Here is a 71,350-nt window from a genome sequence, read left to right as displayed (position 1 = left end):
AGGCAAGTGTCCTTGATCATATTGAACCTATGTTTTTAAATATTTTGTTTTACAAAACTGCATGCAATGTCTGTCAATATGATGGGTAGTCACCTATGTTAGGGTTTTCCCTAGATTTTCCCTTATCATCCCTTGGAACCTAGATGGTTTATGGTTAGATGTCTTTGTTGAGTAGATTGCTTAGCCATGCTTTTGGGATATTGGAAAGTGTCATATACTTGACTAATGAATATATGCAACAATAGTGGTTAACTGGTTAATGGTCTAGCAACATGAAACCTTAGGCCTTGAGCAAAGTGGTTTTGATGGTTGTCATAGTTATGACGTTAGTTTAGTGTTTGCTCAAGTAACCTAAGTAAGGACCGGTTCGTGGAGCAACAACTCGAGAAGTTCCGTACAAACACGAGACTGATATGGGAAGGCTTAGCCGATTAATTAGGGTTCTTCCAGTATTGTGTGGGCCAGATGGGAGGCGTGGATGAGAGAAGGTAATTCTCAGAAACCACATGGCACAAGAGGGGGCTTCTAGGTGGCAGCACCTAGCGGTGAAACCTGAAGTGTTGGTGACACATACTGGGAGGATTCTTTGTAAAGGCTTCGTAGTGATCTCCTGGCAACACACCACTGGCGTGTGTATAATGCTTGGCCGGCATTGCAACATGGAGACACTAGTCATCTGCTTGCAGGTGATGAAATCACGACTCGTGGGAAAGTTGTACAACCTCTGCAGAGTGTTAAAACTGTTATAACAGCCGTGCTCACGGATATGAGAGACTTGGATCCTCACATGATTAGATGGTGGTTTGGTTTGGTTCTGGTACAGGGAGTACTAGATGTTGTGGTTTTGGTCTTAGTACAGGGAGTACTAGACGGTTGTGGTATGCAGGGTGGGGAACCTTGTATGCTAGATGATGGATTGTTGGGTTACATTCATTTAATACGTGTCTAATGCTTTTGAGTCCAAATGTGTTTTCATTACTCGCATTTACGCAAATAATACCTTGTGTCAACCTATCCTTGATATAAGCCTGCATGTCATTATTCTCCCACACTTGCTGAGTACTCCATGTGCTCACCCTTGCTATCTCCCACAAAACATATGCTGCTCAGTGGAAGACTTTTCAAGACTTTCAAGATGACGACCCAGTGTTCTAGGAGTGTGTCTTCCAATCAGTGCCTGTGGAGTGCTTGGTCGCCGATGCTTTTGTTCCGCTGCCGTCGTTTAATAGTTATAGATTGGTTAGTAGAGTTGTTTAGGTGAAGATTTTGTGTAAGAGTTTGACGATTATAAGTTAAAGTATTGCTTTTGTTACTTCACCTGTGACGTCCTTATGTGTGTTGAACATCCTGGGCACACATAAGTCGCATCTGGTTTTGGCCGATAAAACCGGGTGTGACATTCATCCAATCCATAAAAAAATACATAGCACATAGGCTACTATCCAACGGGAGGTCTGAACCTGGATAAATCCCTGTGTTCTTGTATCCATCCGATCCCACCACAAAGAAACACCGATCAACACGTATGTTGTTTGATACACTACGGATTCATTGTCAGAAATCATCCCACGACAATCATAATAGTTGTCCACTAATGAACCCATAGTTGTAGGATCTAGGATACCGACTAGAGGGGGTGAATAAACAGTTTTAAAACTAATTGCTAAGCGATCAACCAAACTTGCGGAAACAAACTAAAGATCAGTAGAGAAATATGAACACAACTAAGAGTCATGTCAAGGTTTGGAATCCTACGGTGACACGCAACAATTTATATTTTAAGAAGATAAATTGCATAAAGTAAATTATATGAAAGTAAAGAGCTCAAAGGATGACACACGAAATTTATCCCGTGGTATTAGTGATTTGCCGATCACCCCTAATCTAGGTTTAGGTGAGTTCAAGCTTCTAACCACTTCTCTATCAAGTATCCAATTCTCACACAAGAGAGGGCTCACACCTAGCAACTTGATCTTAAGATGGAATAGAATAAGAACTACTCAATACCTCGATTTCACTAGAGTAGCACTTTGCCTCTTCGGCAAGGCGTGCTCAAAGCCTTCCACCATCACCATCGTGGCTCCTTCACAATCTTCTTTGAAGGGCTCAACAGCACAGCAACCTCCAAGCAGTCTAGGAGATGGCAACCTCCAAGAGTAACGAGTCGATGACATTTGCTTGAAGGATCACTAGTGTCCTAATGCTTAAGCTCGTCAAAGTTATGCACTAGATGCTCTCACACTCTCAAAAATGCAACCACTAATGCCAAGAGAGGGAGAGGAGGAAGGCAAGAGCTCAAATGAGTTACAGTGAAGTGCTAGCTCTTCCCTTGAACCAGCCAAGCGAGCGGTTAGACCATAGGTCAACTGGTGGTCAAACCGCCAGCCGTTCAATGGCTATAAAGTCATGATGGTTACTTTTGACACAGGCTGATGGTTAGACCGCCAACCTCTCGATCAGACCACGTGCAAGGAACAAAGTGCCAAAACTTCTCTATTCCCGACTGGTCAGACCAGCCATGCCTGGCGGTCAGACCGCTAGCCAGAGCAGAGGGTCTGAATGCCTTTGTTCCTTGGCGGTCAGATCGGGACTGAGGTCCGAACACGTCTTAAACATGGTTATACAGCGGTCAGACCAGCAAGGCCCTACGGTCAGACCATGACACTTGAAACTTGAACAAAACAAACTTTTCTATATAGCGATCAGATCGGCTGTTCTGGCTGTCAGACCGCCACAACTCAGAAACACTAAAAGGCCATCTTTCTTTGGTTTCTCTCAAACTAAATTTCCCACTCTATATGAAATGCAAGTCTTTTGATGATGATTTCACTGTGTACCTTGTGTATGATACTCCCAAGTCTATTTCAGAAGCGTTTGCATATCCAGATACAGACTACTGGAAGGAGGCTGTTCGGAGCAAAATGGATTCCATTCTCGCAAACGGGACTTGGGAGGTCACAAAACAACCATATGGTTGCAAACCTATGGGTTGCAAGTGGGTGTTCAAGAAGAAGCTTAGGCCCGACGGTACTATTGAAAAATACAAGGATCGGCTTGTGGCCAAAGAGTTATACCCAAAAGGAAGGTGAAGACTTCTTTGACACTTATTCACCTGTTGCGAGATTGACTGCTATTTGAGTGCTACTTTTCTTGGCTGCCTTACATGATCTTATCATTCATCAGAGGGACGTTAAGACAACTTTCCTTAATAAAGAGTTAGACGAGCAAATTTATACGGAACAACCTGATGGGTTTGTAGTAAAAGGTCATGAAGACATTGTGAGTAAGTTGTTAAAGTCCTTATATGGTCTTAAACAAGCTCCTAAGCAATAACATGAGAAGTTCGACAGAATTTCAACATTTCCAAGCTTTTCGATCAATGAGACAAATAAATGTGTGTATTATCACCATGGTGGGGGTGAGGGAGTTATATTGTGCTTGTATGTTGATGACATACTGATATTTGGGACAAACATTCATGTGGTTAATGAGTTCAAGTCTTTATTATCTCAAAGCTTTGATATAAAAGATCTGGGTGAGGCTGATGTAGTCTTAACCATCAAGTTAATTAAAGGAGATAATGGGATTACTCTTACACAATCTCATTATGTTCAAAAGGTCTTGAGCCCTTTTGGCTACCAGAACAGCAAGCCTTCTCCAACACCTTATGATCTTAGTGTGATACTTCGAAAGAATAAGAAAAATGGCAAGGACCAACTGACATACTCTCAGATTATTGGATCACTCATGTACATAGTTGGTGCTACGAGGCCTAACATCTCATTTGCTCTGAGCAAATTGAGTCGGTTTACTTCTAACCCAGGCGATGAACATTGGCGTGCGCTTGAGCGAGTCATGCGCTATTTGGTACTATGAGTTATGGTATTCACTATTCTGGGTACCTATCGGTACTAGATGGTTATAGTGATTCAAACTGGATATCTAATTCTGATGAGATTTATACCATAAGTGGATATGTATTCACTCTAGGTGGTGCTGCTGTCTCATGGAGGTTTTGCAAACAGACTGTAACACCCAAAATTTCAATTTTTGCAATAATTTAAAATTTTGCTAGAATTTAAATAGGTGTTGCAATTTTGTTCAATAGAGAAATTAATTTCTAAATTTAATTTGGCATAGGTTGTTTTTGTTTGATGCATTCATGCCGTTGTAGATGCAATAGGGTTTTTATGAAAAGTTTGCAAAATTTCGCTAGAAGTCGCTCGTTCAAACCCCTTTTTGAAATTGTTTGAAATCTAAAATAGAAAAGACTTTTGAAAATGAAATATGGCTTTCAGGCCGTATTCCTTCTCTCCCGGCCCATTTCCTCTCCTCCCCCTCTCTTTTCTCCCCCGAGTGGGTCGCGCCCCTTCTTTCCCCGCGCCGGCCCAAGCCGCCGAGCCAGCCTCCCGCGCCCACCGAGCCACCCCCTCCCGCTCCCACTCGCTGTCATGTGGGCCCACCCGAGCGGAGCTTCCCACGCCCGAGCCGGCTGCCCTTCCCCTACCTCCCGCCCCCCCCCCCCCCCCAAATCGCCCCAAATCACGCGCCGTTTCAAATCGCCGCCTCCCTGCGCCATCACTCTCCAATCAATGTGCATGGTCGCGATCCCCTCCCTCCCCTATCTTGATTTCGGCCGTTTCCCCCATCTTTCCCCTCTCTTAAGTATGGAAATGGTCGCATTATTGTCAATTAGGGTGCCAGCCAAATCCCGTCGATTCCAACCCCTCCTCTCCCCCTCTCGCGCATATAAACTTCCCATCGCCTTCCTTGCGAGTTTTCCCACCCATTCCACCCATTTCCCCTTTTGATTTGCGCACGGAATCGAGCCCGCCACTGTCTCCGCCATTGTTGCTGGTAAGAGCTCGTTGCCGCCTTAATTCTCCATGGCTGAGCCTTCTTGGACCACATTCCTTGCTCCTTTGGTGTCGCAGGATCTCGAGCTTCGCATCCCGACGCTTCTCGGAGCCTCTCCCGTCGCCAGACGTCGTCGCACCGAGCTCCAAGTGCTGTCACCCCTTCTTCTCCATCGCCGGCCACCCTCGGTGCCTCTCCGCCGCCGTGAAGCGCTCGGTGATGATCCCCGCCCCCTCCTCTTTCTTTTGCGCTTTGTCCCGTCACAATCCGACGCCGGTAGCACGTTTTCGCGCTACTCCGGTGAGCCTCCGGCTGCCCGCCGCCTCCCCGTCCCGCGCCACTGGCCGCCGCCCCCTTTTTAAATCTCAGCCGCCCGAGCTAAACCGACAGCTCGGATTAGATAGCCCATACCCCTTTGAGCCCCGGTCCACCGTGGACTGTGGACCGGCCATAAGGTCGTGGTCCACGGGTCTCGTGAACCTTTTCCATAGTTTTTCCTTTTGAGAAATAATTCAGCAAATGCTTTATTGCGTCATAAATCAAATTTCCAGTATAAAATTAATTCGGGTTTTCTCTAAAAATCAACTAAATTTGCAGTTTAGCCCCTGGAACATCAAGTGCTCAATACTTTTTTCTCGTAGCTCCGATTTGGGCGATTTTCGTGCCCAAATATTTGTAGCATCGTGTAGAATATTTTTATAGGTTTTTTTATCTAGATTTAGTACTGTTTGGTGTACTGTCCTTAGAAGTTTCTTTTGTGTGCTTTTCCAGTCTGTCGTTTTAGGAGCTGAGCAGTTCGGAAATCTCGACCAAGCTTTCGAAGATTTTGAGCAACCCTCTGTCGAAGGCAAGTGTCCTTGAGCATTTTTGCCCTGTTTTAGGATTCATGTGTAGATCATTATCCTTCTATTGCATGCTTGACTAAATGGAATCCCACATGAGGGTTTACTAGTTTTGAATGATAATTCCTTGTCGCCGTTGTTTCATCATGAGATATAATGGGTAGTTTGTGCTAGTGCAGTCATGGTTGGGAAGATGTTAATATTGATTAATGATTATGGAACAAGAATCGGGAAGGGTAATTTTATAGCAACATGGTATAGGGATCCCAACAGAATGGTTATTGATGTTGGTGCGGGAATGCACGTGTGCCGGTAGTGCACAATTGAATGTGGTTGTTCCTGTGTGGGGTCCTAAGGAACTGTTTTGAACATGTAACCAAGTTAGTTTCGCACAACGACGAGGCCTAAATGGGTACGGCCTGGCCAACTAATTAGCCACCCCTCTGGTTCTGTGGGAACCATTGGACGATTAAGTGGCACAAGAGGGGGCCTCTGCAGCAATGGAATCGTCTGTTAGCGGTGAAACCTCAGTGAGTGCCTGCAGGTTAGTGGGAGCTTTGTAAATGCCTTGTAGTGAGACCCCGACTCCACACCCTGGAAGTGTGAAGCAACACAGGAATCACGACTTGTGGGGAAAGCTGTGCAAACTCTGCAGAGTATAATACTGATTGATCAGCCGTGCAAACTTGGACTTCTTTAGGATTAGTTGGAATCAGGGTTTGGTATGGTTGGTTGGGTAGCCAGGTAATGAAAATACCTGGTGAGTCTTGGTAGTCAGATGAAATCCGATGAGTCAATCCTTTTGTCATAGTTGTGTCTTCACCTAGTAAATAGGATGCCTGATGTTAAGGTCATAGGCCATAGTTGCTTAGTGCAGTTAACCTGTGCCTATCCTTTCCTTGACTTGAGCCCCATAGCTTGTCTTCCCTACTTGCGGAGTACAATTTTTGTACTCACACCCATTGCTCCCCCCCCCCTTTTCCCCTTTTGCTGATAAGAAGCCATCAATGAAGCTGCAACCTTCGACGAGGACAACTTCGACCCGGATCTGCTGTTCTAGGCTGGTGTGCCCCCGGTCGACGCCTGTGGTTGGTGGAAGCTCCGCTGGCGTTGAAGACCCCTTTAGTTCCCGCTGTGTTTTTCTTTTAGACCCTCGGGTCCTTTTTGTAATAAGTTAAATATCATTGTAATTTTGGCACTGTGATTATACACTGATGATGTAGCACATGTATGGAAACTTGATCCTGGCATACATGTGTTGTGCCCAGTTTTGTTCCTTTAAAACTGGGTGTTACACAGACCATCTTGATGAGGTCAACTATGGAAGCAGAACTCACTTCATTAGATACAGCCACTGTTGAGGCAGAATGGTTGTGTGAGTTGTTTGATGGACTTACTTGTGGTTAAGAAACCAGTACCGACTATCCTTATGAACTGTGATAATCAGATGGTTATTATCAAAGTAAACAGTTCTAAGGATAATGACAAGTCATCAAGGCACGTAAAGAGACAAATGAAGTATGTCAAGAAATTAAGAAACTCTGGAGTGATAACCTTGGATTATATCCAAACATCTAAGAACCTAACAGATCCCTTTACAAAGAGACTATCACATAATGTGATAGATAATGCATCGAAGTAGATGTGTATGAGACACATGTGAGTTATACCATAGTGTTAACCCAACCTATATGATCGGAGATCCCGTGAATTAGGACATAGGAAGAACTAGCTATTGGTCTAACTGGAGAAGAGTACCTTTGTTGTTTGACCCGCTCGAGTGAAGATGCAATACTCTTAGAGATCTATAAGGCAAGTTGGTTATTGTCTTAATGTGTTATGTTGGCTTTAAGTAACGAAGATGCTAACCTACAGGGCATTCTTGAAAGAGCACACCTATATAAGTCTGACGGTTAGTTGCAGTCTATGAGATTTGGGTGATCTCTAGTAAACTCATGAAGAGACCATGGAGTAGGACTTATATGCTCCACCAGCGGGGTAGCCAACTGGCAGCTAAGTATCAGTTATGACTTTAAGTAAAACTTGTTTGCACAAAATTTACAATTTAAGGCATAGTCTATTGTTCAAATTGTGAATAAGTGTAGCTTGATGTTCTATGTGGATGTTCAACTTAACAATCTTCAATGAAACACTACTATATCAAATACTAGTGGGAAATTGGCAATTCTCTATGAGACTTTGAGATCTAGTAGGCGATTATTAGAATTATTGGATCCGGCTTATGTAATAATTCCTAATAAATCTCAAAAGCCCATATTGTAGAGAGGTGACTCATGTTGAGGCTCACCCTCTATTAGTATCATACTGCTAATGGAGGTAGAGGTGATGGTTTTTCTCCCTATATATATGCAAGAAACCCCACCTCATTAGATACACAAATAATATAGAATGCTAATTAAGAGTAGCCATAAAATTAGGAACGCTCTCATTACGTTGGTCTATATAAGAGTTAGTATTTTTTTGCCTCTTTCTCTTTCTGTTGTGTTGCCGTTGTAATCTACTCCATTCCAATGTCGGCGTGCACCAGCGAACGAGAGAGCAGGTCTTCGAAACTCTCACTCTTGAGATATTGCACCAGGAGAGGGCGAATAAGGTTTTTGGAAAACGTTCTGCGCGACTGCTCAATTTCTTCACCACGACTCGTCTTCCTAGTCGCTTGGGCGCCGTCCGCTGTCATTGTCAACAAATTCAGCACATCGTTAGTAGGATCAATCATACCGTCAACATGGTACAACCAACATCTTCAACAACCTCTACAGAGTAGAACCAGTATATAAAAATCATATTACTCGTACTTTATTTCCTACGGTTCCTAATTTTGAGTATAGTTACTCGTATTTTATTTCCTATAGTTCTTAATTTTGAGTATAGTAAATCTAGTTATATGTAATATTTTCATACATATATCTAGATTATGATACGATGATATAATCATATCAATTTATCAATTTTTTATCATAAATTATTTATAAATTAAATTAAACATAAAATGTGTCTTATATTCTAACAGATGCCACCTACAGGAAGCGACGCCTTTGACGTGACCTGCAACAATAGCTTGAAGCCAAGGACAAGTCCGACAAGATGAGGAAAGCATATCAAGTACCTTGCACGACAGCTCATTGAGGCGACCTTTCTCGTCGTGCCCGAAAGCAAGAACTGCAACAGGAAACAGTGAATCGAAGCCCTGCTTCCGCTGCAGCTCGCCTCGCTCCGCCTTCCCAGAAGCAAGTTCCGGCTACTGCACGAGTTCCATTTCCTGTTTCTGCTCCTCATCGGTCGGCACGGGCGATGGATCATTCGTCTGGACCTTTGTCATGTGTTCCTATCACAGCCTTGTAACTTTTTACATGTAAGACTATTATTGGTACATTGCTCTTGCATGTCATAGAACAGCCCGCAATGACACAGTCTAGTGGCTCAGTTCCAGGCAAACACAACGGTCGACTGCGTGGAGGATGAGGTGAGGTGCCTGTGCAGACTGAAGCCAGTCCTGCGCCTGCCACACTAAGAGAGTGCAATGTCGATAGTAGGTGCAGTGTGTGGAAGGGTGTAGTTGGCTGCTTGGCAGGAGGGGAGAGCGGCGGCGAACCAGAGGAGCCAGAGCGGCTCGAGGAGGAGCACAGTGGCGGTGGAGAAAATGGAGGCGAGTTGAGGGAGCAGGATAGATCGGAAAGCATTGGCGAGGAAAAGAGAAGAGGCGGGCAGGCGATGCGGTCTAGATAGCGATGCGAGGTGGCCGGCCGAGAAGGAGGGGCGGTTTGCTAGGAAAGCGATCCCTCCAAATTGCAATGAAGGCCACATACAACACAGCTGTGTGAGGCAATCAAGGCCAGACTTCGCAATACAACTACTCCGCACCCTGCTGCATCATATTCATCGAGTGCTAGAGAAAATTCATCCGACTTGGCCCACAGCATTGACCTAAGAGTTGTGCACAGTTTACCTTCTGTAAGTTAGGCTGTTCTGAGTGTTCTTCGGTCGCCAATTCCTCAAATCAATATACATATTTTTTCTTTTGTTTTCTCTCGTGAGCTATTTTGTTTTTTACCTGAGCACGGCAATGCACAAGAATTCTAATGGGTCGGTCAAAGGCCGAGCACAGCCCATCCCAAATATTCAAGAGCTCTCCGCTAGCCATCCCATTATCGTTGTGGGCCATGATTTGCCCTGGCTAATCTTCCATGTGTGCGTTTAAAGCACATGAATGACAAAATTATGCATCACTTGGTTTGTACCCACAATTCTAGCTAGATTGTTCTTCAATTGTTGGCGTTGCTGTTTATTTGCGTGCCAAAACTCGTCCTACTTGAGGCAAATTTTTTTTTTTTTTTATAACCAAATGATCCCAAGGTTTGGCTCATTTGATCGCCAACCAAACAAAATGAAAAGGACGTCTGCGCACAGACGTTGAGTTCATGCATGCATGTTTGGTCGTGCGTTTACTTCGTTTGAGGAACATTTTAACTGTGCCTTGCAGTTGTCTGTGGGACATGCATCATATACTCTATCAGTGCCGACTCCCATCCGGAGCTGACTTCGCAACAACATTGCTCGTGTTCAGAGTTTTAGACTTGAGAGTAGACAGAGGGAGGAAAACTGCAATTAATCAATACTGCAAAAATTTACCGACTTTGATGCCTAACTCTGATACTTGGTTTTAGACTTGGGAGTAGTGTAGAGAGTACTACGATGCCTAACTCTGATGCACATTCACAAAGTTTTCCTCAAGAGATTTTAATGTACTATCTTTTAGGCGTTCTTATTTGGTTTTACACGAAGAGATGAAAATATGGTTTATACCTGTAACTGTGAAATAGTACAACTTGAGACAGTACGTACGATAAGCCACATAAGCTTTTTGCTGGAAACACAGTTAAGCTTGTCTTGCCTTACTCCTGTAGAAGCAGTATTTTCTGTTTGATCTTAAGTTATGCTTATCTCTGCGATAAAGCATTAATTTAAAATTAGGTCAAACATGCTCTGTTTTGTTAATTGCAAAACTGTAAGTATTTGGTAAGATGTCCTGTTGTGAAGTTCCATTGCTAAAATTAGAATTCCGCATGCTTCTGTTTTGTAGAAAGAGTATGCTGTTCTTGATGCTGTGGTCCTTGTACATATATTCCATGAACACTTCGGAAGGCAACCTTAGTTTAGTGTCTCTGAGGGATGCAAAGTGGAATGGAAGTCTCGCATTGTAAGATCTCAGTCTAAAACACTTGACAATTAATTCCTCTGCTTTATGTGATACTTAGGTATCAAGTGATACAGTTAACTCTCTCGCAGGTTTCCCGAGTGAATAGCTCGCGTAGGCCATTGCGATTCTAGAATAGGTTTACACAAGGTGAGTCGGTGACTATGGGGAGTGAAGTAATTCTAACAGCTCCATGTACCCCACAGCAAACTGTTCTTAACCTGTCACAGTTCTCTGACTGGCTGACATCAGAGTTGATCTCAGAAGCTAGTGCTGCAACTTGTTACCCTTGGAAATATTACCTGCTTCAGAGTTTTTCTTTCCTGCTGTGTCACATTCAGGTTGATTACAATCGGTACCAGTTGAAATTGAACTCTTGGTGTTATGAATTAGTGATGCAGCGACAACGGGAGCTGCCCAAGCAGCATGCTATGAGATGGCTGTTGACTATCTATAATGCATCAGTTGGAGGCTGGACCCTAAAAGTTCATGAACGTTTACTGTTATTTTCCTTGCCTTCCCTTAATTTCTTATGAAGCTTCTATTCCTCAAATTAAGCTATTTCTTGTCACAGAGAACCTACAGCATCTGAGCATAATCCTGTACGTTCTGTACTGAAGACTGGGGCAACAAAGTCAAACAATTATAGTCACCCAATTTTGACCTATTTGAATTGCTGAACCTTGTTCGACAGTGACACATTCACGATGTGATATTACAATTCAAATATGCTTACAAAAGAGTTGTTGCTCTTGCTTCCCCTATTTGGTAACTTTACACTAAAGAGTTGCTAATTTTGGATGAATCTAGGCACCGGAAGTTATTTAAGAGGAAAGTGATCTCAGCTTACAGAGCCATAATTTGTTAATTAGAGTCAGTGACAGATAATTACTGTTGATATATTTCATAACCGTACTGGCTCCTTCCATGCATCGTGGCATCACCATTACCAGCAATATATAAGATGAGGAAAAGGGGAGCATCAGGGAATCATTAGAAAAGAAAGGTCACTATTATTTCTTTTACGCCTTCTGTTTTCGCCGCCTTTAAGTTTCCTCCTCCCTTTTGCATTCAAGAATCATATTTGTTGTTGCCTGTTGCAATCTTGGTTACAAAGATTGGACTCGCTCCGAGTCAAACTCTGTTCCCCCACAGAAAGAGAGTCCATACCATCTAAATAAAATAACTTTTTTGCTTTTATTGGCATTGTCACCAAACATCCACACCAACACGCGCTATTATGTGTTTTTATTCTCATATCTCATATTTAAAAGGCCTCTCTAAAGAGTGTAATTGTTCTACCGATTTTTAGACCTTGAAACAGTCATTCCAAAAATAGAAAGAATCGGGACTTTTTGTAAGACGAAGTATCAATATGATGGTAAATATATACATAGCTATTTTATAAATGTGAGCACTCGTATGAGTCTAGCGCTCGAATTCAGTTGGACATGTCCTACCTTAAGAATACTAACCAACTGTCACATGAATATGGACTTTTTAGAGATTTTCTTGGGTTCTCTTAGAACTTCAACTTTCTCACGCTGATTAGTATGATACAATTGAAGCTGAGTGTCAGTGTAAAGAATAGTAGGGTTTCCTCGTAGGTAGACTCACACCGGTAAAATATTAACAGGTGTTGTATGCCACGTTTGTCTGGAATCGTGGTCACCCCGCGCAACCAATCAACAACCGTGCGACCAGCCAGCGACCACGCAACCAGGTTCTCCGACCAAGCTCCACGACCAGTCACCAGGTCGTAGGAGCAAACCCCGCGACCAGTCTCCTCTAGTCGCGGGGTAGGTATATGTCTAAACATTCTAATCACAGTAAATATTTTTTTCACTTGAGTATTTCCCTTCCCCAGATCTTCTTTCTGGTCGACCAAGGCATGGTCTGCATAGAGCTGTCATGTCCCGTCCTGTAGCATTAAACGCTACAGGACAGCCTGACAGGCATGTCAGGAGATATTTTGCAGGTGCGCAGACGGCGCGTGGGGACGGGACAGGACAGTCCAGACGAACGGGATGACGCAGGCGGTGGAGCGATGGGACAGGTTCTATAGCGCCATAGAGCAAGGTGTCTGCTCTTAGTAATGATAGGCCTAGGTGGAAAGCTCGAGCTAGGCCTGGGTCTATGTCTTGACTCACGTGTAAATCCTCTCTCCCTCTGATATATAAAAGGAGGAGTACCAGGCTTGTAAAAAAAGAAGAAAGCTGGGCAAGAATATCATCTGTAACCAACTGAGACCACAAGAAAAGAATACACAAAATGAAGGGCTATTACCCTAAGGGGGGCTTGAACCTGGATAATCATCGGTGTTCGTGAGTCACACATACACAAACAAATTCAGTAGGCACTCCTCGAACAAAGATCACACACCTGTCATCTGATACACCCCGTAATCACTGTCAGGGGTTTTTCCCCCGACATTTGGCGCGCCAGGTAGGAGGGCGCGTTTTCGAGTTCGGGATTCAAGTTGCTGTGAGGTGTTTTTCATTGGGTACAACCCAGACAGATCCGATATGTCCCAAACTCAGGACATGGGATCAGGATCCGAAGGCTTCGAGAGGCAACGGGGGGCAGCAGAGGCATCCATGCTCCCGGCACCAAGGAGAGCTCACGGACCGCAAGCTCTAGGGGAACTGGCTTCTTCGGTGGCAGCCCCACCCGGAAGAGTGCTCACCGCGCCGGGACTGCCACACCCAGCCCCGTGACATGAACCAAAACCATCAGGTAGGTATGATTCGATCCGACAAAAGAGTATCGGGGAACTAATCGCGTGTGTCGTTTCTCCGAGCAGGTTCAACCCAAGGACGAACAGAAGGGTCTACATCTTGAACTTTTGGCATTATTAACGACCACTCCCCGTAGGGTACTAGTAAGGAAGACAGCTTACCAGAATCTTAGAAAGGTAACCCTCTCATTTCCCAGTGCTAACCACCCTTCGATCAGAAGGGGGAATCCTTATCCTACCTTGCAGGATTTCAAAGGGCCACGAATGCGGTACTGGTTGCTAAGCGGGGCATGCTTTCCCCTAACCAGAAAGGAGCAAGCACAGGACCATACATCGTCAGGTACAAGGTTCAATTCTGTTTTTTCCAATTATTAATGCGAAGCGGAGTATGAGGGCCTCTTAACCAGAACACGAGCATCACCCGCACGGGAAAAAACACATACTAGCGATGAGGGACTCGCTACTAGGTGTAACCCTGTCGCCAAGGGGTTTATTAGTACTTGGACCGGACGATGGCGACATACCTCTCCGAAGTGAGAAAGCTAGAGCAATGCTCCATCGGCCGGGAAGCCACACACATCCCTCGCAAGGATTTCTTCCCTGGCCGATGGGCTGGTCCGTTTAGCCTCTTGTTGCGAACCTGTCCCGGTCAGAGTCTTTGAGAAAAAAACTCACACGGCCACCCACTGCGGTCTCGGGCTGACACGGAAGGGATGCTCCGCTTGGAAACGGAACACCAGAGGTAACACCTTTGGAGGCAACGCCTCCCTCGGTGCCATCGACCTTAGGTGGCCATCATGTAGTCGTCCTGCTCGATTCAAGTACGACCTGGATGGATCAGATCTTGGACTACCTTCAGAATCAAGCAACCCCTGATAACGATGTGTCAGCAGAAAAGGTCATGCGGGCTAACCGCGAGAATCCTCCTTGGTAGAGGGACGCCTCTACCACCAAGGGAGCAACGATCCTTTACTGAAATACATCGCTCAAGATGAGGGGGGGGGGGGAGCACAGCGCTCCCTAACATCCTACAAGGTAGATGTGGAGGCCGAACCTCCCACCGCCCTCCAGGATGCTCGCGAGCAGGTGAAAAGGTGCGGGTCGTGCCAGCACCATGACCAAAATACCAACATACAAGCTCGAACACTGCAAACCATACCACTCTCTCAGCTTTTCTCTGTCTGGGGGTTGGACATCGTGGGACCGTTCTCTAAAGCCCCAGGCGGTGTTAAATTCCTACCCTCAGGCACAGCCATGACCACCCCGTGCGAAACTGGTCACAGGTCACTGGTGACCTCCAATTTCTCGGCCTCACGCGGTCAAGTTTGCCAGGGTGGTCGGTCACCAATCATACAGTTCACGGAGTACCAGCTCTATGAGGCTGCTCGGCGATGAGCCTGTTTGTCTATTTTGCAGGACCTTCCGGACGAGCGTGGACATGACTTGTAAGTTTTTTTAAATCTAAGTAATCGGACTCTCTATGTTGCAGGACTCCACAGACAAATGCGGTCTCCCGCCAAATTCCAAGATTTGTTTAACCCACTCGCTCGTGTTGATGGGATGAGATCCAAAGCTAACCCGCTCGCATGATAACAGGGTAAAGGCGCCCGAGGGTTAACGACCACAAGGCCGTAAGTCCTAGATCGGGTCGAGCGCTGATCGCCACCAAAAGGCTCGTCGTGCTAAGGGTCTCCCTCAGGACCAGGAACGTTGCTTGCGAGCGACTTGATGCGATCCTCCCTAAGCGCTACAGGAACTCCAAAGGCTATTCATCATCCAAACACGAAAAAGACCTACATAAAGGCCAGTGCCTGTCATTACAAAGCCCGAGGGCTAGTTCCAAACAAACCTACGACATTCATCCTAGGACCCAAAAATAACCCTGAGAGGGTCGAACCAGACGGTCGAAAGACAGGAACGAATGGCATACAAAAATGAATCAGCCCGGACACCGAGTTCCTCCGTGGTCATTCGAGTACCCTCAAAACTGGCGCCAACTGCCGGCAAGAGGTCCAGGTCGAAGAAGTGGTCATGGACGCAGATAAGAGCAAGGTAGGCGCCGGAGACTCCTACCTAGAAAAGATGGTCTCTAACGGTCTCGCGAATCCTCTGCTCGAGGCCACCTGCCTCCTCGGAGGCCGCTAGAAACCACTCGATATGACCGATCACGATGTTCCCAAGGTTCGGACGAACCCGGACACCGGCGAACCAAAGCAACGAGTCAAAAGGGGTAAAAGCTCGGCTGAGTTAGTTGAAGAACACCACTCACCGCTCGTCGCTCTCCTTGGTCAGCCGCTCGAGTTCTTTTCGCACTGCATGCAGATCTTCCCGGCAGCGGCAAAGGTGGTCATAGAACTCCTCTCTCTGCTGGGCACTTTCCCTGGTCACCCATTCTAGGTCCTCTACGCCCTGAGTAACTCCTCCCGGTAGGCTAGTCAAAAAATAGATCGTAAGCCACACCGGTGTCAGCTGGTCAAATTCTACATGTGTAACCTAGGACCATCGTGTGATGCGGGTGGTCGGTGCAACGCACCTTGAAGGTCGCTCAACGTACTCGCCCGCTCGGCCACAGACCCCTGCCCACATCTAACCATCGCCTCCAAGAAATGTTGGTTGGAAGAGTGGTCGTCGGGTATGGTCGGGGATTCAGTGAGGGCTGGGGAGCCAATCAGCATTTGCGGGGGATTAGTTCGGGCGCAAGGCTCAGACACTCCAGGAACTCTATGACCAGAACGACACAAACTTGTCAGGAAACAAAAGTGTGGGGGCTCCATTCAAAAAATGTTACAGAACAAAAGTTACAATCGATTTTTTTACTCCTCGGTGGCCTCCACCCGGAAGATGGACGTCACGTAGTCCACCGCCCCCTGGCACTCCTGCTGAAGTCTCTCCTCGGCTTCGGGTCCGGCAACCACGGCCCCTTCCCAGACCAAGTCCATGTTGAAGTTAGGGTCACGACTATGATGGCACCGGAAGATCTACTCCGCGGTCGCCCTCACCACCTGCGAGGCATCTTCCACGCCCCTCAATGCCAGGGTGGCTGGGAGCTTAGTGAAGTGCTCCACAATGACCTGGAGGGCGTAGGCCTAGGCTCAGGCAATGCGGTCATCTTTCGGCTCGATCACCCCCAGCTTGAGGCTACCCAGGGGATCCGCCAGCACTCCGAAGGCCTCCCGAAGGATGCTGAGGGTAGTGCGTTCATCCTCCTTCTCTTGGGAGAGCTCGCCTCACCTCTGCTGCAGCTCGGCCAACTGCTTCTCCAGTTCGGTGCATTGACTGTTCGCCGTCTCCTTCTCTTTGACCAGCTTGCGGACGATAGTTCGGTGCATTGACTGTTCGCCGTCTCCTTCTCTTTGACCAGTAAGTCGGGAGTCGAAACGGACTCCTCGACCGAGTCCTTAGGACCTGGAGCCGCTGTCGATGCTCCGAGGGTCAAGGCTAACGCTGTCGGAGGGGCTGGGGTATCTGGCCGGGGCACCGTCAGGGGGTTTGTCACAGTGATCGCCGAGGACCTACGACAAATGAGCAAATTTGCTGAATCAAGAAGAAAAGAGCAATTCAAAGTATCTACACAAGCCCAGAAAAGCTTACCTCAGCGACAGAGGATGGAGCACCAACTTGGCCCTCACGAAACAGCCATATCGTCCAATCGGGGATGACAACCCCTCGAGTGGGCCGCCAGCGCTCAAGGTCCCGCGGGGATATTTTGACGCCTCTGCATCCGATGATCCTTCCGTCGCCCTCTTCCCACACCGTGTGGATTGCTAGGCCCATGGCGATGGGGTCGGACTGCGCTTGGCCAGGGTGGGTCTAGTCACGGGGCACCGGGTCGGTCCCGATCTAGTCGCGGGACGCCTGGTCGGTCCTGGACTGGTTGTGAGGTGCCAGGTTTGTCCTGGACCGGTCACGGGGCGCTTGGTTGGCCTCCTGCAGACCGACCTCACTCATGAGGCAGCCGTCCTCGACCACCATCTGACCCTGCGGAGGTTGGCTACCTCCCGGTCTAGTCGGGTGCAAAGCGCAACCAGGATGTGGGAGTCAGGGGCAGGGCAGACACTTCCCGAAGGGCCTCATAGACCTCATCGATTATTGTCCTCAGGGTATCGACCTCGGGAAGATGCTGAAGATAGCTCGAAAAATAAAATTCTGACCAAGGAAAGAACTTGGGATAGGAAGTTCTGAGAAAATGCTAAACATACTAGCCTAACCTGGGCCCTCTCCGCTGGAGGAAGCTCACATAGAGGGACACGCGAAGGGCCTCCTTTCCTGGCGGCCACTGCCATCAGTGATCTAACCAACAGGTCGATGACATCGTCGGGAAGATCTGAAAACAATTATAGTAAAAGACCACTTGATCAAGCCTCTCGAGGCAAGGGGGGCGGCTCTAATATTACCTGCGGAGCTCTCCCGGGTATCATCATTGCTTATAGTGTACAGGTAGGCAGGGCACACCCTTTGCCATAAAGGGCAAACCCAGCGCTTGATGAAGTTGCGGATGACATCCGACCCCCGACAGACCGGCTTTTGCAAGCATCCTGACCTGGTCGGCAAGGGATAGTAGCTCAGCGGTCGACGTGGGAGAGCTTACCCAACTCTTTGCAAGATGTGTCGGCGCTTCGGGCATGCAAAGGTTGTCGAAGGAGTCGTCGGTCGTGAGGTAGAACCACTCCTCCCTCCAGCCCGACCACGACGATTTATCTCCAAGTAGGAGCTGGCGACACCGTCTCGGAGACAAAAACTGCAACTCCCGGTGGTCGGCCTTGGCTACAGCTGGGCCACATAGAAAAACCTGAAGATATGGAGACATGACTCGACCCTGATGAAGTTCTCACACATGTGAGCGAAGACACTTAGCATGATGATGGAATTAGGGTTCAGATGAAGATGACAGATGTCATAGAAGGAAATGACAATGCAGAAAAACTCGGAGAAGGAGGGAACGAGACCCACCAAGAAAAACAAAGCGAAGATTAGAATCTCCCCCTGGCGGGGAGCGGGAACTTCCCCCCAGGGCGGTACCTGGAGGATAGACGACGCGGAAGCAGTCGATTCTCGTACATCTGTTTCAGCTTCATGGCGGTACATTTGGAGGACTTGGGAAGTCAGCCTCCTTTCCGATTCACGGCGCCATGGGGATGTAGTGGTGGTTCTTTGAAAGATTCTAGTGAGGACTAGAGGCGATGGTCTCTACCGCAAGGGCTCGGATGGCGGAGAGATTTCTGGGACCTTCTGTCCTCCCATTTATATGATCGACTCGGTTCCGCCGCCTTGGCTCCCGAGGATCCATCTGGGGAACCAAAATTCCCTCAAAATCCAACGTCTATTAAGGTTTCTCTCTCTCACGATTCTCTCCATTGCGCACGCTTCCCTATTTTCTCTCTCCCACTCCTTTTCCCACGGACGATTAACCCACCCCCCGGGATGCAGTTTTCTGAGCTAACCACGAAAGTGGACAATATCACTGACCACTCCCCGGGTGAACTCATGTTCACATGGGGCCCAAGTGGTTCGATTGGGTCCAACCACGACCATTTGTCAAACTGCTCAGTCTACCGCATCCGCGAAGGAGTTTGGGGGCTACTATCAGTGTAAAGAATAGTGGGGTCCCCTCGTAGGTGGACCCATGCCGATAAAATATCAGCAGGTGCTGTATGCCACGTTTATCTGAAACCATGGTCATTCCGCGCGACCAGTCAATGACCGCACGACCAACCAGCGACCACGCAACCAAGTTCTTCGACCAAGCTCCGCGACCAGTCACGGGGTCACAGGAGCAAACCCCGCGACCAGTCTCCTCTGGTCGCGGGACAAATATGTATCTAAACAGTCTAATCACAGTAAATATTTTTTCACTCGAGTATTTCCTTTTCCTAGGTCTTCTTTCTAGTCGACCAAGGCATGGTCACCGCAGAGCTGCCATGTCCCGTCCCGTAGCATTAAACGCTACGGATCGGCCTGACAGGCATGTCAGGAGGTTTTTTCAGATGCGCAGGCGGTGCGTGGGGACAGGACAGGGCAGTCCAGGCGACCGGGATGGCGTAGACAGTGGAGCGATGGGATATGCTCTGTAGCACCATCGAGCAAGTGTGACACGTTTGCTCTTAGTAATGATTGGTCTATGTGAGAAGTTCTAGCTAGGTCTGGATCTATGTCTTGACTCACATGTAAATCCTCTCGCACTCTGATATATAAAGGGAGGAGTACCAAACTTGTAAAAAAAAACTAGACAAAAACATCATCTGTAACCATTATGAGACCATAAGAAAAGATTACACAGGATATAAAACTTTTATCCTAAAAGAGGTCTAAATCTGAATAATCCTTGGTGTTCTTAAATCACACATACATAAACAAATTCAATAGATACTCTCAAACAAAAATCATATATCTATCGTTCGATACACTGAAATCACTGTCAGAAATTTTCCTCTGACACTGAGGATTTGATTTTCACTTGTCTCTTTCTTAGTACGATCACTGAGCGTAGATCTGAAAAAGAAATCGCTTCTTATCCTCTCCGGGTTAGCGATAAAGGAGAGAGAAAAATTGATGCCCATCTCACGGCGCCTTGTCTCGACCGCCCACTCAATTCCACTTCGTCCCCGCAAACGGTATCCGCTCCACCACGTCACCGGTAAGCGGCGACCAGACACCGCCGTGGGTCCCGCTCGCGAAGCCGCGCCGCTACCACACGCCGACTTCTGCTCTATGCGACTCTGGGCCCCGATGACCCCATGGCCCGCATGGCAGTGAACTTGTTGCGAATTGGCTCGGTTTCACATCTCTATGACACAGGGTCCCACAGTGCCAGCCGGTCGAACACGCCTCCTGGCCGCACAGCCGTCGAGGTCCAGTGGGTCACTGACCTCCCGGACCCACTTGAGCCACGGCGGCCGCCCGTGCACACCGGAGAGGAGAGCCCAGAGCCCTGTGGAAGGCAACGACGCTTGTAACCCACTGACAGTGGGACCCGCGCACGACCCTGGCCCCGAAAATCAGGGAGAGGTCGCATCCCCGCGCGAGCCCCGCCCTGCCTTCACACGTTCCCCTCGCCTCCGAAGAGCACACGAGAGAGACGAGGAGAAGAGGAAGCGCAGGCGAGGACGTCGTGACGACGGAAACGAAGCCGCGAGGGAGAAGCCAGCGAGCTTACAAATACACCGCCTCAATGCCCATCCGGCCCACCTCAGATCCCGAATCCTAACCCTAGCCGGCGCGCCGCCCCCGTCCGCGGGCCCACCGCCGTCGTCGGCGACGGGATCGGGCGCCGACCGACGCGGGAGCAGCCGCCGCGGACGCCGTGTGGAGGAGGAGGATAAAGGGGGATCCCCGAGCCCTAGGCGACGTAGCCGCAGCGCTGTGCGGACGAGGCACGGATCAGGGAGGGAAGGGGAGGTGAGGAGGGGTGAAGCGAGATGCCTGGGGACGTCGCGACCTCGCCGGCGCCGGCGCTGCCGTCCTCTTCCTCTTCGTCATTGCAGCACCACCACTACGGTCCCACCTCCGCCCGCGGCCTCCTCTTCCACGCCGTCGCCGGCGCCTCTGCTGGTAACGTTGCGCTGGACTGGAGCTCTATCCATTTCGTCCCGAGTTTCGGGGTTTCTTCGGTTTGGGGTGTATTTGAAGTGCTGCTGGATTTGGGGTTTGGGCGCAGGTGTTGTTGCGGCGACGTTCGTGTGCCCGCTCGATGTCATCAAGACGAGGTTCCAGGTGCACGGCTGGCCAAAGCTCGCCACAGGCACCATCGGAGGTGAGCATTTCCTCAGAGGAATTGTTGTGAATTTCGCTTCAATTCGTAGCTCCAGAGTCAGACCAGCACATGACCCTGTTAGGAACGGCGAGTTCTATGCTATACTTGATGAGTTATGATGAGGATGCAGTAGAATTGGTGCAAGGGTGCATACGCTGGTGAGAAGTGTCTACATGGGTTAACCGGTGTGAACTGTGTGCTTTGTTTCAGTTTGTGATGTCTCATGGACAATTTGAAATTAAGGGAGGTTAAAGAAAATCTGTTAAGTAACAGAAGACGGCTTTGTTTAAGTTTGTGTTGTCTCGTAGACCATCCAAGATTCAGGGAGTTGATAGAGAATCTTTCGATAACGGAAGATCTACTTTTAGATGCCGTAACAGCTCAAAATCACTTGTTTGGACGGATATGGTATCCTTAGCCTTCCTATTGGTTGGTTGTGTGTAACGGTCTCTATAGCCCTTCATGGGTGGAATCTATCAGTGTTTCCATGCATATAGGACACAGGCGGCATCATGTCTGTTGAACTGGCATTGCTATGAATTTATGAAACCATGCACGTTGAGAGTGGAAAGCATGCAGATATGCACTAATAGTAGTTGCACAAATTCGTTAGTTCATGTGGAAAGCTCGACAAATAGACAAACATTTGAAGAATGCCAACAAGACTTTAAGCGTGGGCACTGTGTGCCTATTTTTGTTTTAAATGCTGAAAGTGCCTTGTTTATATTGGAGTTAGTTCTTTGGCTTTGTGCATGGGTAAATATGTAGTATCAACTTTCCAAGCCTAGTGTTTCTGAGATTGTGGATTGAGTAGTGCTGAGCTTAGATTACCTATAGCTTAGGCCCAGCGTGCATACCATGAATGTAAAATTATGCAGACATCGGTGCTAGAGCACAAATATTCCTAGGGTGGCAGCTGATAGCATAGATCCATACACACGGGAAATGTCCTGGGTTAATGGTTTATATGCTTTGTTTTTTTTTTTTTTTGCAAGGTTATATGATTTGTTGTTGCTTATTACAGTTGGCTTTAAAACTAGAATTTGATGCTTAGCACATTATCTGCGCACATCTGTTCTAGACTAAAAAATGCTCTTTCATTGAACCAATATATACTTCTTGCTTGCATTTTAAATGGCCTTTATATAAGGTTTATTATATGAATTATCTTTCCTATTATTACTAGGTAGTGTAATTATTGGGAGCTTACAGCAGATTGCTCAACGGGAAGGTTTTCGGGGAATGTATCGCGGCCTGTCCCCAACTGTTTTGGCTCTCTTGCCTAACTGGGCGGTAAGTATTTACACCTATATCTTCAGCTCTACTTATACTATATAGAGATAACAATTATACCTTAAGTTGTTCTGGGTGCATGTGTATGTAAGACAACTACTACACTTGTACGACGAATATCAAACGGCTATATTCACGAGCTTACGATTTCCTTGCGGATGTGCAGGTCTACTTTACCGTATATGAGCAGCTTAAAAGCTTGCTCTCTTCCAATGGTTAGTGCTTTACCCTTTCTGTGACTTGCTGACCAGCATAGTTTTTAAGTGGTATCATACATTGATTTTGTAGATGGAAGTCATCAACTCTCTATAGGGGCAAATGTTATTGCAGCTTCAGGTGCTGGAGCTGCAACAACTATTGCAACAAATCCACTTTGGGTCGTCAAGACAAGATTTCAGGTATGCTAACTTGACACAACATAATTGCTAGTAGAAAGATTGTCTGGTGCCAATTTTTTGTTGATTGGTTAATAAATTTGGGAAGAATTTCTAGCACCCCACTCACAAAAGATAAGCAAATATGCTCCTAAAATATGGTGAATTTTTCTGTCTTTCATTTACCTAGTTTGTTTGTATTGAGGCATACATACTTGCATTCCATACCTGAAATCAGTAAAAATGTCTTGCCAATTCAAGATCGAATCTTATACTGTACTTGCATGCTGTACCTAATAAGGCATCCATACTTGCATGACGCAAGTTCTTATCCCATTCTTGCACGCTGTACATAAAAGTAGTGATTCGGTGATTCCAAAATAATATAGGGAAATCCTGTCAATTCATCAATATCCTCCTTTTTATAGACCCAAGGAATACGAGCTGGGGCAATCCTGTACAAAGGTACATTTGCTGCCTTGAGAAGAATAGCATATGAGGAAGGCATCCGTGGACTTTACAGGTAGTTTCCCACGGAAGTCTACTTTTGCAAATAAGTAATACTGCACTGATTCATGATTCTATGTTTTGATATACTTGCTGGTATTTTCTTTTCAAAAGCGGTCTTGTCCCTGCCTTGGCTGGTATCAGTCATGTTGCTATTCAGTTCCCTGCATATGAGAAGATCAAAGCTTATCTGGCTGAGCGAGGTATTACTCTTAATCCATTTCCTTCCACATAAAATGTATAGGCATGCACATCGTTACTAAGACCAGATTGAGTGGCTTGTCTCTGCACCAATCAGTGACTGTACGTTGCTTTAACAGATAATACTACTGTTGAAGCATTGAGTTTTGGTGATGTTGCTGTTGCTTCGTCTTTGGCAAAAGTAGCTGCATCAACCTTGACGTATCCTCATGAGGTACTAAGTCAGTCCTCTGCAATTATGTTCTACTCCAGTTAATGAACATAGGGATCCAAGGATCGAAGGCAGAGCAATGTGTTATTTACTTTGTTTGCTTGCTGTTATATCTGAATTTCATCACTCTGATAATCATACAGGTTGTTCGTTCACGGCTGCAAGACCAGGGAGCACACTCGGAGACCAGATACAAAGGTGTTATAGACTGCACCAGAAAGGTTTATCTTAAAGAGGGTGTGGCTGGCTTCTACCGTGGATGTGCCACCAATCTGTTGCGGACAACCCCTGCTGCAGTAATAACTTTCACTAGCTTCGAGATGATCCACAGATTCCTTCTCGATCTATTCCCTCCTGAACCTGAACACCACATCCAGCCGCTGAAGCATTGACCATACTGCTCCTGTACCCTATCCATCTTGCCATTGGAGATTAGGAACCCAGTAACCATCCAGCAATGCCATTGTAAAAGAGAGAACTTTTTCCCGGTATTGCAACAGGTAGCTGCCATTCAAAACTTTAAACCGTAGTGTAGGCAGAAATTAACATTTATGTATGTAATAGATTTGTTAGCATGAATTGCGGGAAGTATATGGGGTGGCGATGATGGCTGTGCTGTCTGATGATGATGAAAAGAAAAGAATGTTGAGTTGATGAACCAACAATTGCTCTATTCCTTTTTTACGCTCAGTGATCTGCAAATATATATCTTGGCAATTTGCTGGAGTTTTTTACCTAGATGTTCTGCCGTAGTTTGTACTAGATTTGGTGGCGGCTGATTGCCGATTAGTGGTTCATGTAAATACGCTGTTCCTGAAATTTGTAGCTTGACCAGCTCAGGTTTGAAACAGGTAGAACATGTATGCGCTCGCGGAGGTGTGCTATTCATTCTGTTCAGTACAGTTTTGAGGGGCAGCGATCGTGCCACCCGATGACAGCCCGTCACAAGCCTGCAGCTCACTAGCTGGGCTGGGAGCGTGGGGAGATTGCTGAGCAGGTCTTCTCAGTTCTATCTCTCACGGATTTTATTTAATTTTAAATAAAAAATTGCAAATTTATATGTTTTTGAAAAATTGCAGATTTAAACTTTTGTCGCTTGTTGGAAGAACTCATCGCTCTTCTAACGGGTGACAGGTCGGCATGGTCTGCCAGCGTGGATAGACCTTGCTATTTGACACCCTTCAATGGGTGATAAGACATGTCGTCCTTTCAACGAAAGATAAATACATATTTTTTCAATGAAATTATTTATGATTGAATTTAAAATAGAATTGTTGCAGATTAATAAATAGATTTTGATTCACAAAGTTAAATGTCTATGATGAATACAAAGTTTGTGATACATGATTGTAAATATTACAATAACATGGATAAAACATGGGTTCTACTATGTGGGTCAGGGATTTTTTCCTCTTCTCATGTACCGCTTCACGCCCCTCTTCTTCCTGGCGATACAGGAGAGCTTGACGTTTTTGAAGTAGTTCCTCAAGCCTCTAAAGTTTGGCCTCCTGTCTCCTTAAAATATCCTCCCGAAGGCTATGTTCCTCCCCTCGCCTTTGAAGGTCCTCAGCTTGTTGCTTGCGTTCTTGCCTCTATCGTGCTTTCTCTATCATGATCCCATACTCCCTTTTTGTTTCGACCTCTCTGATCCATCCCCCATTGAACGACGGTATAACCATACCAATCCATTCCTTGAAACAATAAAATTGTTTAACAATTAAAGGTTATGTTATGAGATTAGTTCGCAATATGAATTTGGCAGGTGTGGAAGAATAGGAAAGATGAACATACCATGAAATCAGAGAAATTTGGGACACATGAAGAACCTCCTATAAAAGGTCACCATACCAAGGACGTCAGTATATGTGCTCGTTCACCATATAAGCACAACAGACGCTCATGCCAGTGTGGCACTTCGAATGAGTGGTTTCTCCAAGAATCCATAGCACCTTGGTAAGATGTAACAACGCAATTTAAACATTACTAAATATTTAAACATAACATAAACTTACAATAAGTCCAATAAATTTACATCATTACATAATCTTACAATACCAACACAGTTCATCGCATCGTACGCCATTACAACATGATAATAATAAGTCTAACAACATGAATTATATATAGAAAGGTTTGTTACAACATTATTCGTTACAACATGACAACAATCGGTCAGATAACTTCATAATGTGTGGATGAAGCAGATGAACGAGGATGTTGTGGATGTCTCCCATAAGAAGCTGAGCCAGAAGGATCTACTTCGATGTCATTGCCACCTACCGGACATTTGATGCACTTCTTAAAAGTGTGCCCAATTTCATTACACTTGCTACACCATTTTACACGACGTCTGACTTCATATTCGTCTATATTATTATAAATCCTTGTGGTCTTGCAATGTCCCATCTTCTGCTTCATGGTTTCAAAAATCAAGGCATACAATTTATTCGGTCCAGGATTCGTTGTGAACCCATATAACTTGTGGTTTCATGTCTCGAAGAGATCTTCCTTCATAAAGTACTTGAAGACATACCTTAGAGTCCTAAAGCTAGTCTTAGCAAAGCAGTAATGATATGGGAGCATGTCTTCTGCAGTACTCTTGGCTTGTAACAGTTGCAAATGCATCTTTCATTAGTGAGCACACACCCTTTCACGATTGTTGTAATACCCTTAGAGTGTGCTAATCATATCATATTAATAACCATGTTAGTTTAATGGTATTTAATTATACGTGAGTACTAGAGATAAGACAGTCGTATTTTAGTGACAAAGTTCTTTCAGGGGATGTAACTAAATTATTTCAATAAGCACTGAACCCGGCTGGGTGACCCTTGCATATTGTTTGTTGTGTGTCTACGGCTGCATGCATGTGTGAATGGCTTGCTAAAAAATCTCGTCGCTGGTTTTGGTTAGAATATTGTAGGGCCCAGCCGTCATAGAGGCGCATTAGTTAAATACTTTCGTAGCTCAACAGTGAACTAGACATGATCAAAGGAGAGGATAGAGGCTCATTAGTTAAATACTTTCTCAGCTCAACAGTGAACTAGACATGATCAAAGGAGAGCTGTGCTTTTGCTCAAGGCAGCTGCTAGGTGGGACCCATTGCATGTAAAAAGAGTGAATTGTTTGAAACTATAAGTATTATGAATAGTAACACAAACTATAAGTATTATGTAATTTAGTACAAAATCTGATTTTAATTAGATTTATCCAAAAAATAGTCTTATGTTTCTTCAAAAATTATAGATTTTTTTATGTGTTCCATAATCCATGTGCAACTAATTTTAATTGGACTCATAAAAAAACATGTGTATAATTTAAACTAAAAATTCTTTGAAAAGACTACTTTATAACTCCTAAGAATTGTTATGGCCTCAAATAAAATCCTAAAAATATGAGAAAAATCACTAATATTCTTCTTATATGATGGAATAATTTCTAAAATTATTTCCAACCCTACGTTATATATATATATAGGACAAGCATAATATGTAGCTAGCTATAATATAGGTTATTCTGTAGCCAGGGTACGTGAGGCGTTCCGCGCCATTGTTCATGGCGCGGACCCCAGGAATGGCGCGCCCCGGGCTCGAAACTGGAGGAGACGGTAGGGGTCCGCGCCATGGACAATGGCGCGGGTGTTGGCCGTGTTCGCGCTACAATATCCGCGCCATTGTCCATGGCGCGGACCCCAAACGCTCGGTACTGGAGGTGACGTCAGGGGTCCGCGCCATGGACAATGGCGCGGGTGTTGGCCGTGTTCGCGCTACAATATCCGCGCCATTGTCCATGGCGCGGACCCCAAAGGCTCGGTACTGTAGGTGATGCTAGGGGTCCGCGCCATGGACAATGGCGCAGGTGTTGGCCGTGTTCGCGCTACAATATCCGCGTCATGGACAATGGCGCGGATGTTTGCCGTGTTCGCGCTACAATATCCGCACCATTGTCCATGACACGGACCCACTGGAGATCAAAATAGGAAAAAAAACTCACAATTTGAGCAGATGGGTTGGGTCGGGTCATTCGGGTTGGGTCGGATGTGTGAGTTGAGTCCGGCCATAGAATAAGATATTCTATAGCTAGTTATATATAAATACATACATACATATATATATATATATATATATATATATATATATATATATATATGAAGTAACTCACTTTTTCACCATATAACCTAAGGCTGTGAATAATTTTAGAAACTAGTCTATCATATAAGAAGAATATTAGTGAATTTTTCCATATTTTTAGGATTTTATTTGAAGCTCTAACAATTGTTATAAGTTATAAAAGTAGTCTTTTTTTGGAGAATTTTAGTTTAAATTCTACATATGTTTTTTAGGTGGATCCAATTAAAATACATTACACATGGATTATGGAACACATATAATTTTTTTTAAGTTTTTTAAGAAACATAAGACCATTTTTAGATAAATCTAATTAAAATCAGATTTTGTGTGAAATTAGTATACAATAATTATGGTTTTATATTACTAGACACAATATTTATATTTTTATATTATAAATAGTATAATATTTAGAGTTTTATGTAATCCACTCAAAAAGAATTAACTAGTGAAGGATAAATACTTCTAGAGTCACAGCTTTACCCTTGCTTCCACTACTACACAAAACATCATCAAAGGCAGGTGGTAACATATTTTCACAAGCGTTTAGCGCACCCGCTTGGGACCGAAGGCCTGTGGAAATGAACGATTTTCACAGGCTTTTGGCTTAAGGAACCGCCTGCGAAAATAGATTTCCACAGGCGGTTTGTTGATTAAGAAACCGCCTGCGGAAATCCATTTTCACAGGTGGTTCCTTAAGCCAACCGCCTGTGGAAATGGTTTTCCACAGACGGCCCACTTTAGTTGCCAACTATAGATATAAAGAAATCATAGACGGTTTCATAAGAGAACCGCCTGTGGTATGTATTTCTTTCAAAAAAAAAAATAAGCATATATTTTATTCCCTCCAGATTTCACACAGTTTCAATACAGATTTCAACATTACAGATTTCAATAGCATCAAAGATTTCACAAACTTCAATATTTAACACAAATACAATAATATTCACAACATCACAAGCCTATATTGCTAAGAGTATTTCTTCTCTCACTCACAAAGCTTCGGATGGCTAGCTAAATCGCCTTCGTGATCAAAGAATCTGTCACTCTTGTGGATGACTTCGTGCATAATAAATCGGCACATGTCACGTTGGACGTTTTGGATATCTTTGTATGTGGGAGATTGGTTGGTACGTTGGATCATCCGTGCTTGGAATGAAAACATAACTAAAAGAGTTAAAACACTACTGAAAACGGAAACATAACCAAATAAGAATGTGCATGCGCAATGATGACTTACGTCCTCAGGGTTCGTTGTGTACCTCCCGTTTACCCTAAGAAATTGGCAAATATAGTATCCACAAAGAACGCTATTGAAACCTTGCTTGTGGCACTACAAATAGAAACACAACGTATTCGTTAGTTCAATAAGACTCTTTGTCATAAATAGTGAGATACAAGCATTAGAAGTGTGCTATTACTGAAAAGTGTGTACAGACCGTCATCGCATCCGGTTTGTCTGTATTGTGCATCCCACCTTTCATTATGTACCACTTGAAGGCCCTATTCGAATGCCAATAAGTAATTATCAATTCATTAATGATTTATAAGAATTTTATGTATGGAGATTTCCTTTACCTCTGTATAACGTCAATAAAATCTTGGTAGGATTTTTGTTGAAGATTGGCTAAGTCAAGGACCATAATTTTGCTCGACTTCGGCATCAGCATTATACAAATATAATGGTCGCTACATAAATACTTATGTTAGATTCTTGATCGATCAATTAAGTTGAATACTTATGTTAGGTTTATGACGTATCACACTTACTTAAAGTTGTAGGGAGCCAAGATGCAGTCCTTGTCCTGCATTTTTAGCATAGCCCTTCCTATGTAGACTGACATTTCAAGCCTTTTTGTTTTGGTCAAATCTCTTATGACCCTTGATTTCTCCTTGTTACTCTTCCCCTTAATCTTGGGGTCATCAGTTCTCAAGTTCACGACCATGTTGGGTTGGGAAATTTGTTGTGGGTTAATGAATACGATGGACCTCTTCAACTTTTCCGCATCGCTAAATTGCATCCTACAGAACAAGTCACTAGTCATTAGCTTCTATAGCATACATTGGTAGATATATGAACGTAGGGATAGATTGTATACACTTACAGGCACCACACGTTTATGAGATTGACGTCGAGTTTTTCACGGCGCAACAAAGCGTGCATGTCCTTAAAATCCACCATGAGATAGGAGTCTCCGCTTAGATAAACGTTAGTGGGGACAGAAGCAGTGATTATGCAGAACCCCGCGGGACATGCCCTCATGTACCATTCGTGGAATTTTCTCATCTCGCATGGACCTTTTTGGAGTTGAAACGATGGCAGAAATGGCTTGCCATGCTCATATTTCTTAGGAACATCCAATGTAGGCAAGAAATCCATCTGAGGGGTACTTAATGTTTTTCCGATCTCTTTCACAAGATCGCCCTTCGCTGGAGATTCCTGAGCGGATGATGCCTTTACTTTTGATGAGGTCAAAAGCCACCTCTTCACCGGATCAGGTAGAGTCTTTTCGTACGGGGTAACCATGACAGGGACTCTCCGATGCTCAGGTGAATGTGGTGGAGGCACAGACGCTGGAGGCAGAGGTGCCGGAGTCGCAGACGGTGAAGCATGATGCGATGATGCCTGAGGCGGAGAGGCTTGGCCCGGGGGCGGAGGTGCCTAAGGTAGAGATGCTGGGCGCGGGGGCGACCGTGACGCTAGCGATTGTGACTTCTGATGGCTGAAGATGATATTACGTCTGGGCCACAGAATGAAGTTGCCAACAGCCTCATCAAGAAGCTCGATACCCTCAGGTGTGCCAATGTCGAGCTTGTACTTCATGAAAAGCGGTTGTACCGAGTCCACTTGTACTTTGGCGTAATCGGCGAGAATGTCTTGATTGTGAAAAATACGGCCTGGAATGGCCTGGCCCGTGGCAGCCCCGACAGTGAAGTCTCCCTTGCCGACCAGAACATGTAGCATGCAGGGGGTAGCCTATGTGATATCATCCACATGATATCTCTGGTTATTGGCCTGCATGGACCTGACGCTGCTCCGAAAGCCAGGACCGGTCGGTTGCTCTATCAGCATTAATGTCGTCCTTCCTTCTCCTTTTCATTCCACATCTTCATGAATTGGACCTTGACCTATTCTTGTATCTATTCCTCTAGGGTCTTCTTATATCTATTACGGGTCTTGTACTGGCAGCGTCTGGGAACCCATGCTTCCAGGCCACTTTTGATCCGATGCCTCGAGTGCGACCTAGGTGTTCCTTGTTCCCCCAAGGCCTTGGTAAGCAGGTCATTCTCCTTGTCAGGCTCTAGAGACCCTTCCTTAGCAATCCCTTGAATGGTCTGGGTCACCTCCATGGTCTCGGGGCTATTGAAGGCTAAGTCCCCAGACTCGATTCATTGTGACCGAGCATAGACCCAGTTCCTGCTTCGCTCGTCACAATTTTCCAAAGGGTTTGGTTTCCCAGCACAAGCAGCCTCTTCTTCTTGTCTCCTCCACTCAGGAATTTTGGGGGCGTACCCAGATGAGCCCAGGTGATGGTGGTGCTTGTTCTTCTTCACAAGGTGCTTGAACGATTCACCCAGTTTGATGGCCTCAGGTGTGGTCTTCTGCCTAACAAATTCTGCCCATTGGTCTGGCATAATCTTTCCATATTTATTAAAGGGTACCAGGTTCTTCTTTACGACGTCCTTATTCAGCTCACTCTTCTAGCCCCGGAAGCTCTTTCCTATAGTTTTCAATGCATTCTGTTTGGCGGCTTCCTCTGTTCCCAAGGGGAATCGAATGGTTCTCTGCAATGTTGCCCACAGGAACTCCTTCGTCTCATCCGGCATCAACCGCCAATCATTTATAGTGATTGGGATGTACTCCTTGATAAGAAATCCGCAACTATTGTGGAATTTGGTGCAGGCCTCATGAGGTGCAACAGGCTCCCCTTCAACACCGACCTGTGTTATTGTATAAATGCCGGACGACAACTTGTTTCTGCTATGCTCGCCCCTTCTTCGTTTCAGCGTAGGCCTAGAGGGACCTGAAGTTTCAGGCACAGAGGTAGCGGTGGGTTGTGGCACAGAATGTTGTGGTGCAGATGATCGATGCGAAGATCTTTGCACCCTCACCCTTTAGAGAAAAAAAAGGAGAGTTGACATGAATAAAAGATATTCCTCCATTTAAGAAGTATAAAATGCATTGACTTAACTAAATACCTCTTCGGCGGGATCATAGTCGTTGTCACTTTCCCGACGTCGGATCTCCCGATCGCACGAAACAGGGCTCGGGCTGTGATACGAGCCCGAGCTTTCGCTATTGTTGGAGGACTACTGGTGCGGGCTTGGGCTCCTATCTGACCTCCTGCTTGCATCCGCCCCATCTTGTGTCGGGGCATCCTCTATTGGGAGCGGCCTCTGTGCCAGGGCGCCCTCTATTGGGAGCAGCGTCTTAGGCTCCATGATACTTACTCGATAACTGGATTATTATTACATAGAAAGATGCAATAATATTATTTCAGAGGAAAGAAAAGGAATCAATGTATGCGTTTTAAACTTTTAGTATAGGAAAGAAAAGGAATCAAGTGGCATTATTATTGAGCCATACTTAATTCAACTAACTATTTCGCTTTTCTTAGTCTACATTTTTTGAAGCAAATTGTTGATAAATTCTGATGACATATTGACATATCCATGTTGACATTTTTGAAGCAATAATTCAACGAAGAATGATTTAAGTTTGCACAAACATGAAGTTTCCATCAAGCATGACAAACATGATGTCAGAGATAGTTCTTGTTGCACACCGTTCTTAAGACTATAAACACACATAACAATAGATGGGCACCATAAATAATTTTCAAAATAGTTCAAGAGATAATTTTGTGAGAGCTATATATATAAATGTAAGAGAACCAAATCAAGGAGCTAATACTCTTATTCTTTTAATTCGTCGCACTAACTCAATGCGAGTGCATCATTAATCATGATTACATGCACTGAAATTACAGAACAACATGTACAACAACAAAAAAGGATAGAGAATGACTCTACTTGATTCACAGATGATAAAGTCTATTCGGTTAACCGATCAAGTACTAATGATTTTTCTTAAACATTCTATTGTCTACTCAACTAAGAATGACCAAGGCTAGCAGCCAAGCACTACATATAGGCAAGCAAATTCATGGATATTTCTTCAAAATTCACATGCATCCATCAAAATGCCACAAAATATCAATCTAATGGGAATTTTTCACAAGCGTACATACATTGATTAACCAAAACTTCCATACATGCAGTATTAACCAAAACTTCACTTGGGTGACCACTTGTTTTGCATGTGGCATTTCATCGAACATATGGCATGCACAACTGAATTTACAAATCTTCTTAATCTATTTGCTTCATCATGATGGCCGGCATTACAACCCTACTCTCTCAGCATCACAATGGCACGATGGTCGGCATCACAAAGAGAAGAAGGGCATCACACGTCCGGCCAGAGCACCGGCTACGACGGCTCGACCAAGAGGGAGATGGAGCTACTCACCACGTACGGCTTCGACGACGGTTGTCGTCGTCGGGGGGGGGGGGGATGCGGCCAGAGTCAGGAGGAGAGCGTGCTGGGGAGGAGGTGGTCGGAGTCAGGAGGGAGCGCGAGCCGAGGAGGAGGTGGTCGGAGTCAGGAGGGAGCGCGAGCTGGGGAGGAGGTGGCCAGAGTCGGGAGGAGCGCGGCAAGGCGTCGCGGGTGGAACCTCCTCGTCGAGGGCGGCGGCGTCGCGGGGAGGCGTCTCTTCGTCGTAGATGAGGAGAGCGACGACGGGGGGGGGGGGGGGGGACGGCGGCGTCGGGGAGGCGGAGAAGGCAACCGGAGTCAAGGAGAGCACGTGGCCGAAGTCGGGGAGGAGGGCGGCGAGGGAAGAGGGCAGCCTGACGTCACGCAGGCAAATTTCATCAAAGAGATAGGGTTTCGGAGGCCTCAGCGGGTAATTTATATAGAATTAATTTCCACAGGCGGTTGACGTAAGCAACCGCCTGTGAAAATCATTTCCATAGGAGGTTGCTTACGTCAACCGCCTGTGGAAATGATTTTTTCAGCAAAACACCAACTTGTTAATACATGCCCTAAAACATATTATTTACTCCATACATGCCCTTGAAATAAATAAAGCATAATCTTACATATTGCATACAAAGTCCTTGACTGTGGATACATTTCGAGTAGAATAACGCAAAACATCAACTTGTTTGGTCAAAGGAGGCCCACAATGACATTTTCAGAAACAGTAAAGTTTTCATAAGTTACATAACATCGTATTATTTGCTTTGAACTGTTTTCCCTACACCATCAAGACGCATGTAGGACATCACAGATCTATCTAGGGTTGCTTCTACAAGTTTGAACTTTTCTGGATCTCTGAAAGGTGTCACGTCGTTGAACTGATTGTATTCTTCCTCATCCTCCACATTCTCGACTCCGACAATTCTTTGTTTTCCGGCAACAACTATGTGCTTCTTTTCATTCGCAGGGTTGATTATATAGAAAACCTGTGTGACGTGATCAGCAAGTACCCACGGGTCATCTTTGTGCCCTATAAGGTTGAGGTCGATAGTTGTGAACCCGTAGTCTTCCACCACCATGCCATTTGGGTGTTTGACCCATTTGCACCGAAAGACAAGGATCTGCAGATTCACTCTATAGTTGAGTTCCCAGATTTCATCTATGAACCCATAGTAGGTGACATTTTCCCCTGTTGTGTCATAGGCTTCTGTTCGAACGCTGCTGTTTTGGGTCATGCTCTTCTTGTCCTTTGCTTTGGTATAAAACGTGTACCCATTAATATCATACGCTTGCCATGTAACTAAACTTGATGGGCCACAAACCAACATTTTCATATTTTTTTATCTACAGATTCACCATCCAGAAGGTTTTGGTTCTTGAACCATGTGGTGAAGCAACACTTGTGCTCTTTCAAGATCCAATCATACGAGCGGGCTTGATTTTTTGTGTGGAGCTCATCCAGGTGTTGCTCGACATACAACACCACTAACTGGAGCTGCTGCAAGATGGTAAAATGTGCTTCTTCCACTGCTTTGTAATCATGATCGATGAATCTTTTCTTTCCTTTGGTCCCTCTCCCAGACAACCTCCCCTCATGTCGAGATACAGGTACACCAATCGGATTAGAATCTTTTATGTAATCGATGCAACACTCAACGAATTCCTTGGTATTGTAGTCCTCGATCATGGAACCCTCTGGGTGAGCACGATTCCGTACATAGCCCTTGAGAATGCCCATGTACCATTCAAACGCATACATCTGATGTAAGAATACAGGGCACAACGCAATTATCTCATTCACGATGTGAACCAAGAGGTGTACCATGATATCGAAAAAGTATGGAGGGAAGCACATCTCAAGTTGGCACAGAGTCTCTACCAAGTAACTATGTAGAGCACCCAGTTTTTTAGCATCAATCACCTTCTGAGCAATTGCGTTGAAGAAGTGATACAACCGTGTGATGACCACCTTTATGTATCTTGGCTTGATACCCCTGGTTGTAATAAGGAGCATCTGCGTCATCATCACATGACAATCGTGAGACTTCATGTCGATTAGCTTCAAATCTTTCATCGAGACTAGGTTCTTAATGTTGGATGAGTAGCCAGTCGGGACTCTCACCCCACGTAAGCACTTGCACAATGCCTTTTTCTCCTCAGGTGTTAGAGAGTAGCTAGCCAGGGGAAGATAATGTTTCACATTTGGTCTGTCTTCAGGGTGTAGCTCTGGCCTAATTTCAAAATGCACCAAGTCCTTACGTGACTTGATTCCATCCTTTGTCTTCCCCGGTATGTCCAATAAGAGGCCAATGATGCTATCACACTCATTCTTCTCAACGTGCATGACATCGATGCTATGACGGACGTCCAAGTCCTTCCAGTAGGGCAAATACTTAAAGAAAATTAGCTTCTTCTTCCACAGCATGCTAGTCGGCGTCTCACTTTTCTTCCTCTTTTTACCCTTCGGCGGCTTCCCAAAAACAACCTTGATGCTACTGACCATTTGAAACACTAGTGCCCCGCTGCGAGGTTTCGGGCCAGTATCTTCCTCAACCGTGTTGTCAAAATATTTCTTCATCTTGCGGTATCTGTAAGTTCTGAGTAAGAATCATCGGTGTCGTGTGTACACTACCTTCTGTGAGTACGGAAGGTACACAGACGTTGTTTCATCCAAGCACACTGCACATCCTTGCTTCCCTTTAACCTGTCCCGATAGGCAAAAAAGGGCAGGATAATCATTAATGGTAATGAAAATCATGGCTTTCAGCGTGAACTATTGTTGTCGGAGTTCATCCCACACCCAGACCCCCTCGTGCCACAGTTTCACCATATCTTTCATCAATGATTCCAGAAACACATCTATATCATTGCCAGGTTGCTTCGGTCCTTGGATAAGAATGGACAGTATAAGGTACTTTCGCTTCATGAATAGCCATGGAGGAAGGTTGTAGATGGCCAGAACCACTGGCCAAGTGCTATTTTAGGTGCTCATGTCACTGAAAGGATTCATTTTGTCGGTACTCAACGCGAACCTTACATTCCTTGGTTCTTTAGCGAACTCTGGATACATGGCATCAAACTTTCTCCATTGGCTAGCATCAGCGGGGTGTCGAAGCTTAGTTCCATCCTTCTTGCGCTTATTGAAATGCCAACGCATCAGTTCAGAGTCCCTAGAGTTCGAGTACAACGCTGCAAGCGGGGGATCACTGGTAGGTACCACATTACCATCGCAGGACTTTTTCTCTTCTTCTCCACGTTGGAAGAAGTGTCTTCTTCGTCACGACCAGCATTACTCTTCTTCTTCTTCGCATTGGCAGAAGCATCTTCGTCCTCACAATCATCATTCCTCTTGTACCGACTCGCATTGCACACTGGACATCTATCCAAGACTTTGTACTCTTTACGGTAGAGGATACAGTGGTTCGTACATGCGTGTATTTTTTGCACATCCAATGACAACGAGTAGATAAGCTTCTTTGCCTGATAAGTGGTGGTGGGCAAGGAGTTAGGCTTCGGAAGCATGCTTGCCAAGAGAATCAACAGATCTGAGAAACTCTTGTCGGACCATCCATTGCTGGCCTTCAACCTTAGAAGTTCAAGCACCAAATGCAACACCGTAAACTCCTTATCACAGACCTTCAATTCCTCATACAAAAGTTCATTCGATGCCTTCTGTAACGCCTCAAAATTTTTTAAACCCCTCGTGTCCCTTAAAACATGTGGTTCTGTGTGGCGCAGCATTTCCTCTAGATCAAAATCAGTATCATCATCCATCATAACATTAGTGTCGCATTTGACTGCTTCGTCATCATTACCATCCACTTGATCAGCAGTGATGTCCTCGTTTGGTTCGCTTGTATGTTGTTCGTCGTGATTGGACCAACATTTGTAATCCTCAACAAAACCTCTCAAGATCAAGTGTGATTTGATTATACTTGATTTATCCCATAATTTCTGGTTCTTGCAATCAGAACATGGATAGTATATTTCCTTTGTCTTCTTAGTCAAAACGTCCTTCTCGACGACTTCAATAAAAGCAGAAGGTCCTTTGATGTATCTTTCTCCATATCTTGGCGTATCGTACATCCATGCTCTATCCATCTTTAACTTCACCCACAAAATTAGATACATCAATTAATTAATTTGAAAATCAGAATTAAAAAGATTTTTTAAAAAAAATAAGGAAAAAATGGGCTTGTTATGATAATAATATGTCTACGCAATTGAATCTACATTGGAGGAAATTTATGGCTCAAAATAATATAACTTCATTACTCTCCCTCCCTCTCCCTCTTCCTAGAGATCTAGATCTAGATCTAGAGAAAAAATCCCCATTCATGATAAAACCTTCTAAATGTTAAAAAAATATCAAATTCTAGCTACATTTTTTATATAATGTTAGAATCAAGTGAATCTATACAATTGAATCAATATTGACAATAAATTTTAGCTAATTCGATGATCTAAATAACAAGAACCATGAGCATCTCTAGATCACATTTAAACCCTAATTAAGCCTTAAATCTAAATCTAAACATAAAAAAATGGTAACTAGGGATGAGATACTCTTACCTTAAATGGCTCCTCTAAAGAATTCAAAAACAAAATCTTTCTCCCTTATTTTCCAAATCCGTCGCTACCTAGAGCTCTACTGTTCGAATAGTAGAGCTCTTTGTCTCAATAAGCTCCACGATGGGGACGACACTATTTATATAGATATTTTCACATGTAGTTCACATAAGAAACCGCCTGTAAAACCGTTTGTGGAAATATCTCAATTTTTTCAGACATTTCACGTAAGAAACCATTTATGAAAAATAGGGCATTTACATAAGCGGTTCACATAAAGAATCGTCTGTGAAAATTAGTTTTCACAGGCAGTCTACAGTCATACAGGACCACAACCACTTTCTTAGGTGATTGGTTCTACGAACCATATGTAAAAATGAAAATTAGGTCTCCCAGAAAATAGCTTTCAGTAGTGTTCGGAAGTAAGCTGCCGGTGGGACCCAGCTCATTCATAGTTTATGAGAAGAAGAGGATTAGACGGATCTTCACCAACGTGGCCTTTTCTCATTCGTTAGCTGCAGGAAGGCCTGAATTGTTTATTGGTCAAGCTCATCCGTTCGGTGCCAAGCGCTGCCCGACGCTGACCGTAGCCCGTAGAAACTGACCTCGACGCATAGGACCGGGCTCATGCCAGGATCCAAGCGAGCAAAGGCTTGCACTGAGAAGGCTGCCAAAGCATTGGAGAGGGTCTTATAAAAAAAAAGCATTGGAGAGAGAGAGAGCAGTACACAGCGATCGGTGCTGTTATATAAGTGGCTCGCATTGCTACAAAAGTTTTACTAGTCTGCGAAGGTAGTAGAAGTGTTGTAGAAATACTACTAGAAGAGAGTAGTAAGATTGATATTTGTTAAACTCTAGGACAAATTAAGGCAACCGGCATATGTGCTGTTCGCATATTTATATTTCACGTGTATTTTATTTTAAGGTTGTTATATCATCTCTATAAGCAAGCGAAATATATACTATTAACATACTAATATTCTGCGTTCATTTTACATTTCAAATTATCGTGCTACTAATATTACATTTATGTGTTTATATATAAAGTTGTTGTGCTGCTTATATTCTGCGTAACTTTAATATTTAAAGTTATAATGTTGCTTATATTTAGCATATGCTTTATAACTAAAGTTAATTGTGTTGTTTACATTCTGCATGTAATTTATATCTTACGTTGGTGCGATATTTATATGTTACGATGCTTACATTCAGTGTGCATTTTATATAAAATGGGATGGTATGTTATCTCTGTGTTCACCTTATAAACTGGTGTTACGACGACAATCATATTGTACCTGTCACAGTTCAGGTACGTGACTGTCTGAGTTCTCCAATGAAAATAATAAATAAAAAAGAAAAATGGTTATGACTCACTTCTCGTCTTTATTTAATTATAGTCTTATACAATTATAAGTTAATTCTTATAACTGCGTGACGGCTGTCGTGTCTAGACCCTAGTTGGAGGCGTGATAATTGCCCCCTTTCGACCTTTGTTCTTACACATAATTCCATATAAGTATTGCACAGTTCTCATGTGCTTCACCCAGTGCATCTCTGACTTCTTCATCTTATCAGTCATGCCTTGAGTCAACTTGGACCCATAGGTCAATTAACTATCATTCATTGCTGCTGATGTTGTTGCAAACCAATCCAAGAAGTATTTGCAAGTCCCTTGAATAATGAATTCTACAATTCTGACTAGTGATAGTCTCCGTACACCTTTTACGACCCAGTTGTTGACCTTAGCTAAGTTTGTGGTTATAATTCCGTATCTTACTCTGTTGGTGTCATATAGCATAGCCCATTTCTCTTTCATCTCATTCTCAATCCACTCGAAGAATGTCTTTACAGATGATCCAGTCCTCCTCATTCTTGGAGGATCTAGTGGGATGCTACCAAGAGCAACATGGATGCCATTATGTCCCCTCACTTGCCTTCGCGCATGCTCTTTTGTTTGCTTCGTAGTAAGCTCATCTAGTATTTTCCACATTCGATGTTGATTCTAACTAAACGTCCTCTTTAAAAGGTTCATCATGTTGTTGTTCTTGAAGTGCCTGAAGAAGTTAGCGCTCAAATACTTGGTTGTTTCCATCAACTCCAATTGTAGTGAGTATCTAACCCTTGTACTTGCCGGTAAGGAAGGTCCCATCAATACAAAGGTTAGGGCGACATTGCTGGAAAGCTTGAATACATGCTCCGAAGGCAAAGCATGTTCGCTACAGGACCAACTTACTAGGTTCCTTCACCAACAGATTTTGCCTAGTGCCAAAATAAGTTCCAGGGTTTCTCTGAGCAATGGTGTGAAGCAAACATGGGCGATTATTGTATGATGTCTCGTACGTCCTGAACCTCATCGTAATTACCTTTCTCTTCACCCTGAAAGCCTTCTCATAGCTAATAGTATACCGGTACCTCTCCTCAATTGCCCAAATTATGGATCTGGGTTCATAGTTCAAGTTATCCACAATCTAAGCATACATGATATTGACAACAAAACTTGATGAAATATTCATGTGCTACTTCTCTAGTTTGTCCAGCTGGCAAGTGTGATCCTCCACTACTGAGACTTCCCAATATTCAACCCATTTTCCCTAGAAGGCATGCACCCACCACAGACAACCATCATTCACACATTTCATATTATACTCCTTTTCTGATGGATTTGATAACCCTGAACTATTTCCAAAGAGATGTAATCCATTGAACCACAATATCATTGAGAGCTTGGCTACCAGGGTACTTAGCCCTTCGCACACCTCTTTCTCATTGTAATCACACGGCATCTGATAGCCTTTACTCACCACTAAGTTTGCAAAATCTAGATTGTTCCAGTCTGCAGGGATAATAACATCATCCTCATCGTCTGAGATGTCATCCTCAAGAGCTTCTTCGTCCTCCCGATCCTCCTGCTCTATTTATTTAATTAAACTATGGATATGTCCCCCCTTGTATACCTCATCAGTTGGTTCCATCGGATCGGCCGAGGGCTGCCCAACATCCAGTGCTTCCACATCATGTACCACCATTTCGTCACCCTCCTCCACAGCACCTTTGCCCTGCAACTACCCAACTCCCTCTTGGTATCTTCATTGCAAAAGCAACATAGGTGACCAACCTCTCTCCGTTTCCTTCTCTAGGTACCTCCTCCAAACCGAGGTTTCAGTTAGCTAGAACACGTCCTAGTAAACACCTTCAATTCCATAGTCAACTACAACGCTAACCATCAGCTCTTGTTGCTCAGGATCTATTCTGAAACCATGCATTAACCAGCCATACAATCCTACAAAAGTCCTTTCCATTGGTCTAGATATACCATTTTCCATTGAGTCAAACCCTGACAGATCTACTCCTTGCAGACCATAAACAATATCTCCTTCCCCATAAAAAATCTTGAAATGCCACTTATCTGATATACTTGCCCACAATCGATAAAAAACTATACTATTATTTCGATTAACAACAAGTATATGTGCTAGATCTACAACAATAAAACATAATATAGGGAAATCTATCACCCACTCGAAGGGCGACAACTTTTCCATGGGCCCCATGCTGTGCAAAGGCTCCTGTTGCCGTTGGAACGGCCACGGGTACCCTGCCACCTTTCCAATGGGAAACAAGAGTCTAGATCTACAATTTTTCAAAATAGATGCATATATTTGTAATTTTTTATTTAAAATATATAAAAAAAATCCATGTTCACGTGTGAGATTGAGCCTTAGCTCCATTGGCAAGGTTGTTGGGTGTGCGAGCGAGCCTGCATGCGTTTGAGGAGCTCGAGTAGGTGCTCAACCAGGCAAGCTATGGATACACACATACTTGCACATTCAATGGTACTACGTGTTTCCCGCGCAGGGTCTAGAGCCCTCTAATCACTCCCTAGCATGTGTAAGGGACGCGTACACGCGTGTGTGCGTGTGTTGTGAGTGGGGTGTGCGTCTTGTATGTATCCTCTAAAAAAGCCCTACACACTCACCTTGAATTATCTCCCTAATAGTTAGCTGGGTTATATGAGCTTTATGCGCATGTGTATCCCTTTTCCTATCTAGTAGTCGATCGATGGATAGCTCCACATCGGTCAGTCGACGTGGCAATAGCCCATTGGTTGGCTAGGTGGATAGATTGGGCTACTAGGATGAGATTTGTGATATTTTTAAACTTTGAACTTATTTTTATTACAAACATGGCATTCATTTTAAAAACCATTTGGACTATAGTGTTGTTTACAATTAATACAACAAGAAAGCATCATCGATCTCAAGATCTGAGGATGTCTTGCAATCAGGGGTGCAAGAGGGTCAACCCTTGACCCTCTTTAGTTTGCTATAAATAAAGTAAAAACTCACGTTCCTATCCATTTTATGGATTCCTTATACAAACAACTGAACTAAAGAGGGTCAGAGGGTACCCTAAGGTTCACCTGTTGGCACCCCTACTTGCAACTTAAGTTGTCTAGTGAGGAAGATGTTTGTGGTTTTCCATATATGTGTTACTTGCTAAGCTAGCTATTTTGTGTTTGGATTAGATCCACTACCTGGACACTACTCACTTAAATAGATAAACTTAGGCCCATTGTTACCTTTTAGTCTCGTATTTATTTGCCTTATTAGCCTAGAAGGGGACATATTTTTAAGAGCAAATATCAGAAAACTACACTTCCTTTGGGTAAAGTATCACAAAACTATATATTTTTTTTGTTTTCATTACACATAACTACACTTATTTTAACTAAGTTGTCACAACACTACCCTTTTTTTTCATTTCCATTTCACAAAACTACACTTTCTTTGCAATTAATTTTCACAAAACCACACTTTTGTTAGGTTTAACAACTCAGACCCACATGGAATACTCATGGAGAGTGTGAGTATGCCATATGGACCTAGGACCTCTAAAGTATAGTTTTGTGAAAATTTATTGCAAAGAAAGTGTAGTTCTATGAAATGGAAACAAAAGAGTGTGGTTTTATGATAAATAACCCAAAAGGAGTGTAGTTTTGTGAAATGGGGATAAAAATGTAGTTTTGTGACAGTTTAGCCAAAAGAAGTGCAGTTTAGACAAAAGAACATCTCCGAACCCTCCTCAGAGGAGAAATCGCGGAGGGACAAAAGCAGAGATGACCAAATGGACCACTCGAGCCAGCCCGGCACGGGCCCAGATCAGCACGGTCCAATAGGCCCGACTACTGTAACGTGTCGTGCCGTGCTGGCCCGCGTGCCACGTCCTCGGCCCACGGCACAGCCCATCTTCCACCGTGCCGTGCCGGGCCATCCCACGGCACGGTCAGTACGACGGGCCTGGCCGGCACGGTGGAGGCACACTCGGCCCGACAGCACTCCAAAAATAGAAAAAAATCAAAAATAATAGCTACAAAATTCCAAAAAATCGAAAAATTATAGAAAATAAATAAAAAAGAGCTTTATTGATTGGTTGCCTCGTTAAAAACCTTTCTACTAGAAGGAAAAAAAAAGTACAACCTATAACTATGCTTCAAAAATTACATGATTTCATTAGGAACCCTAGAATTTTGCTTGCAATATTTAATATGCTTTCTCAAGTGTCCCGTTCTATTTGGAGATCTAGCACCTAATTTATTGCTATATATATTACATTTAGCAAATCTTATATGTTCTCCGTTAATTTCTCTAAAGACCTTTTCAAAATGTTGCCACACCCATGACCATGCACGTGAGTTCTTGGCGTCTTGATCCATGAATTGAAATATGAAATTGATTTCTTCATGTGGGCAAGTGGCTACTGGCTAGCAACTAGGAAAAGAGAGATGGGTGGCCGATGGGATCACAGTGAGTTTGAGATGGTATTTATAGGCCAAGACGAGAGGTCGGTGGGACCGTGGGGGTCGTTTTTGAAAAAAATAAAGAAAAATCATTAATAAAATTAAAAAATAGAAATAATAGGGACACATAATTAATTCTAAAAATAAGCTTTATTGATAGGTTGCCTCATTAAAAACCTTTCTAGCAAAGGAAAAAATAGTACAACCTAGCTCAGAAAATTAGAAATTATGTTTCTTAAGGGTCATTTGTTGCTCATTGATCAAAATGAAGGAGTTCACCATAGAAAGGAGAATACTCATCATATTCATCATCACTTACATCGCTATTCATACCTTTGGCCATAAGACACTTGTGGGATGGCTTGCGAGACGACTTGTGTAATGATGACCTTGAGGAAGAGCTTCTCTTGGAGAAGTAGATGGTGATGCCTTCGTCATTTGAGCTTGAATCTTCATTATCACTCACCTATCTTTCTATGCTTGAGAATGTTTTGGCTCTTCCCCTTGTTTCCATCTTGTTATTGGTCTTTTTATTCTCCTTCTTAAGATGATCAATTGTTTTGACCAAGTCCTTCATGGAGATTGGGTGATCAACCTTGGTATTGATCTTCTTGATATTCTTCTCCACTTGTGAGATGAGCTTGGCAACTTCAGGATCCATCTCTTCATCGCTTGAGGTGTTTTGCTCATCTTCTTCATAATTCTCTTAATCTTCATCTTCATCATCTTCACTTGAGCTTGACTCTTGCTCTTGTCTTCTCATCCTTGTCTTCATGTGTTGACATTTAGCTTACTTGCTTGTGAGAGCAAGGTTCTTGGTGTTGGATGAGGAAGAAGCTTCCACCCCCATATTTATTGTCATCTCATGGGCGGTGATCTTGCCGATGACTTGGAGTCATCTTCTTGAGGTCATTGTTGTCGTAGATGATGGAGATGATCAACTTGTACTTTGGAAGAAGAGCTTGAAGTATTCTTCTCACCACTTGATCATCTTCAATTAGTGTCAAACCTAACCCATTGATCTTATTGATAAGAATATTCAAACGTGAGTACATGTCATTAGCACTTTCATGGGGTAGTTGCTTGATGTCATTAAGCTTAGTAACAAGCAAATATGCTCTAGGTTTATCTAGTGTGTCTATTCTACCGATCAAAGAGCTTGCAACCTATCTAAGAAGGTAAATTGCAAATAATTAAATACAGAAATGTAAATAAGATAGAGAGAGCAAATTCAGTATAAGAATTTTTTTCCGTGGTATCGATGGCATGAATGCCTCCCCTAATCCATGTTGGAGCTCCATAAAGGATATGCTCCCGGTCAACACCCGGTCACTGCCTTTGAGCCACCAAATCATAAAGACAAGGCCTCCACCCAGATGAGCCACCAAGTCACCAAGGTAAGGTCTCACCACTAGCCTCTCTTTCGATTTCTTGCCGCTGTGATCACTTTGGAGCTTGAGCCACAAAGGCAAGGGTCTCCACGTCCCTGCACAATCATCTTGCCGCCGTTCCATACCAAGTCGGAGGGTCAACAAGCTTGCCGGCAAGTCACCAAGACTCCAAAGTGTCGGTGTACCAAGAGGTACATTGTTGAATCACTCATTGATCCACTCTCTAGGCAGCAATCACCTAGGAACTCATTGTCGAGGCCTATAAGCATTAATCACTCCCTAATCTTGTGCTTAATCGCCTTGGATGATCACTTTAAGCACTTTGTTGGCTTGGATGTCTTCTCAGGTGTACATGAACTTCTCTGAACTATAGCACACTCAAATGACTGAGTAAAGGAGTATTTATAGTCTCAAACTCGCGCACTAGCTGTTAATCCAACGGCTCTAAAAAGCTGTTAACACCGGATAATCCGGTGAGAATAGTAGTACTAACACCGGATCATGCGGTGAGTACGCTCTCCCAAACTAGCCGTTGGAACTCCACTCAAGCCTCTGTGAACACCAGATACTCTGGTGTATACATCCTCTTCATCACCGGACTATCCGGTGAGTTATCCTGAACCAACCGAGCATTTCCTTTTTCTCTGTGTAAATTTCTCCAGTGTAAGCATCCGGTGCACATCACTTCATCACTGGACTATCCGGTGGGTTAATCTTCCTTCTTCAGCACTTGGAACCTTCTCTACTGAAATTACTCCGGTGTGTATCTCCTCTGGTCACCGGACCATCCGGTGGGTTCAACTTCTTCTGTTCTGCTACAAAGCTCATCGGACAATGAAAAGTGCCAACCACCGGACTTCCAATGAGTGCATCTCCATTTTCCAGCACTTGAATTCTTCTCTGCATGAATTAGTCCGATAGCACATTTGCTTATCACCAGACCATCTGGTGAGGTCTTCAGCCTCTGTCCCCCTTTATCAGAAATGCTCTGGTGAGTTCAACACAGTGAACATCGAACCATCCGATGAAGTCATTTTTCCTAGGACTTCTCCAATTCAACCATACTTTTTTCCGGCTTCGGTGACTTCTTCATGTATTGCATCTATGAGACCTACTAACATATATTCTTGACAAACATATTAGTCCTATTATTTATATTATCATTAATCACCAACATCACAATTATGACCAAATAGGGCCATTTTCGCTACACTAGTGTTTGAGTCCTCTTCTTTGACCATGGTATTTCCACATCTCTGTTTCCACAACAGTTCCTCCATGGCAAAAATTTTCTTCAGGCCTCTATCCATTTGTAGTCTTGTGTTCCACTCTTCATTGCTTAGACCTTCTGACTCTGCCTTTTTATCCAACAACAACAGCTTTGCAAGTATTTCATCTTTATCCTTTCTCTATTCCCCCTTCTTTTGTCTGTGCCACCCTCTCATAAATCGTCTAATGTCACAAAGACTTCCATGCCAGTTATCTACAAAGTACCCATTTGTAGCTCTAGAAGCCTTTTTTGCCTCCCATCTATCACAAACAAGCTTCTTGAAATTGTCATGTGATAGCCATTGTTTCTCAAAAGTAAAATAATTCTCCTTCTGCCAGCCTGCTTCACCAGAATCCAAACAGATTGGACTGTGGTCTGAGGCCACCCTTATCATGCTCCATGCATGACACAGAGGGAAATGTTCTTCCCACTCACTTAAGATCAAGAACCTGTCTAGATTGATCATTATAGGGTCTGGTCTCATATTTGTACAAGTATATTTAAGGCTAGCCCGCTTCACTTCTCTTGATTGAAATTTCCCAACAAAGCTATTGAAGAGGTCAGCCAGATAGGTGTTAAAGTTGCTACTATTCTTATCATGGGCATCTCGAATTAGATTGAAGTCTCCTCCCAGCACCATGGGCAGTGAGACCTTGTCACAAATATCATCTAATTCCTATATAAAATTTTTAAATAAGTTGTGATCAGCAGGTCCATATATTGTTATCATCTCCCATCTCAGGTTAGATATTCTCATCCTCACTGTGACTTTGACACAGAACTGATGAATTTTATAGTTTTCTAGCTCCAACAAGTCTTCCTTTACCCAACTAAAGTTCCCCCAAAATGTCCCTAGGCAGGAAGCACAGCCTAAACAAAATTTCCATTTCCAGTCACCTTCTTAAGCTCCTTGGCTGTGAAATCTTTCTTCAGTGGCTCCTTAGATATTAATAATGTCTATTCTTTTTCTAGAAGATGTGGTTCTTAATTTGCTTTCTCTAACGGCTTTCCTTAGCCCTCTAGCATTCCAAACAGAATTTCCATTTTTGTTACGTCTATGGACTTACACAATGCTATTCCCTTTATTAAAAATACAAGATATATTTGAAAGGCCGTGCGATGATAAAATACGTCTTATACTCTTGACGGAGGGAATACCATTGTTACGGTCCATTCCGGACATCAATGCGAAACCGTTGGGCGTGTTGTCACATCGAGCCTTGACGGAGGCGAGGAAGAAAGCAACGGGAAGTGAACAGATTCTCCCGTGACCACACCTGCCCCGTCCTTCACGGCCTTTCTCTACAGTCTACTTTTTCACTGTTGACGTCAATTGCGAACAGCTAATTATTGAACACGCATGAAGTTGATCGATTGAATTAGGCGCTAGCGCACCACACGGCGTCAGAAATACTTGTTTGGCGAGGAAACAAAAGTTGATAAAAGAAATACTTTCGTGACAAATCTATTAGTACCATTTCGTCGTTGCAACATTAAATAAAGTGTTGTCGAACAGTATGAACGTCTTAATAGTTCGACCGCAATTTTTCAGGCAATATCTATTTTTGTGCATCTAGATCGACTGATATATATCGTAGCGCTTTCAACAGGTTAACATCATAAGAACGAAGGACATCTCGAAAAGAAAAACGAAGGAACGAAGAAAGTAAACGGAGGACGACAATCAGTTTGACTGAAGCCGCGTTTCTCTGACGAGAAAGGTTCGGTGAATTGTTAGGCAATTTTAAGCACGGCATGTCCTCCTTGCAGCTGTATTTAAAAGCTTTAATTCTCCCGTTAGCCCAGCACGGCAGCACACGTAACAGATCTTGAGCTTTAGCCCAGCACCCATGGCTTCCGTCCTCCGCACAGAGCTGCTTGCAGCTTTCATTTTCTCCCTCTCTCTTCTTCTCCCCTCCGCACTCGGTAATTATGGCAGTATTGCACACCGTTACATGCCCTACAGGGCATCAGGCAGCATCGATCGATTCTGATGGCTGTTGAACTCTTGGCAGGGGCGACGGTGGCGTGCGAGCAGCTGCCAGCGGAGCTGTGCGCGTTCGCCGTCTCGTCCACGTCGCGGCGGTGCGCGCTGGAGAACACGCAGCGGGCGGGGCGGCCGACGGAGTACCAGTGCCGGACGTCGGAGGTGGTAGTTGAGGACCACCAGCTGTCGGGACTGGTGGAGACCGACTGCTGCGTGCGCGCGTGCGGCGTCGACCGCGCCACCGTCGGCATCTCCTCCGACTCGCTCCTTGACCCGCGCGTCGCCGGGGCGCTCTGCTCCCCGGCCTGCTTCCAGGGCTGCCCCAACATCGTCGACCTCTACTCCAACCTCGCCGCCGCAGAGGGTAAGCGCTCGATCGTCACAAATGAACTGTAATAGCTGCATAACAAATCAATTTTCTATTTTTTTCTATTTTGTTTTTGAATGAATCTTGGATGGAGCCACGCACCCTATTGCTGATATAACAGGACGTATAGTATCACGTGAAAACCAACTAGTTCTTTTTTTGAAACACACAAAAGCTTTTTTCAATTTTTTTATGATAAGGTGACTCTCACACACATACACCACCACACAAGTACATCATACTCACACACACAAATACACCTACACATCTACAAATAATACCGATAAAAATACTCACGTATATGTAAATCATAGGCACTAGGATTTGAATCCTGCTAGATGTAGTGTACATTCATGTCTCCACAACCATACCAAGAGGTGATCCCTAGATTTTTTTCAATTTGAATACCAAATCAATATGAAAAAACAACAAAAGAGTCAATAGTCTACGAAGTATTCTATCACTCTTTAAAATTTCAAGGGTAAGTTTAAAATTAGGAAGGACAAATGGAATAGAGAATTCTACTGTGAAAAGTAACATTTGACCTTTTCTTTTTAATATTTATAGGTGGCACATATTTCTCTATTTCATTTCTCATGACACAAATCAAATCCGAACACATAATTTTATACAATGTTTCTTAATGTAAGAAACACCTACTCAATTATTTTTATTTGGATTTTTCATGTTGATTAGATGCTCAAAATAAAAAGGGTTTCAGGTTTTTTCTTTAGAAACTAGTTTGTTGCCAACAACGTATCAAATCTTCTTCAATACAACGATTAGACTCGGAATAACCTTTTCTCCATGGATGAACGGCCCAAATGCCATGATCAAGGTACCATCGTGCTTTTTGTATTTGTACATATTCATAACTATAGAAAAACTATTTTATACTAGCACCGTGTAGATTGACTATTCTACACAAGTGGTCTCACATGAGTCAACCCCCTCCCCCTTCTCTTTCCTAAGCTAACATCCACCACCCAGTCAAAAGGAACCCATTAGTTTCTTCCCTCGACGAACCTGAATGTCTCCCTCAACGCCTTATCCCACACCTGGGCTATGGGTATATTTGTTTGAGCTGAGGGTTTGAAAAGCTGTGTTTTTTTTGTCTGAAAAACTATTTTTAAAAATGATAATAAATTTTTACAATAAATTTTTAGCTTTTCAGCATATAACTTTTAGAAAAACGTCTCTTAGCGAATTTATCAGCTTTAGTTATTTTTCTCAGAAACAGACTTCTTACTTCTCATAAACCACTTCTGCAGAACTCTATTTGTTCTGGCTTCTGGTAACAGTAGAAACAAAACCAAAAATAGTAAACAAACATGACATAAATTATAAATTGCTGGCCAATATATAAATAGTAAATCCCACTTTAGATATTGTAATTTTATACTTAGATAATCAAAAAATCATCATGGTTCTTGTTTTGTCAAGCATATTTTTTTCCAGCAAAGTTCTTCAAATGGATCACTAGTTGGATAACTTGTTTAGAAGATATTGTCTTTTAAATTTGAAATTAACACATTTCTCTATTCACATACACCTCCATGATCAGCGTGGTGATAATTCTGGTAGTAATTCTACCAAGAAATGTCCCTCCCTCAGCCTACCCCACCATGCTCAGATTGGCAGTATTTTGTTAATAATTTGGCACTTCCGATTGTAATTTCTTGGAGATGTGATCGTAAATTTTAAGTTGTTGTGATTGTAATTTTCATCGCGATTTTAGGATCAATGTGGTTGTTACATCCTGTGGAGTGATAGTAATTTCGATCGTATGCAATATTGATTTTTGGAAATATTATTAAAATATATTGATCATGGATCAAAATGCTTCAAGCGTATCGTTGGAGAGGGTTTTGGTGCACTGTTCTGGCTATTGCAGTATACTCACACCCATATAGAATATGGTATTAATTTCTTAAAATTATATGAATAATTATTGCAGCATTCCCCGTCCCTAAATAGTGTGGCAAGGCATATGCAAACAGTAGTATTATTCTTTTGGGGTAAAATATGTAAACTATGGCTTTTGAATAATGCACTATATAAGGGCTGTAATATCCAGAAAAAGCACCGAAGCAAAAAAAAAAATGGCATCACAGGTGTGGAACAATTGCTACTTTATAAATTGGTACACAACTGGTACAATAATATGTCTAGTTATCAAGATTAGAAATTATTTATATTTCGACATTCATAAGAAGTTACAGTGCATAATAGCACGTCACATGCATGAACTAACTGGTATATGTATATTCGCAATGGCAGGTGTAGTTTTTTCAGAGCTGTGCGAGGCACACCGTGCGAACCCTCGCCGTGCCATGGCACAGCTCCAGAGCTCTGGTGAGGCACATGGTGCTCCCGCCGCTAGACAGTCGGATGCAACTGCTCCTTCCCCTGCGGCACCTCCTTCACAGGCGGCTTAAATCGGTCTTTGGATACATGATATTTCTAATTTATAGATAAATTCGCACCATTGCCCACTGATTTCAGGGTTGTATTATTTATACAAGAACATATATTATTGTAATACATAGCCCACTCAACATGAAAGATTTTTTCCCTCTCGCATCACTAGATCAAAAGCATAAAAGAAAACACAAAATTAATGACGGGTTATAATAGGATATGTCACTTATAATAATAGCAACGGATTTGTAAAAAACAAACAAAAAAGATACAAAATTAATGACGGATCGTAACATGATATGTCACTTATAGTAATAGTGACAGGTCGTAGTTATGACCCATCACTTATTTATTACTAATGACCAACTCATCAGTGATGAAACATCCTAAAAAGTCATTAATGACCCGAGCTGAATGAAATAGAGCAGGTGAAGAAATTTTAATTAATTAATCATTAGATATATTAGTCAATCAGTTTCTTATTACAACTTACTTAAATTTTTTTTCTTATATAGTAAATATGTGCGTAGCATGGTGCTATAATTTTTTATTTTTATTTTATTTTTATCTTATTTTTTGCCACATCAACAGCACTGGAATAGGAACTATTGTACATTTCAGCTCAAGTTTGATGTAAAAAGTGGTGGCTATGGACATAAACCACGCTCCGAAAATAGTGCAGAAACTTTAGATAATGAGAACTCAATCTTACAAGATATTTTTGCCCTCGAAAAATTCGGGGAACCCGATAAAGTAGGGTAAAACGGATGTAACTTTTTTTAAGATGTCGGTAGCCATCATATGACCCTAAACAGGTCCATCCGCAGCGATCTTAACGAATCTGTCGTGTGTATATAAGGCTGTTGACGGGGAAGTAACTGCTTTAGTTCCTGCTGGCATGCGTAGTTCAACGCCAAAAAATAGCTCAACGGTCAACGATTTTTACAAGAACTCGAACGATGAACAGCGAAGACGCAGCCCAGCACGATCACTGCGCTCCGAGAATCAAGATTCGAGATGCACTGCAACATATTCGTTTCGCCAGTAAAACTAAGAAAGCAGCAAAACGATGCACTCCTAAGCAGATTGGGAAAACATAAGAGAGTTGAGGTTTCACAATGGGCACCTTTCATGGACCAGCCAGGCATGAGGTTCATTGTAATCTAAACCAAAGATACAGCCGTACTAATCACACCTGGCAATAACCATAAAAATATTCCAACGCATTGAAGCAAAGTGCTTAGACAAGAACTAATCAAATATATTTTAATGTTTCATCGACAGAATGTAAACTAATTAATAAGCCTAGGTCCTAAGATTTAAGAACAAAAAGAAAAGCTATTGTATTTGTTAGACAAATCACGTGTTCGCCAACAAATACATCAGGTACACGGCAACTCGAAACATATATCGACGTTAACTGTGATGCCGAGTAAAAGAAAATGGCGAATTCACCGATTTGCCTCCCTTGTTCCGTAAGCTATAACTCCTGGTTTAAAAGCCTAGCTGATTCTTGCGGCAAAAAGGTGTGGTTATCTACAAATGTTATCTTGATGAGAAAGATTAGTGACAAAATTTGATTTCTTTTCCTCTACAACAATGGTACAGGGACAACTAGGAATTATTAACAGAGTGCAATTACAATTTTATCCAAATTAGCTTTGACACAATAATCCTGCAGGGAAGACCAAGTAGATGATTCAGTTTTTGGAAAGGTAATAGTTAAAAAGTTCACATAGACTGACCACGTGAGATTTGCGGATGCTCAGTCATGTAAAGATATAACTGACACAATTCAACTACAACAATTAGTAAACTGTTATACAGCTTATGTCGATAGGATACTCTCAATACTCCTCTCAAACATGCAACGCACCAGCATGTATACAGTTACAAGCAAGCTACTCAACTGTCAGTATTATGGGAGCATGACAGAGTAGCATTTTAATCATCTTTCTGATGTAAAGCACGAGGAATACTATTACCATTCAGTGCCGCATGGTATACTCGCTTCTCCGCCAGCCCAAGGTCTGAAAGAATTAAGTTTCCCTGAAAAATACGAGAGGACTGTCACATGGTAGTCACCATAGTACACATGGTAGAATGTTACCATTCCATGTGATTAACCATTTTAAAACATTAGAAAGGATGAGCATACCTCCACTGCCATCAATTTCCGTACATTATTTGCATAGAGCTTAGGATCATCCTTTTCTTGCTCTGACGGATAGTAAACAGGCAGATGGATCACCTCTAGATAATTTACAAACTGACAGAGGAGTAGAAATACATGGCGCCCCTGAAAGTTTTTCATCAGAATTCAGCAAACTCAAATGGATACAAGAGACTTTAGGTAGTTTCAGTAAATCATAAATAGAAGTTCCCAAATAAAATTATATTCTTTCAGTTGTCAAACTTCCAAACAACAATCATATGGCATGCAGCATCATTACAGATGTATCGTAAAACTATGAGAGAAACGATCTAGCCACAGCTGTCTCATGGATTGTGTTAACTTTTAAGTGTCAGTAATTTTAGAGCTGACAATATTCTCCGAGTTATTTTGCATTACTAGCTAATACCATTGAAGTGGCTTTTAATTCAAAGGTCTAACAGTAGAAATAAAGTTTAACAAAAGTTTGACGAAGTTCATTTTCAAGTAATGAAATATAACAAAATAGAGTCCCAAAAGGTAGCGAAATGACTGAGCCAAAATATTTTTAGTAATGCTCCAAGCTTAAAAATAGTAAAATCCAAACAATCCTGTGGATCAAAAGTTATTTTAAGGTTTAGTTCTTATTTTAACTAGGATGAACCATTTTTAGATAGTGTACTTCATGGTATTGCTCATGTATGTCTACTTATTATAGGCATTTAAACTGCAAAATTCAAGTATATACATGAATTTGCCACAGATACTCACCCCTGACATGGACTCCCATGCTGGATTAAACCTTTTGTAAGGATATCTTAATATGACTGGCTGAACTGGTGCTTTTGCAAGAAAGGCACCTGTCTTGAATGGAAGGAGATAATCCCCGTTTGAAGTAGTGCCCTCTGCAATAGTAGAATGTAAGGACATTATGAAAATTATTAGTTAATTAAGTTAGTAAGCAAGTAAGATGTGTAAACAAAAGTGAAAGCATTTACACAAGAGAAGTGGTTGAAATTTATAGAGTGGTTGACCAAATATGTGTTTGGAGTTTGGACCAGAAGTGAACATTCCACTAATTAGGCTTCAAGAAAAATTATTAAAGTTCTGATTTTGAGCACATACAGCATTTAATGCCTTTTTGATAATCACATGTACCATGAAATTCCTTTTCTTACAAGACAAACACATACTGCGTCCATATTTCAAAATAAGAGAAGAAAATGAAAAGCATATGGTGCTATATACATGACCACCCAAAAATTCACCACCCAAAAAAGAGCAACAGAACTATGTTTCAATTTTCAAGTACATAAGCAACAGTTTGGTCTTACTATCAAGGCTAGATTGCAAGCCCACCAAGAGAATCACAAGATGAGAACAAAAGATGATAATGTAATAAAGGCGTGTTAACGATTCAGTGAACAAGTAAAAAAATCCATAAATAGAAGAAAAAGTATATTCCACAAGACAAAAATATAACAATATATTGTTAAGCATATATGCACTTGACAAATAGCCAATAAATCAGAAGATGATCAGTTGTTATCCAAAACAAAACTTAACAATAGAGGAAGGTCAGATATAAAGTTATTATGAACTAACCAGGGAAGAGTAGCATCATCGGAGCAGTTTTTTGTTGATGTGCACGCTGGATTTTTTCAGTTACAGCACCTGTGTGCGATATAGATTATCAAAAGTGGAAAGAAGCAAAATGGAATAATGTATTCAGTATTCCTGACCCAGAAAAGTAAGATTTGAAGCAAAAAGGGTAAAACTGCCTCTTCTAGCAGTGTTTCGAAGAGTAAATTGTACCCAACGTCTATAACCACAAAAGAGGTGAGTCAGCCTAGTCCTCATACTGAAAAGGCTAGCAATGCCATCTAATTTTGATCAAATCTGGTTACATTACATTAGATTTTAAAAGGAACATCCCAGCCAGAATCGTATAAGGATATTCTCTAACAGCCTATGTCAAATTTAGTGTACTTGTGGCCATATTATTCAAGTTGTCTGTTTAATTCTTTCAGGATAATTTAACTAAGTAATTTCGCTCATCATATTTTTCGTTTACCTTTCAGATCCTTCTTCATGACTTTTCAATTGTTCTAACTCATGAAATTCTCAAAAAAAAATTGCCCATTCTTGTGGTTATTGAACTTTCTTTACTTTCCCGTATCTTCTAAGATTTTTAGTTGGTTTCGGAAGTCACTCCCTCCCTCCCTATGCACCTGTAAAAATTTCGGGTAGCAAGGATGGGATCATGTCCCATATGGACTTTATACTGTAGAATACTCTATCGAAATCAACAAAATAAATAGTTCAAGGATGGCATACTGCATCGAAATGGACACGTTAGTTCTAGGAGCATGGATGAAATTTACTCGTAGACACTCATCGGCGAATGAAATATAATTCGTTATTGACCATGTAGTTGCCAAGGTTCAATAAAGAATTTTCTGAGCATAATTTATGTAATCAGTATTACATTATATTCCAAAACTGAACTCTCAAGTCTTAATGATGGGAATGCAAGTATTTACTGTTAAGGGTATTATAGTCCTTTCCTGTATTCTAGGGTTTGGGGTTCTCTTGTACTACATGTACCCCTTTGGGGCTAGATAATAGACAAGCTTCACATTTGTAACATGGTAACAGAGCTTTAGGCCTCCAATCCGATCCAAGCCAGCTCTCGCCGTCTTCTTGCATGGCGGTCACGTATCCTTTTGCTCGATCTACTTGCATGGCGGTGCTGATTCTTTTGTCGTCATATTGCTGCTGCTTTCTAGCATCTTGCTGCTGCTTGTGTTCTGTCTAGCATTAGAGTTACGTCGACGTCGTGTCCATCCAAGTCTGTTGCGCTCTCCTTGAGTTGTTCGTGCCACATGAGTCCATAAAATCTTTGTCCGTTGCCGATTGCTATGTTTCGTTTTGTGGTTGGCCATGCTTTTGGCTAATCACTTCTCGTCGTCGTTGATGCGGCTTTGCCTTCTCAGTCCCTCTGTAGCCCTTGACTGCTACTTGTAGCTTCGTGGATTGTTCGGTCCAGACCTATTCGGATTTGAGCAGCACTCGTCTGGACTTATGTGTGACCCGTCTGTTGCTACTCTTTGTCAGCTCTGTCGTGACTCTTGACTAGAGGCATTTCTTTGTCATTTATCATCACGACTCTCTACCTTTGTGCTTCTCTTCACACCTCTTCGGTTTGGCAAGGTTTTCAAGATTTGCAAGCTACGACAATGGTGGAGACTCAGCCTTTGGATGTTTATCTAGTGTTGTAATGTGAGTGCTTAGTGTCGTACCCTTTTCAAATGCAACACAATTGCATATGCCTTGCATTTAAGGGGGTGTTAAGGGTATTATAGTCCTTTCCTGTATTCTAGGGTTTGGGGTTCTCTTGTACTACATGTACCCCTTTGGGGCTGGATAATAGACAAGCTTCACATTCGTAACATTTATCAGCAGAAGCTAAACCAAAAACAAGACAATAATGCCGATTTAAGACCATAAACATCACCATGTACCTGAAACACCTTTGAAATCTGATGTTTTAGACTCCCGCAGGACAAAAATGCATCCAAGACATTTGCTGCATAATAGTATAACACAAGTCATTTTTTTTTTCAATTCGGCTTAAACAAAATCAACATACATAAAAACATTTGTCCAGTCAAACTATCTACTACAAGACAATATTAATTTTTTACTAAAAAATTGAGAAAAATATGACACCAAATGCAGTAAAGAATGCTAGTACCTTATGAGACCAACTAGGGGTAATCTGGCCACTGATCTCTTCAAGAAGGATAAGCATGTGTAAAAGAGACATGTCAAAATCAATATCAAAGTTTCAAGAAATCATATGAACAATAACAATGTCACAATATGTTTGCAGTACCTTAGCAACAAAACTTGGAAAAGAAGCTGACATGTGATAAAGAATATCCACATAAGATACATGATTAGATACAATCACCCCTGGCCTTTCCAATTCTTTAGACTGATCCACATGCTCATCCTGAAAAACCAAAGAATTGCAATATATGCAATAGTTGTACGTGACATAGATACAAAAGCAACCATATACAATAATCATGCCAATCACCATCCAAAGCCCCCAAGTAGAACTCAGACCTACCGTCGGTCAGGAAAGGTTTAAATTAAATTGATATTGTATTACGCTACAAGTGATGACTGTGCAACGTCACCACCAGGTTTATCCGTTTATCACACTATTATCACATTCTGCTATTTGAGGAACTTACAAGCACAAGATTACAAATACAGCAACGTTTTCGCTGCAAATAAACACATGGCACGCATCATGTGGCAAGATGCAACAACAAACTACCATGTCTTCAAGTAAGTTGATAGATACACATATAGCAAATGACAAGAAGCGCAGTCAACAAATTAAATTCTATCAGTGTATATACTCGAGTCACTTTTGATACCAAACACCAAGCCCACGAACAAACACCAAGACTACCTAGTCCCATAGCTAACCATGGTGCATTTGGCATATACTGTCAAGTGTAACACTATCCGGCGCTTCCATTGCTGAGGAATCAAGCAAGCAGGCAGCAGAAAATAAAAACAACCGGAGGCCTGCTTATAGAAGCATAACTATTCATCGTCACTACCTTGGCATCGTGGAAGCGGCAGTCGTACTCCCGGATCCAGTAGAACCCGAAGACGAACAACATGGCGCGAGCGAGCGCGCGGCCGCACCGCACCACCGCCTCCCGCCTCCACCCTTGGAGCCGCGCGTACCCATCCCCCTCGCCGCTCTCCCGCTCCTCCTCCACCCACAGCGTGCACACGCGGCACACGAGGTAGTAGGCGACGAGCACGAGCACGCCGGCCACGACCCGGAGCGGGACGAGGACAACCGCCGCGATCGCCAGCCGTGCCGCCTCGGCCGGCCCGATGGGCCCAAGGCCCATCGGCCCGTACGCATCCCGCCGCGCGTACGGCGCGTACCTCCGGTCCAGATCCTCTATGCTCTCCGGCACCGGTACGGCCGGGGAGGGGGAGAGCGACGAGAGGAGCGGCCTCGCGGCGACCTCCTCGCTGCTCATCCCGCCGGCGCCGCCGGGCTCGGAAGAGGCCGCGGTGGTGGCGGCGTCGTCGGGAGCCATGGCGGTGGGGGGCGAAGGGGAAACCCTAACCCTAGCGCTGACACCGGATCGACATGGGGAAGACGCCGAGATGGAGATGCGGGATGGATGGTGACGTGGCCGGTGGCTTGGGCGAGGAGACGACGACCAGACGGTGGCGAGGGAGAAGGAGGACAACTGTCCGATTCTGATCGGACGGTCTGGTTCTGCTGGGAGGTGTTTCATTGGGTTCGGGTTACGTCGTCGTCGTGGTGGTGATTAACTGATTTTTTTTTTGGTTATCCTGTGGTTGTGCGAGGCACTCATGCTGATGCGTGTCAATTTGGGTTCTAGAAAGATGCGAGCTGAACTGTCGAATCTCCCACGTGCTGCATCGAGCTATAAATGCATATCGTTTTGGAAAAAAATCGATTAAATTTTTAAAATTTTAACTAACATAGTTTTCAAAATATTTAGTTTAGAAATCTTAAAATATATGTAGATTGCCTGAAAAATGATTTTATAATATCACAAATTTAATAAATTTTATAAATATATTTTAATAAAAATAGTTATCAAAGCTATATATTTAAAATAGTATATTATCCAAAACGATATGTATGTTTATATAATTCTATTAGGTCTGTATATATATTTAAGACCGGACGAAGTAATGTGTTTTGTATGATTCTATTAGAGCAGGGGCACAAACGCGGAAGGAGAATCAACCCACACATGGGCATCGCACCAAGCTCATGTGCTGCTTTATTCCCTATAGCAAAAAAGGAAATCTAAAGATGTAAACGACGAGATGCGAGTCTCTTTCCAGAGCATTGACGAGAGTGGCTGAATCGGATTCAAAAACCACATTATCCATGCCTAAACTGATAACACAATTAACATCTTGCCAATATTTGAATCGACCAGCTGCACACGCCATGCAATGATCACGAACAACCATGCCCCATCCACCCATCTTGGTATTAGGGCTATAAGCTCCATCAGAATTTACTTTCAAAACATCACCGATCAGCTTCTTCCAACAGCCCTGTTTCTTTGAGACATTTCCTTCTCTGGTTCATCCAACTATTTGAGATCAATTTAAGTGGCGTATTGCTAGCTGACCCACATACCTCCTGCGTCCTCCTACCTCTTTCTCCCTCATTACACTTATTGCGTGCATGCCACCAACACCACATCAGCGTAAGCACTTTCAATTGAACAGCTGACTCCAGCTTCCAAATCAGCTTTGATGACGTGAAGGTGTGTGTAAACGAAGAGAGATAAGAAGGTCATCTCTTGCAAGAGTTAGTCTATACTCGTGAAAACTAGACCAAATGTCTCTTGTGCTGCATTTCTTATGGGGCAGAACTAATCTAATAGAGTATCGGCCGTAGAAATTGTCTTTCATGTTGTTTCTAGATGATGGATTGTATTATAGACAGCATTGCGTCAACTGTTGTACATGCCCTAATCCAACTATAACCCAGGTTGCTATTAAAGTCTCTTCGCAGTTTCCTTTTGCCTATGTTGCCTTCTTTGTTAAGGGGCTAGAGAAAAATTCAGATACCTGGTGCGTTGAAATGTTGTTTTCGATGAAAGTTTTCTTTTGTTCTGGTATGATTTACTCTTTTATGTTGACTTGGTTAATAACTTTAATACCCAAGATGAAAATGCATATCAAGTTAAAGTTAAAATTTTGAGTTGAAAGCTCGGAAAATGTTTAAAACTGAGAGCTGAAATGTGTTCTTCCAGGTATTATAGCTAAATATAGGACTTTATCTGTTGAAATAGGAAGAAGACAAACTATATGTCAAACAAACATATAAGATTATGACGGTCATCTAGTCTGAGTTTCAGGATACGTCGCTCAAGGTCTTATGAAAACAGGGAGTGGTATGTCTTAAAACTCAACCTAAGATGGTGTTAATCCTAAGGTTGTGTTAAATACAATTATACAGAGCCTTATTTCTCAGGGAAGAAGACCAGGGATTTGCAGATTTTTACTTGATTGTTGCACGGAGTGGTTCAATGGATGGAGAATATTGGTTTTAAAAGAGTATGTTTTGCAAACTGTGATTGAATAGTAGGTCTGAGATGTTCCTCTCTTTAAGGGAAAGAGTTGGTGTGACCTCTATCCTGGAACTTAGACTGTTGACAGATACACTTCAAGAAAGCCAACCCTTTTCGTTCTTCTTGCAATATTTGCGTACCGTGAAGAACTGAAGGCGAGCTTGTTCATCTCTCTAAAGATGCAAGCAAACTTCAAAATTCAGTATGAGAACATATTTGCAATATATTTTTTGAAGCGTAAGCTCAGACTATTAGGAAGGTTCATCTAATGCTTCGACCACCGCTACAAAGATTCCTAAGTACATTAGATGCTATATATTTCAGGGTTAATTTCCAGGTACAAATTTTAGCGTCAACCCTGGTCAAACAAGAAACAGAAGGAATACAACTCAGCAAGCAATTGAACGACATGAAATTGCGAAGTTCAATTGCGACTTGACCTTACTAAAAAGGTATGGTAAAAACATCTCGAACACTTGTGCGTGACCGGTATTTACAGAGCTCCAAGTCAAAAATCTGGCCCCAAGCAATATTAAGTTCCATTTTCTTTCAAATCAAGCTTTAAAAAGAATAATGTTCCGTTAAAACACTGCATATTATTACAAGAAAGCAGTTTCACATTCGAATGGCATGCGCGTTGTGACACAAGTATATAAAACACTGCATATTATTACAACGATTAAATAGAATGTCCTAAAACATGGCGAGCAGCTCCTCTGCGTATATGCACAATTCCACTTCAAGGACAGAGTGTCCTGATTTATTTGACGTGGAAATTTTGAATACAAGACCTTCCTCCCCTACTCTCCTGTTGCACTATGGGCAAATGCAGGGAGATAAACATACATACATGCAATACATGTGCCATACGTACATACATAAACTTGGTACATACATGCAATACATGTGCCATACGTACATACATAAACTTGATGGACCTCTTGGTTTGCCATGAAGGTCTGCGAGCAGCAGCAGCAGCACGAACAAGGTTGCAAAAGTGCAGATAATTCTCCTTGTGTTCCTTGACTGAATCATCCCCTTTACAAGTTATCATCATCAAATATAGTCGAGAGCACAAGTCCACGGACAAAGTTGCTCCTTTGAGCCCTCTCCTTCTGATCCTTCTCAGAGAGAGATGGTCCAGCTCTGTAAATTCACCACAGCAATTTAACCAAGAATAGAGACATAGTTAATCTTAGGGAAAAAAAAGTTTATGTACAAAAAGAAACAATAAATACTTTTTGAAAGGTTCAATTTTTTGCTAAGCTCAAAAATCTCAAATGCCCGTTTAGAACTAGCATCAAGAAGCTAAACAATAATGCACAACCAGACAAGTGACATCAAGATTTGTTCATCAGAGAGATCTCCAAGAAAACAAATGGACACAATAGGGACTCTGGCACGCATATTGCGCATGAGGAATCTTTACAAGAGCAAGAAAACTTCAGAAATTTTACACGTATCTGCTATAATTTTCTATAAGCATAACCTTTACTTTTTCTTGGTTAGCATTTACCAAATCTGACATCTGAGCAAATTGGAACTAGCGAGGGAATTAAGAGACCTTGTTAGAAACTCAGTATGCAAACATTCTGCTAAAAACGTAATTCTAGCTCTGCTCCTCCTCCCCTGCCTGTCACAGCTATCAACATTTCAAGGGACCGGAGACTTCATGGTTCAAAACTTGTGAAAGAAGTGTCCAGAAAGCAAAACCAGGCATCATTAAATCACAATGAATACAATGTAGATGTGGCCATAATGTCAACCACAAATGCATAGACCTTTATGACAAATTTGGATGACAATTTCTTTATCTTAGTTATCTAAAAAGAAACACATGCCAACAGACCTAACAATCATATCAATCAACATAAAGCGCATCTTAGCGTCATAAGGGGATATAGTGAGTTGATGAGAAAGTAAACGATATTGCCAGGAAGGATAATCTACTAACATATTAAACAAAAATAAGAAATAGAGATAACTATATCATAGTTTTGTATTTTATTCATGCTTGAGCAACATAAATATGTATTGGTTTGTCAGTTGAGTACCACAATTAGAAGATAATTATGTTATGTGCAAATACAAAAAATGAATATAATGTGGAAAATTATCATCCACTGACCAGATACAATGGTATCGTGACAAAGAGGGAGCTGAGTGAGGCGGCAGAAAGAACAAGCTTGAGGTGACATACCTCTCTACAGTCTTTTCATCTGGGAATTTATTTAGCAAAAAGTTATTGTCAGATGAGTCGGAATGTAAATCTTTGGATGGTTCAGCCACAGGCAAACTACAAATTAAAGATGAAAAAAATGGATCTGGAGCTGCAGCAGGAGGATTGGATACATAGGATGATCCATCGAGAAATGACTGCAAGCTGCCACCTCTCCAGTCCTTTCTCAACAAAGATAGCAAAGAATGGGACCCTGAAGATAACTTTCGGACTCTGCGCCTGCGTTGCATGTATTATGCATTAAGGAAAGCAATGCGTAAAATACTAAATTGTGTTCCCAACAAGTCCATGTATCTTCAAGTGTAGCATAATGCAAAATGTAAAATCGCATGTGATCATTGGCAGCAGTAATGTCATTAAGTCAAAAAAGGATATCTTGAAGTAACTTCCATGCTGCATTGTCAAGTGTCCTATTAAGTCCATACCAACCCTTGAAGCACAGATTGGGCATACCTGAAAGGGAATTTCAACAAACTCTGAGTGTTTGCTGTTTCAATTCATAATATAGCATGCTTGCAGGTGTGAAGACAGGTTGAAAAAGATAACACTGTTTCTATCAAGCCCCATGAAATAAAAAAAGAAGCAATTAAACTGGTATACTTCCCTAAAGGTAAGCATTACCCCTTCTATGGGCAATGGAAAGTGAGGGAAGAAAACTACTTATGTTTCAGATATCTCTACCCAAGTTTTCCACCAATCTAGATAATTTACTAGATATATTCCAGGTAACCCAGCATAGCACACCTTCAAGAATATCCATAATTCCAGGTGAGAACTCACAAATTAGGATTGGTTTCTCTCCACGGGAACCTCCAAAGTAAAAGAAGTCTAATAGAACTTGAACAATAGGAATCGCTATGTTAAATGTATATACACTACTCTTTGTGAACATGCGTGGTTTGCATGAGCATAACTATTTAAGTCAATCTGCTGATTCAGTCTTCTGAGTAGAATATAACTCGAGTCTACAAAGTACAGATTCATTAAATGGAAAATAAAGTCCACCAACAACAAATAGCTGGAAGATAGTGCAGCAGAAATGTAAGAGCGATAAAAATGACAACACACCAACGTTTTTTCCAGTCTCAATAACCAAGGTCAGACAATTGGGCACTGGCACGGCATCTAAAAGAAACTTTAGGTTGTAAAGTAGATCAAATGAGCTATAAAATATTGCCTTAACTGTTAACGCAAAGAATGGAAATGGCACTCATGTTTGGGCAATGTTGAAGAAATGTGTGAGATCTCTGTCCATCATATTTTGCTGTAGTTAGTCCTGGTTTTCTAGCACCAGCAAAGGTTATTTCCACATGAGTGCTGAACGCTATCCTACATTCCTACTAGATGCTTAAATACCAAAATGGGTGTTACTAATCAATAGAGAACAGACAAACAGACACTACCACTTAGGGAAGCAGCTGTTCTCGTGTAAAAATTCAATAAGAATAACATAATACCTACTCCAAATGGTTGATTAACAAGGACAACTAGAAATGAACAGACCATTTAACAAGGACGGCATCTGTACAGCAGAGCTCCAATGGCGTTAAAAAGTTACCACCTAAACCAACCTAAAAGACAAGTTCAACTAATCAATCAGAACCCCTCCCCACCCACCCCCCACCCTAGTTCAACAAACAGGCACAAACACAAAGTGCACCCCAAAATCAGAACCACAGCCTCTTTCCAAACAAGCAATCATTCAGTATAGCACTTCCTCAATCCAGAACAGACACACCTATCTAAACTCCATAAAACAACCCCATCCCACAAATTCCAACTAACAAGGCCCTTAAAAGCTGACACCTTTTTGTTTCAATCCATCACAACCGCCCCAGAAACATCGCCACTGCAAATATTTTCATCCCGTGCAACCTCAGAACCTCCCAGAAGAACATCCCAAGGTCTCATCTTTCTAGCAATTCACCAGGCAACAAACATATTCCACGCCAGGCACGACAAACCAATATGTCTTTCCAACCAAACCAACAAGCTCCTATTAAAAATCGTGATTGCGAATCGCCAACATCTGCAGGCCAATCACAACACGCCCTAAGAAAAACTCCAACCACACACATTATCAAAATTCATACTTCCACCAATCAACCAGTCACAGTATGCAACGACAGGTACCATCGTATCATCACATCAGAAATTCGGAGAGGAATGGAAGCAACGCACCCCACTCTTGGCCTCGACGGCGTGCTCGTCGTCGATGTGGCAGCAGAGGCTGACGAAGTCGAAGTCCTCGCCGCAGAAGGGGCAGTTGTAGGGCTCGGCCCCGCCGCGTGGGTCCAGCGCCTCCCCGGCGCCCGCGTCCGCGTCGTCGAACCCCATGTACAGATCTGCGCAGCCACCAGCAACAAGGACAACATCAACCTCACATCGAACCAAATTGGAACCAATGGGTACGGATAGGGAAAAAAACGATACACCGGACGTACCGTAGCGCGACTGCAGGCGCCTGGCGGCGGCGGCGGCGGCGGCGGAGGAGGAGGAGGACGAGCGGCCCCACGCGTCGGCGGCGTCCATGGCGGGGATCGAATCCTTAGCCTCGCTTCTCTCTCTCTCTTCTCCCCGTTTCTAGGCGGTGTTCGCGATGATTTTTTTTTTTCTCCTGTGTTTTGGGGTGTCACTGCTCCTGTGTCTCTCCCGTTCTCAACGGCCGTGAGTGCGGGCGCGTGTGCTGTCGGCTCGAGCCTTTGGGTAAAGAGGGTGGTTGGGAGTGCGATGGGCCAGGCGGGGGAGAGATGGGAGCTGCGAACTGGTGCAAGGTGAGCGTGGTGCTGGGATAAAGATCGTTAAATGGGCTGTCTCTATTGAATCGGCTCGAGATCTATTACTGTAGATATGATTTAGGTATGATTTAGACATGAATAGATAGATCGGATTGGCACGGCACGATTAGTCTGGTTGTGCCTGGGTTGATATCTCGGCACGGTGGGCTGGCATTGCACGACTCGGTTTAGACGGGTCGGCACGAGTATGGTCCGGCCTTGTGCCGTCCCGCCCCGTAACAGCCGCCCGCCCCTGCAAGCCCCGACCGCCCGCTCCCGCCCCGGCTCGGCCGCCCGTCGACCCCTCCTCTCCTCGTCGCCCGCCCTGCGCCGCCTCATCGCCCCGGTCGCCCACCGTGTCGTGGGCCGAGGGCGTGGCACGTGGGTCGTGCCATAGCTGGGCCATGCCGGGCCGGCACGACTGGCCCATTTAGCCATCCCTGTGCTGGGATGCGTTTGGGTGGAGGAATCTACGTGAATGGAAGATGGCTATCTGGTTTTTTAGTGTTTGATTATAGAGTAAGTTGGATAATATGATCATTTATGAGGAATATTTTTTTAAGATGCCGGTGAATACATCCTGTGAAATAGATCAATGAAATCAGCTATTTTTTATGAGTTTTATTTTTGCTGATGTGGTATGTTCTAGTTAGTTAGAGTAATATACTTTTTTGTTAGCATCAGATTTACATCTAATTATATCATTATATTCATTACAATTAAATTAACAAAATAAGATCTCACATGATTATATTTTGATAAAAAAAACTAAATATATGGCAAGCGGGTCCTATAAAATTTTGGCTAACCATATCAAGTTATATCCGTCCAATCAAATAAGAAATTATATATATTTCAACATTATCCTCCAACCAAACGCACCCGTAATGATTTGGTGGGACTGTCTATACGTTTTTTTAAGGAGAGACAGCCTATAATTATATATATTTCAATATTTGCAAAACTACACTCCGTTTCAATACATTGCAATTCTACCCTACCGTCGCTTGTTGGAAGGGCGACAACAAGATCAAACAGGTGAGAATTAAATATGCCGACTGACGTGGCTATCACCGCAACTCGGCGTCGCAGAGCATGGTCCCATACGCTGAGGCCTGCGTAAAGGTTGATTCGAATGTAATCTTCACTGGCTGTCTGATATCCTGTAGTTGTGGTCCTATGAGAGGTTCACCATCGGCCAGCTGGTAGTGACCACACCGCGTACATGTTTCTAGCAAACGGCGTCAACGGGACCACCATGGGGTCTTTGTGGTACCGACAGCATGTTAAAGCTATCAATTCTTCACATATTTGTTACGTCTTTTCATTACCTTATTTGTCTAACAAATTTTTTGTACACAACTGACTTGGTCCAGTGTCCAAACCCATCACATGTATCTGGACTTCTTTGCCTAGTTCAACGAGCTCATGGTTCACGATATGAGGTGAAGGTTGTATACCGATGACGAGGTAGACGCACGAGCCCCCTCGGATTGCTTGTCATGTGCAGCCAGGATATGGACTACTAGCTGACAAGGAGGGCCCTCGTGTTCGATATCTACGTCAAGGACTACTCTCTACATCATGTGATGTGGCAGTTTAGTCGGTTCCAAGCGTTCCTACTTCCACCCACTCTGACAGTTCCTGTAAACGTCCACATGTAAATTTGTAATTACTTTGTAAACTTCATCATTGTGGTAGCATATTCTCATGTGCTTGCCTTTGTGCAAGATGACGCATAGGCGGGCGCATACGACAAGCGCTTTTGCGTCATGTGTGTAGCCATGGGTCATCAGATGAGATCAGACAATCAAGGACATCATTGATGAGGACTGGCCTCACTCTGATGAGGCTTACACCAAGTACCTAGCTTAGTCGTGGCTCGCACGCAGATCTGAATCACGTACACACCGTTGGAGCCTCCATCCCATGTATCGCCCGTGCACGACACCTACCTAGTGTTTTGAGCTCGAGCACGTTCGTATGAGGTACATTCCTTACAACGCAACTTTTCTTTTACTACCAATTTAGCTTACAAAGAAATTTTATAATCCAATCAAACATTTGTTCATAGAGGGACATACTGAACCAGGGGGCTGAGGCAAGGACAAAACACGAGCAGTTGGATAGTGGCCTGGACATCCCTAAGAGCGAGTTGAGTGTGGCATTCGACCTAATCTAACAAAAGGTCTATAAGGTCCTTTGGATTGCCAGCTGAAGGTCATCGGTGGACATTTTGATGGGACCTCACATGCCCACTCCTTTGCTGCCACGCCTCTCCACCGCGTTCACTGCCCCACCTCAGCCACCGGTACGTTTGACTCACGCCATTGAGCCCTCGAGGCCATCTTTCACCACCGCGGGTGACCCCTACTATGGCGGCGGCTTGGCGAGGTAGTATTTCACCAGCACCGGTGACCCCCACTATGGCATCGTCTTATCGAGGCCGTCTTTCACCAGTGCAGGTGACCACTACTATGGCAGCAGGTCATCCAGACCTTCGGTCACGGAGCCTAGTCTTCCTCTTCTCGTGTCCCTAGCTCAGGTACAATAACCACTTCATGACTAAGTACTTGTTACATCTATCAATCTTCATTGTTGCTAACATGTTTTCCTCCTTTTTCCATTTGCAAAGATCCAGATCTCAGGGATGTACATGCGATGATGCAATACATGGAGCAGACGATCAAGGATGGTACTCAGGTGCCTGGCTATGGGTACATCTTCGGCTATGTGGATGAGCTCAGGGCTTCGCAACTACCCGACGCACCAGAAGTAGGGACATAGCCAAGGTAGGACAAGTACGACACCACCACCCCTCGGACGGCTTGCGCAACCAATTGTACCACCCAACTCGCTTATGTACTCAGCACACCACGTTAAAGCACAAAGGCGCATGGTTCCCAGGCCAGGTGAGACCAAGGGGTCGTCCCCAAGCGGAGCCGCTTTTAGGTTTGACTGTAGTTATGTATTCAGTTAGCATGTTCGTAATACCTTATTATTTTATGTTATTGCTATTATCTTATTGTTGGTGTCATATTATCTTTTATCTACTATGTTTTTGCTAGTACTCCTATTCTAACCATAGAGACATACCGTGAACATTACATAACATAATAAACATGCTCGACCTAAATTACAATGACATGTACGATACATCTAGTGGTGTACTGTAGTTTCACCCAATCTTAGAAAATGTATATTGTCACATATTGAAGGTAGGCTACACTAATTGCAATAGGGACATTTCCCCTCCCTCATAACATTCGTTCTAATCGTATTGACTTAAAGTGAAATGCGAGGACTATCCTACCTCCCAATAGGCACAACCACCATATTGCACTGGCGAAGGAGGAGGAGCAGCCATTTTTTGACATGGGCAGAGGCATCATGGATCTATGCATATAGTAGGATCCTCGTGGTGTATGATAGGAGGATATGGAATAGCATCAACCTCCCACTGCAAGTCGAAGATACAGTCTTGGAGGTGGTATATGTAATCTTGAATATACTGTAAAACAAGAGAATTGACCCATCTCGTGTATTGGTAGTTGTCGGGGTTGTCGTCCGAGGCCTGCAAATAAGGAGGTCACAATCTTCCTTGATCCAAAAAAATGATATTGACGTTCAAGTTGTTATATTTCTCACCCTCCCAAGATGACATCAAAAGAATCGATGCCCTCCATGAATGATCCCATTATCTTGATTATGCAGTCGTAGCCATAGGAATACTTGGGCCAAGCCTCATTTGGGTGCTCGTAATTCCTTAAGTGACTTGGAGGATGAAACTCACTCTTATAATGCAAAGGGAAGTTGTGGAGCGGCTCGTCGTATTCTATTGGACCAAAGGAACCCTCCCATCTCACTACTGGTCTCCCCGCCCCCCTTCTTCCTCGGCCCCTCCCACCCCTAGCCTGCATTGATCTCTATGGTTTTGGTTTTAATATACAGGAGGTTTTTATGGATGCATGGGGCAACAGAGTTCCTTTTACTTTGCTGTAATTTTTTTGTTGCTCCAAATAGGAATTGCTTTTCAAACCCAAATGATAGCATGTTGTTGTGCTTTTTAGAAAGAGTTGACACCACATAGAATCCCTTTTCTGACCGAAATAACTCCACAAAGCAACATATAAAAGGATAGAACAAACATGCATGCATGTGTAATTGTATCAGTATCGTACATGTCATCATTTTGCTTACTAATTGTTTACTTCTGTCGACTCAAAATAGGCCATCATGGATTCCTGGAGGAACCATCCCATGGAAATGCCACAATGGCATGAGCGTCCTTTGTGAAAGTGTGGTAACCGAGCTCGAATGTCGATGCCCTTCGAGGTCAAGACTTTTGGTAGGAGTTTCTTCATGTGCTCGGACCTTGATGATGATTTCATGGTGTGTCCCTCCTTTTCACTTCGTTCTCACATTTCAACTATATATTGCACACAACACTACTAAAGCCACGTTTATTGTCCCAAGCCTTGTCATTTTAAGGAATTGATTGATCATGTAAGGCCACCTTACAATGGGGACTACATCAGAAAGGCTAAAACCAAACGTGAGTGCGAGATTAAGATAGAGGAAGCACGCCTGTGGAAGGAGGCACGTCACAAGTACCAACAAGAATGTCAATGCCGAGAACACGAACGCAAGCGATAGGCCGAGAAACTTCAAAGATGTGAGGAGGAACACCATCTTCGATGTGACATTTTAAGGAGGTGTCGAGGGTTAATCCCTAAATATGATTCTGGGGGTGTACCGATCAATGGGCGCGTGAATGATGCTTGCGATGTGCATGTGTTTGTGATGAACTCAAGAATACAGGGATTATCCAGGTTCAGACCTCCCTAAAAATAACATCCCTACATCCTGTATATTTTGTTATCTGTGTTTATAAACTGGTTACAGATGAGATTTTTTTACTCTTCTTTCTTCACATTACAAATCGGGTCCTCCTCTCGTTACATACTAGAAAGAATGAGAACTTACAAGTGAGCCATATTTAATAGATCCATGTCTGACTAGATATTCTACTCTTAAATCATTATCATGGAGAACTGGGTGAGCCCAGCTTGCCCTAAGAGCTCTACCTGTCCGTCCCATCCGTGGAACGCCGCCGCACCTGCCTCCCCCGGCTGCTTGACTCGTCCCATCACCGTGCACCGCAAGTTTGTCTGCCAAGACGTTCCATCCCTGCGATCTATGAGTCTACCTGCAAAATCATCAACTTTCCTAGTCATTCTGCATATCATGTCCCATCCTTCGTATGGCGCAAGTCGGTCCACAACATCCCACTCTGTAGCAATTAATGCTATGGGACTAGGCGTTGCCCATTTTCGCCGACCATGACTTTGTTGGCTGAAGGAGGTGCTTCAGGAAGGAAAACACTTTAGTAGACACCAATAAATGCGGTTAGACAGGTTTGGTATGGGCGTCCCACGATTAGCTTATATCGCAAGGAAGCTGGCCATGTAAACCTTGCGCTGGTCGGTGAGTCAAGGGTTGGTCGCTCGATAGGCCGGTGTTCAGGAAAAAAATCTTGCCGGTCGCCA

General features: G+C 43.4%; 4 protein-coding genes across 7 annotated transcripts; 2 read left to right on the top strand and 2 right to left on the bottom strand.

The window, feature by feature from the left end:
• The first annotated feature begins 20,667 nt into the window (after window positions 1-20,667).
• On the top strand, window positions 20,668-24,645 carry LOC133885448 (nicotinamide adenine dinucleotide transporter 1, chloroplastic-like). The gene is made up of 9 exons (XM_062325167.1): window positions 20,668-21,199; window positions 21,306-21,401; window positions 22,588-22,694; window positions 22,861-22,909; window positions 22,983-23,092; window positions 23,497-23,591; window positions 23,690-23,778; window positions 23,896-23,990; window positions 24,131-24,645. Exons 1-9 carry the CDS (start codon window positions 21,067-21,069, stop codon window positions 24,377-24,379), a joined length of 1,023 nt encoding a protein of 340 aa, XP_062181151.1. The 5' UTR covers window positions 20,668-21,066; the 3' UTR covers window positions 24,380-24,645.
• Window positions 24,646-48,454: 23,809 nt separating this feature from the next.
• On the top strand, window positions 48,455-51,623 carry LOC133884327 (uncharacterized). The gene is made up of 3 exons (XM_062323685.1): window positions 48,455-48,612; window positions 48,702-49,037; window positions 51,321-51,623. Exons 1-3 carry the CDS (start codon window positions 48,537-48,539, stop codon window positions 51,476-51,478), a joined length of 570 nt encoding a protein of 189 aa, XP_062179669.1. The 5' UTR covers window positions 48,455-48,536; the 3' UTR covers window positions 51,479-51,623.
• LOC133884325 (lysophospholipid acyltransferase LPEAT1-like) lies at window positions 51,580-59,031 on the bottom strand. Of its 3 annotated transcripts, none has more exons than XM_062323683.1 (9): window positions 58,257-59,030; window positions 57,512-57,631; window positions 57,371-57,408; window positions 57,138-57,202; window positions 55,219-55,287; window positions 54,385-54,518; window positions 53,620-53,760; window positions 53,447-53,510; window positions 51,580-51,626 (listed from the first exon to the last, which is right to left on the bottom strand). In XM_062323683.1, the coding sequence occupies exons 1-9, from the start codon at window positions 58,956-58,958 to the stop codon at window positions 51,595-51,597; spliced, it is 1,365 nt and encodes a 454-aa protein (XP_062179667.1). In that variant the 5' UTR covers window positions 58,959-59,030; the 3' UTR covers window positions 51,580-51,594. The 3 variants fall into 3 exon arrangements, with proteins under 3 accessions (XP_062179667.1, XP_062179666.1, XP_062179668.1); XM_062323682.1 differs by lacking the exon at window positions 51,580-51,626 and adding an exon at window positions 52,695-52,997 and having other exon boundaries at window positions 58,257-59,031; XM_062323684.1 differs by lacking the exon at window positions 51,580-51,626 and adding an exon at window positions 52,996-53,136 and having other exon boundaries at window positions 58,257-59,029.
• A 2,350-nt stretch (window positions 59,032-61,381) lies between these two features.
• Window positions 61,382-65,784, bottom strand: LOC133884841 (protein DEHYDRATION-INDUCED 19 homolog 2). 2 transcript variants are annotated; one of them, XM_062324413.1, is made up of 5 exons: window positions 65,469-65,784; window positions 65,206-65,369; window positions 63,400-63,477; window positions 62,914-63,254; window positions 61,382-61,931 (listed from the first exon to the last, which is right to left on the bottom strand). In XM_062324413.1, coding segments are annotated over exons 1-5 (672 nt in total). In that variant the 5' UTR covers window positions 65,557-65,784; the 3' UTR covers window positions 61,382-61,930. The 2 variants fall into 2 exon arrangements, with proteins under 2 accessions (XP_062180397.1, XP_062180396.1); XM_062324412.1 differs by having other exon boundaries at window positions 62,986-63,254; window positions 65,469-65,782.
• Between the last annotated feature and the right edge of the window lie 5,566 nt (window positions 65,785-71,350).

The sequence above is a fragment of the Phragmites australis genome, chromosome 11, assembly GCF_958298935.1.
Source record: "Phragmites australis chromosome 11, lpPhrAust1.1, whole genome shotgun sequence".
NCBI lineage: Eukaryota > Viridiplantae > Streptophyta > Magnoliopsida > Poales > Poaceae > Phragmites > Phragmites australis.
Note: the sequence above shows the minus strand (reverse complement) of the source record. Positions and strands in the feature narration are given on the sequence as shown.

What these genes read in the sequence shown, in the direction of transcription:
- LOC133885448 (XM_062325167.1), top strand. Translation starts at nt 21,067, where the DNA reads ATGCCTGGGGACGTCGCGACCTCGCCGGCGCCGGCGCTGCCGTCCTCT. An exon ending in AGCTTATCTGGCTGAGCGAG is followed by an intron (nt 23,779 to 23,895) that starts GTATTACTCTTA and finishes TTGCTTTAACAG; the next exon opens with ATAATACTACTGTTGAAGCA. An exon ending in CCTTGACGTATCCTCATGAG is followed by an intron (nt 23,991 to 24,130) that starts GTACTAAGTCAG and finishes ATAATCATACAG; the next exon opens with GTTGTTCGTTCACGGCTGCA.
- LOC133884327 (XM_062323685.1), top strand. Translation starts at nt 48,537, where the DNA reads ATGGCTTCCGTCCTCCGCACAGAGCTGCTTGCAGCTTTCATTTTCTCC. An exon ending in TCTTCTCCCCTCCGCACTCG is followed by an intron (nt 48,613 to 48,701) that starts GTAATTATGGCA and finishes AACTCTTGGCAG; the next exon opens with GGGCGACGGTGGCGTGCGAG. An exon ending in CAACCTCGCCGCCGCAGAGG is followed by an intron (nt 49,038 to 51,320) that starts GTAAGCGCTCGA and finishes TCGCAATGGCAG; the next exon opens with GTGTAGTTTTTTCAGAGCTG.
- LOC133884325 (XM_062323682.1), bottom strand. Translation starts at nt 58,958, where the DNA reads ATGAAACACCTCCCAGCAGAACCAGACCGTCCGATCAGAATCGGACAG. An exon ending in GATGATGCTACTCTTCCCTG is followed by an intron (nt 54,519 to 55,218) that starts GTTAGTTCATAA and finishes CTACTATTGCAG; the next exon opens with AGGGCACTACTTCAAACGGG. An exon ending in CATGGGAGTCCATGTCAGGG is followed by an intron (nt 53,761 to 54,384) that starts GTGAGTATCTGT and finishes AAAAACTTTCAG; the next exon opens with GGGCGCCATGTATTTCTACT.
- LOC133884841 (XM_062324412.1), bottom strand. Translation starts at nt 65,556, where the DNA reads ATGGACGCCGCCGACGCGTGGGGCCGCTCGTCCTCCTCCTCCTCCGCC. An exon ending in GCGCCTGCAGTCGCGCTACG is followed by an intron (nt 65,370 to 65,468) that starts GTACGTCCGGTG and finishes GTGGCTGCGCAG; the next exon opens with ATCTGTACATGGGGTTCGAC. An exon ending in GATGAAAAGACTGTAGAGAG is followed by an intron (nt 61,932 to 62,985) that starts GTATGTCACCTC and finishes GTGAATTTACAG; the next exon opens with AGCTGGACCATCTCTCTCTG.